Source organism: Gallinula chloropus, assembly GCF_964237585.1.
Source record: "Gallinula chloropus genome assembly, chromosome: 27".
NCBI lineage: Eukaryota > Metazoa > Chordata > Aves > Gruiformes > Rallidae > Gallinula > Gallinula chloropus.
In genome coordinates this window covers 4593239-4661269 of record NC_140112.1, presented here as the reverse complement: position 1 = coordinate 4661269, position 68031 = coordinate 4593239, and the positions used below count along the sequence as shown (strand labels likewise).

General features: G+C 52.6%; 6 protein-coding genes across 6 annotated transcripts; 5 read left to right on the top strand and 1 right to left on the bottom strand.

Moving 5' to 3' along the window:
- Positions 1-6181: 6181 nt before the first annotated feature.
- Positions 6182-7561, bottom strand: YOD1 (YOD1 deubiquitinase; the record flags this gene model as incomplete). The annotated part of the gene is made up of 2 exons (XM_084275963.1): positions 6182-6906; positions 7354-7561. The coding sequence occupies 2 exons, from the start codon at positions 7559-7561 to the stop codon at positions 6200-6202; spliced, it is 915 nt and encodes a 304-aa protein (XP_084132089.1). The 3' UTR covers positions 6182-6199.
- A 295-nt stretch (positions 7562-7856) lies between these two features.
- On the top strand, positions 7857-17484 carry PFKFB2 (6-phosphofructo-2-kinase/fructose-2,6-biphosphatase 2; the record flags this gene model as incomplete). Its single annotated transcript, XM_084275833.1, has 16 exons — positions 7857-7938; positions 8526-8651; positions 8775-8871; positions 9246-9312; positions 9451-9525; positions 9659-9715; positions 10206-10330; positions 10686-10893; positions 11134-11280; positions 11494-11598; positions 12242-12371; positions 13027-13089; positions 13627-13700; positions 15382-15561; positions 16678-16700; positions 17361-17484. The coding sequence occupies 16 exons, from the start codon at positions 7857-7859 to the stop codon at positions 17404-17406; spliced, it is 1605 nt and encodes a 534-aa protein (XP_084131959.1). The 3' UTR covers positions 17407-17484.
- Positions 17485-25855: 8371 nt separating this feature from the next.
- On the top strand, positions 25856-34514 carry LOC311201506 (complement component receptor 1-like protein; the record flags this gene model as incomplete). Its single annotated transcript, XM_084275897.1, has 13 exons — positions 25856-25943; positions 26431-26619; positions 27136-27235; positions 28042-28127; positions 28549-28761; positions 29330-29512; positions 30036-30224; positions 30676-30876; positions 31816-31998; positions 32331-32519; positions 32880-33059; positions 33216-33385; positions 33578-34514. The coding sequence occupies 13 exons, from the start codon at positions 25856-25858 to the stop codon at positions 33731-33733; spliced, it is 2127 nt and encodes a 708-aa protein (XP_084132023.1). The 3' UTR covers positions 33734-34514.
- An 8196-nt stretch (positions 34515-42710) lies between these two features.
- LOC311201445 (complement decay-accelerating factor-like) lies at positions 42711-48065 on the top strand (the record flags this gene model as incomplete). Its single annotated transcript, XM_084275832.1, has 9 exons — positions 42711-42819; positions 43091-43279; positions 43752-43943; positions 44611-44710; positions 46045-46127; positions 46637-46831; positions 47230-47358; positions 47469-47657; positions 47974-48065. The coding sequence occupies 9 exons, from the start codon at positions 42711-42713 to the stop codon at positions 48063-48065; spliced, it is 1278 nt and encodes a 425-aa protein (XP_084131958.1).
- A 4049-nt stretch (positions 48066-52114) lies between these two features.
- LOC311201444 (uncharacterized protein) lies at positions 52115-59732 on the top strand (the record flags this gene model as incomplete). The annotated part of the gene is made up of 12 exons (XM_084275831.1): positions 52115-52181; positions 52574-52765; positions 53394-53585; positions 54899-55093; positions 55935-55991; positions 56595-56640; positions 56817-56918; positions 57204-57395; positions 57677-57766; positions 58176-58292; positions 59112-59355; positions 59469-59732. 11 exons carry the CDS (start codon positions 52115-52117, stop codon positions 59332-59334), a joined length of 1473 nt encoding a protein of 490 aa, XP_084131957.1. The 3' UTR covers positions 59335-59355; positions 59469-59732.
- A 1543-nt stretch (positions 59733-61275) lies between these two features.
- LOC311201443 (complement component receptor 1-like protein) lies at positions 61276-67749 on the top strand (the record flags this gene model as incomplete). Its single annotated transcript, XM_084275830.1, has 10 exons — positions 61276-61327; positions 61514-61699; positions 62340-62436; positions 63145-63230; positions 64109-64297; positions 64697-64879; positions 65949-66155; positions 66287-66493; positions 66841-66864; positions 67706-67749. The coding sequence occupies 10 exons, from the start codon at positions 61276-61278 to the stop codon at positions 67747-67749; spliced, it is 1275 nt and encodes a 424-aa protein (XP_084131956.1).
- Positions 67750-68031: the final 282 nt, after the last annotated feature.

Genomic DNA, 68031 nt, shown 5'->3' with positions numbered 1-68031 from the left:
CCCTGCAGAGCCCAGTTTGCAGCACTGGGAGATGCCAACTCCCAGCACCTGATCTACACTGGTGGGGCTGCAGAAGCAGCTGAAGGAACTTCTCTGCCTCATTATCACCCAAACCCAAGCAAAGACCCTGCAGCAAACTTCCAGGACTGATAAAGCCACCAAGTTTTCATTCTTTGCTATTTTTTTTGTATTTTTAGAAAGAAAGTGGTGTTGCAATGTGTGCTCGCTGCCTCGCAGGACAGGGAAGTGGAACCAGCAGTTATTTAAAGCCACAGTAGGATGGAGAAAAGGCAGATGAGCCGGGAAGCAGAGAGGTTCCCTGCCAGCCTTGCTGAGCCCCAGCTGCACACTGTTATAAAAGGAAATGTGCTGAAGAGCAAATTAGAGCTGGGGCCCCTGGGAGTTCTCCCCACCAGCCCTGCTCCCTCCCACGCCAGCCTGCGGCAGAGGTAAGAGATGCGAACGTGGCACATTTGGAGCAGCAGCTCCCGCCCCAGTTGCTGCCTGAGCATTGCAACAGCTGGTGGTTGTAGAGCTGGGTGCAGGAATTCTCCCTGGTATAAAAAAGACAGGGATCTCCTGGAGAGAGTCCAGAGAAGGGCTACAAAGATGATTAAGGGCCTGGAGCATCTCTCCTGTGAGGAAAGGCTGAGGGAGCTGGGGCTGTTCAGCCTGGAGAAAAGAAGACTAAGGGGGGGACCTTATTAATGTTTATCAATATCTTAAGTATAGGATGCAGGGGGGAATGGCCAGCCCCTTTTCAGTGTCTGTGGGGACAGGATAAGGGGCAATGGCTGCAAGTTGGAGCACAGGAAGTTCCACACCAACATGGGGAAGAACTTTTCCCCAGTGAGGGTGAGGGAGCCCTGGGACAGGCTGCCCAGGGGGTGTGGAGTCTCCATCTCTGGAGATATTCCAGCCCTGTCTGGACACTGACCTGTGCAATATGAGATGAAGAACTGCTTTGGCAGGGGGTTGGACCCGATGAGCTCTCGAGGTCCCTTCCAACCCCTATGATTCGATGAATTAGTGTAAGTGCTCCTGGCAGTGTTAATTGGGGTTGTGCTGGAGGGTGCAGTGCCTTATTGGAGCAATATTTCTGCTGGTTTTGTTAAGTTGTGCTGAGTTCTGAGCCTGCTTTAAGAGAGGGAGCAAACCAAACCCTCCTTTCTTATTGTACATTCAAGCACAGGGTGAATGAGCTTTAGGACAGGGTGACTGTGTCCTGTGAGTGCCATGCTGAGAGCATGAGACCTTGGGTCTGTGCAGGCAGACAGGCAGAGCCTGGTGCCTGTGGGGCTTTCCTGGGGGCAGGAAAATGTCACGACACATTAAGAGACGTTTTGAGCTTCTCTGACTCGGGTGCCCAGAAAGAACCGGTTCTTTTTCCCCCTTCCTCTTCCTCCAGCTAACATAAATAGCTGCAACCCAGAATAAAGTGTGATTTCATACCCGTGGCACGAAGCGTATGCGAGTGATACCCGCGTAGGCAAACGATGCAGAGAAAACTAAACATGCCAAAGTCCTTTGGTGGCGTTGTGAACAGCCCCTTGTGCCTCACCCTGCTCATTAACCAAAGCACAGGAGTGATTCAGGCCTGAGCCTGGAGGAAACGCGTATGTACAGCGTCACTGATAAGATACCTGTTGATGTAACAGCCTTTATTTGAGTTTGTGGGGCTGTTGGACATTTTCCTTACACTAAATTGTATGTACGGTCCCTGTGCTGACAAATCAGTTGGGAAAAATCCTAGGTGGTTAATGTGTAGTATGACACAGCAGTTCAGAGGGATAATTAGATCTTAAAGTGGCTGGGATCTAAGCAGGGAGCACTATTTATTAGCCCTGCTCTACAGAAGAGAGGCAGAGAACTGAGGTGATGTGTTTCCACAGCTTGGTTAGCATTAACCCTGGCTCAGAAATGAGGAGTCAGCTCTGAAGGTGTAATACAGCTCCCAAGGTTTTCCCTGAGGCTTTAATTACAAGTAATGGACAGGGCCACTGCAGTCTGGGGTAACCCAATTCTGTGAACTCCCCTAGTGTGTTCTCTGCTGGTGCTGGGGCTCAGAAGGGTGAAAAGAAATATTGATGGCAACTAATTTGAAGCAATTTTATTCTGCCCAGTGCCAAGAGGAGCAAAACCTGATGGTGATTGTACAGGCAGATCGTGGCTCAGTTTAAAATGCAGGCAGACGTTTAATTTGCATGATAGGGCTGTAATTTTCAAAGCAGCAAGCTGACTTCTGCTGCTGTTGTTGTTGTTGTTTGGCTCCTCTTATTAAAGCGTTTCCCTGCCAGGGAGAGGTTTGGAGGGTTCACCCACGGGTGGGTTTGTGTGGGGCAGGAGCCAGGGCTGCCCTCTGGTGCTGCAGGCAGAGGGATGTGCCACACACAGATGTGGGTCAGTCTGGCTTCTCACAAGCTCCCTCAACAGATGGATTCTGGTGTTGAAGGCTGTCAGCAGAGAGATGCTGTGTGTTCTTCATTCGTGCCTGTCCCCTCCTGCTGTGTCCTTCAGACTTGGAAGGGCAAATGGGTTAATGCTGCTTGGGTCACCAGTGGTTGTGAAGGTGAACTCTGGGTTCTGGTGTGGGGCTTTGTTGCCCCAGGCAGATGATGATTGTGGCAGTTGTGTCCTGGACCAGGTCCCTAGGAAAAGCAGGATGGGTCCAGGAGATGCTGATCCCAAAGTGTCACAAGTGGCTGTGCACAAGATGCAGATTCCAGATACTGATCCTGCACCATGTAACAATTTGTTCCTTTCACCTAAGTTTACCTAGAACTAAGGAATGAAGCTTGTCCTTCAGAACGTCACCTGTTTACCCCTCAGTCTGCTCTTTCAGGAGGTTGTATCCGTGAAGTAGCTACGTGTGCTGCTGAGCCCAGCTTTTCCTGAAGCCTGTCTAGTGATTTACGGATTGAGATTCACAGCAGCCTCAGGAGGTCTGTGAAACTCACTTTATGGATGTTCCTCTTGATACCAGAGGAAATATTTTACTATTAAGAAGTTCTTGTTAAGCAAGTTGAAGAAGCTGCACCCCAAGCAGGTTGTGAGGCTGCAACCCTCTTGCCTTGACTGTCAGGGATAAAAGGGAACTACAGAGCAGGGAAGGGGATGCAAACTGCTGAAGGACTGTGGTGTGGGGATGTGAAGACCTACAAAACATGCTGCTGGCTCTTCTTTAATTACAGAAGGAGCTTAGTGCTGGTGAAATGGCCAGATTGGCACCGGGCAACCAGAATTCCTTCTTTTAATTCAAGATCCAGAGCTGTGCAGGTTGGTAAAACAATACCAGTGACCCAGCTTATAGTGAGCACTCCATTGAGGCAGGGACTTCAGCTTCCAGGACTCATTTAGGCACTGACCTCTGTGCTGAAGCATTCAGCAGGGAAACAAGGGGAACAGCCAGAAGGGTAAGGGTAGGGACACGAGTCTGTAAGTTCGGGACTCTCTAGATTGGTCTGGCCAAGTGGAGGTGACACTCCCCTGCCAGTACCTGAGTCTGGGACCCACCACCCCTCTGTCCTAAAGCATCTGTGACTGACACCTTGCTGTGTAATTAATGTTCATCAATTAGTACCAGTGTGCTGGCTTTGTTACACTTCCACAACTGGATCATTAAGGGCAGGGAAACGCTGGTTAAAAGATACTTAGAAAGAAGGGAGGTGTACTTGCTATTTCTCTGTATCTTCTCTTTTAAATAACATAGATACTTTGTGTGGGAGAATCAGTTAAGGCTTTCAATTCACAGTCACTATCACAGGTTACTTGTTCTCTGGAACTTTGTGAAGGTGGACACTGCTACACACTGACAAAGATGAATTACAGCAGCTCAGTTCATGTTTTTTTAACCAAAGAGGTTTTTATTTTCTAAGCAACAAAAGAAAACATCCAAGCAGTGATAGTGACACATTCCCCTCAAACAAACCGAGTCTCCCGTGGCAGATTTCCAATGCAAACATGATAGAGCAAAGCTAAACACTCTTGGATTAAATAAAACTAATTAACTGAGAAACAAAAATGGTTTTGCACACTTTCAGAAACCCATCCGGGACACAAAGCTAAAATCTAAGTGTTGCTCCCCAAAGTTAATGCATTTGCAAACATGGCAGACAATAAATATGTGTCTTCCACTCCTATTTCAAAGACACCCAAAGATAGTCACCTTGTACACCTCTCTGAGGTAGGTATGATGCCCGTCTTAGATGGCAGAGGGTGAGGGTCAGCTCCTTGTCTGAGGCACCTCACCACTTCAGTGTGAAAGCTGAGAATACAACTTAGGATTGACAGTCTCTTGGTCTCATTCCTAAACAGCATTTCATCTCAAGTAGTAAAAACACAGTGTAATCTTCAAGTTCCTTTGAACTGTCAGGTATTTCTTTAGGTTTATCAGCATCTAGAGGCTGGGTTTAGTGTTGGGGTTTTTTTTCCTCTAATGATAGGCTAAAAGTAAAGTGGGGTTTAACACTGGAAGCTAAGTGGCTTTCTATAGGAAACTCCCAACAGTGCTAAGGTGTGTTTTAATACTGGATTAAAAAGAACCCTGGTCCATAATGCTACTTGTGATTCTGTTCTTTGTAGTTAATTATCCATGCCTTAACTCAGCAAAGCACACACTTGTGTAGCTATGTTCCTCCCTTCAGTGAGACCCTCCTGTGTTTCACCTGGGAGCCTCTGCTGGGAACCCTCAGTGAAAGGTGCTGTGCACAGGAAAAGAGTTTCACCAGATTCCTTAAGGAACAGCAGGCTGTAACATCAGACCTCAGGTCCCACTGGGAAAGTGGGGTTATTTCTGCTGCAGTCTGTGCACGCTCTTGCTCCCCGTGTGTAAGAGTGCAAGGAAGGTAACTCAACCAGAGGAAGAGCTGGCTAAGGACATGTGAAGGTTGGTTAGAACATGTGTTTCAGGCATTTAAAAGAACAAACAAATCCCTTTCAGTACTAAGCACCTTTACAGCTCCTTTTAAAAGGCCTGGAAAGCACTCACTGTTCAGCCTCACAACCCTGCTGTGAGGTTAAGATATCCAAACCAATTTCAGCTTCCCTGATTCCAAACAGAAGGAGAAGTAGGGCAGTTTACACAGCTTATTTTGTTCTGAACATTAAACTGCCCCCTTCATTAGCAGAATTAGTGTCTTGCTACTGAACAGTCATCAGTGATGAATCCAACAGGTTAAGGCAGAATGCAGATGAAGAAACTTCAAGGCTCCCTTCTGGCTCTGCCCTTCTAAAAAGGGCAAAACATTTTGCCCACAAAGAGTGAGAACTGTACCTTAAAGTGCTAACTTACAGTAGTTGGAATCTGGTAGAGTTTAGTAACACTGTGGCCATGAGATTGGCTATACCCCAGGAAAGTCTGCATAAATGTATTTAACAGATGCAAATTAAGACACTTCCCTAACTACTCTATTCCCTCCTGCCTGAATTTCAGCTACTATTAGGAAGAGGAACCCAAAGTATTTCAGGAAACATGCCTATGTTCTGATGTAGTGTAAACAGTGGGGCTGGGGGTGGGGGGTTGATAGTTATTTTTCAAGCAACTAAAATCTACCTAGGAAGGATTAATAAGTTTATTCAACACTCAACCATCTACTGGTTAATTTAAAGAAGGCTATCTTAAAGCTTAGAGGCCACTTCTTTCTCTAAAGGCATGACTTCACACAAACAATACTGTCTACTTCTGATGGTGTAACATAGTTTAGGGCAGCTTTGGAGAGTCTCTCTCCATTAAAAACTGTGCACCAAACGAGCAGTTTTCCCCTCCAAGAGCTGCCTGTATGCACAGAGCCTGATTCTCAGGATAAATAACACCGATAGGTGTGTTTCCCAAACCCTTAAGATTAATTAAATTAATTAATAAACCAGAGAGATCACTTCAGCAACTTACCAGTCCGGATTTTACACAAGCCTGATTTCCTACGTCTGCTCTGACCACAGACACAAGGAGAAGGAGTTTCAGCTGCTGATGTACACCACCACCTGCTGAAGTACTACAAGTCAGCATGCGAGAAGATACCTAAGTAGAATCCGTTGGAAGAGTCAGTAACCATCACAAACCTGTGTGTCTTGGCCATCGTTAAGTTAATGAGCTTTTCAAGCTTTATGAACGGAACCTTATGTTTACATACAGCTTATCTGGAAATCCAGAATCTCATTCCGGATCGGTGAGGTAGTCGATGTAACCATCCTCAGGTAGGCATCACACCTCTCCAAAGTTGGTGTGTCCAGTCTCCTTGGCGTGTTCTCTGGCTTCCACTTGGCCAGTGAGTCCCTTCTGGCACACCATGCACCTCAGCGTGAAGCGGTTCACGTCGGTAAACTGCCTCTTCCTCCTGGCTTCGTCAGCCAACTCCAATGCTTGAGCAAGAACAACATCATCAGTCGTGGAGAAAATGGTCTGGGGAGGAATGTCCGAGCTGGGGATCCTACGCTCCAGGGGGTCGTAATGAATCCCATCATAGATTAAAAGGACCCGCTTGGTGTAACCAGCATCTTCCCCAAAGCGGTCGATTCTGACTGTCTGTGTGTCCACCACACAGATTTCACACTGGTAGAACTTGGACAAGATGGACACTTCGATGGCTCCTCCCCAAGTCTCTTCTCTCCTGATCCAGTCACAGTACTCCCTGTTGCTTTTCCCTAGGACTGCCTCACAGTAGGATTCGGGGTCGCTCGCTACTATCTGGGCTATAAGGCTGCGCATCTCCGGAGCGCAGCCCGGGTCGTAAACACCTCCCTCCACCACGTAGTACACGCTGGTGAAGAGGCAGGAGTTGTCTGCTGGAACAACCCTCCTGGCAAGCACCGGCACAGCCTCCCTAACCGAGTTAGACATGGTTCTCTTTGCCACCAGGGGCGAGCCAGCCTCGGGTTTGGATGTGTCCTCTTCCACGATCAGCGTATCGCCTGCCAGAGACAAAGGGAGGGACAGGTGAGGCTCAGGACACCCGTGGGGGGTAAAGCTGCTGCTCCTAAGAGAGAGGGGCATGCTCCATCCATCGCTGCAGCAGCAGATCGCTCCCGCTGTCCCCAGCCCTGGGGAACGGCCTCAGCCAGCGCGGCCGGTACTCACCTGCCGGGTCCCGGTGCCCGCGCCCTGCCAGCCCCCAGGGAGCCCCGCGTTTTACCTCTGCACCCGCGGGTTAAAGCGCTACCGGCGCGCAGGAGTCCGTGCCGAGCCGGTGTGTCGGTAGCCACCCCCGGGAGAAGGAACCGGCCCGACAACCGGCTGCCGAGGGGCGGGCGGGGCCGCAGCCCCTTTTAATTAAGGTAATCACAGCCGGCCGGGCCGCTGAGGTCATAAAGCGCCGGCGCCGGTACCCGCCCTCCCCCCGCGCAGGCCCGGGGCCTCACCCGAGTGGATGCCGAGGTCGCCGAGCCGCCGGTCGCCGTCGCTGAGGTCCAGGCTCCGCGGCGGGAAGCCGAGGAGGAGGCGCTGCGCCGGGGCGGGGACGCCGGTGAGGGCGGCCAGGGCGGCCTGCATGTCGCGGAGGCGGGAGTGTGCCGTGAGGCCGGGCAGAGGGTGGGTGCCGCTCCGGGCCTTGCAGCGCAGCCGCAGCATCCTCGGCGGGGCCGCCGCCTCCTCCTCCACCCCGCCGCCACCACCGTCGCCCCGGCCGCCGCTCCTTCCGCTTCCCCCCGGCCGCTCTCGCGACACCTCCCGCAGCGCGCCGCCTCATTGGCCGCGGCGTTCCCTCCCCGGCCGCCAATGGGAGAGCGGCCGGCGGGGCGGCCCATCTCATTTGCATAGCGGAGCGCGCCCGTGACGTGGCCGCCGCCCGCCGGCGCGCGATTTGCATGCGGCCCGCCACCCGCTCCGCACCCCATTTGCATATGCGGCGCGGCGGCGCGGGGCCATGGCGGCGGCGGCAGCGCCCCGGCACGCCGGCCCCCCGCGGGGCAAGGCCGGGGCCCTGCGCGGCGGCGAGAAGAAGTGCTGTGAGTACCGGGGGGGGGGGAAGGAGCGTTAGTGACGCGAGGAGCCGCGTTCGCCTCTCTTCATCCGCCTCCCGCGCCGGGCGGGCCGGCTTCGCCCTTCCCCTCCCTTCCTCTTCCCCATCCTCTCGGCTCGGTAACCCCCCGGGGTGCCGCAGCGGCCCCAGGGATGCCGCTCCCCAGCCCTACCTCTCCCCAGGCGCTTTCCCAGCTTGTTTCGCCGGGTTTGGGCCAGAACGCGGCCGTGTTGTTAAGAGCATCTCTCTCCCTTGCGCCCTTGACAGTCGGTAAACATTCTTAATGATAAAAGACGCTTATTAGTCCCATTAGGCGCAGCGGGTGCGCCGTCGCTAACCCGCCTCATTAACTAACGCCCGGGAGACCGCAGCGGGCCAGCGCTCGCATCCGTTAATTAGCCGCAAGGACACAACAGCGAGCGCGGTACGGGGTGGGTGGCAGCAGCCCGCCGGGCCGAGGGGCAGGACAGCTCTGCCCCGGGGGTGCCTTTGGGCTGGGGGTTGTGCTTTGTCCCCCGGCCGCCCCGCGATGCTGCTGATGCTGCCGGGGTGGGCTGGGTTTCCCCCATGCAGCGTGGGCATCCTACATGACCAACTCCCCGACGCTGATCGTGATGATCGGCCTGCCGGCGCGGGGCAAGACCTACGTGTCCAAGAAGCTCACCCGCTACCTCAACTGGATCGGGGTGCCCACCAAAGGTAGGTGCTGGGGTGCTCAGCTCACCCCGCTGTGGGGGTGGCTCTGCCCTGCGCTAAGAGCACCCGGAGAGCCCTGTTTGCGCAGCGCCGGCGGTCTCACGCGCTCCTCTCCTCTCTGTGAAGTGTTTAATTTAGGAGTGTATCGCCGGGAAGCGGTGAAGTCTTACAAGTCCTATGACTTCTTCAGGCACGACAACAAAGAAGCCATGGAAATCCGCAAGTAAGTCGGCGTCTGAACCGACCGGGGTGGTCTGGTTAGTGTCGGGTCTCGGCGGGCTCTGCGTCTGAGGAGCTCAAAATAACAGTGGATGCCTGTGGAAGAAGGGGAGGAGGGAGCACAGCCCGTGCAGGGGAGTTTTGTCATGGATTTCAGGCTGGCACAAAGAGCTGGGGCTGCAAACACCCGGCCCTGCGTGAAGTATGAAGTATGTTGTAGATACAGATGTCTTCTGGTCTGTGGAGAGCCTCGGGGGCTCTTGGAAAGATGCCTGGCTGGGTGGTGGGTGGGCAGAGGGGGAAGGTGGGGAAGGCTCTCCCTAGTCCTTCAGAAGCCTTGCTGTCAGAACTCTCCATCAGCGCCCATCTCTCCTGCAGACGCTGTGCCTTAGTGGCTTTAGAAGATGTGAAGGCTTATCTGCTGGAGGAGTGCGGGCAAATCGCTGTGAGTCTTCTCTGGACTAAACCCAGTTTTACATCTGGGTAGTTCCAAGCCGCCCAGGGCGTCTGGTGACCTGGTTGTAGTCCCCAGTGACTTGGGGTGGTTTAAAAGCTGTAGTTAAACTTGCTCATCTTCCTGTAGGTGTTCGATGCGACCAACACAACTCGAGAAAGACGGGACCTGATCCTAAACTTTGCTAAAGAAAATGCTTTCAAGGTAGAGCTCCTGTATTTAAAGCATCGTAGGGGCAGCTGCTCCAAAGGGCGTTACAGCTCGCTTGGGCTGGAGCTCTCACCTTTGGAGTCAGACTTCCCAACACCCTAAACGTGCTTCCTTGCCTTCTTGCCAGGTGTTCTTTGTGGAGTCAGTGTGTGACGATCCAGAAGTCATTGCTGCCAACATCCTGGTGCGTGCTGCATTTTCCAGGCTCAGCTGCCGGCGCTTCCCAGGGGAGCTCGGCACAAAGGTCACCAGCTGCAGCCGCTTGCAGCGATGCCTGCAGGTGCCTCTGCTCCGAGTTCCACCTTGGAAACGAGCAGCTGAGGGTTGCAGGTTTTGTAGCAGCTAAAGCTGCGGCTCGTTAAGCGAGGGTGTGGAACTGAAATGAAGCTGGGAAATGCTTGACCTTGAAGTGTGTTCCCGTGTCGAGGGCAGGCAGGCAGCGCCCGGCTTGCAGGGGCAGCTAAAAGCCAACCCGCTGCGTCTGTCGCGGGGCCAAGCGCTACATCGCCTTCAGAGCCGCCCTTTGTTTCCCCTCCAGGAGCAGATTTTTCCACAGGGCAGCTGTTAAACAATGCTCATTTGTTTCGAAAGGGAAGGATAATGTTATTCAATGTTGCTTTTGCTCCCTGTCGAGTTTGCTTAGCCCTCACAAAGCCGCGCTGTCTGTTGAGCAGGAGGTGAAAGTTTCCAGCCCTGACTACCCAGAGAGAAACAGGGAGAACGTGATGGATGATTTCCTTAAGAGGATCGAGTGCTACAAGGTCACCTACCAGCCTCTGGATCCTGATGTGTATGACAAGTAAGCAAAGCCCCAGGGTGTGTTTTGTCCTGGCACACGTGAGCTGCTTCGCTGCGTCGCTGCTGTTCTCTGGCTCAGGATGCTGCGACGTGTCTGCTGCAGCCTCCGCTCCCCCAAAGCTCATGCAGAGGTGACATCCTCAGGTCCCGAGTGGTTTGAAAGGATTTCTCTCTGTGCAATGTAGCTCCTTGTTTAAGCACGGGACAGTTCAGGGTCTCTTCTGTCTGCTGGAGCGACCCAGGGGTAGTGCTGATGCCTTTCCTAGAGGCTAATTAGCTAGATTACACCCGCAAGATGCACGTGCTTCGTTTTTAAAACCAGTCGTGTGGGTGTTCTTATTTTATGTTGACTCCAGAGATCTTTCCTTCATTAAAGTGATCAATGTGGGACAGCGGTTCCTAGTAAACAGAGTCCAAGATTACATCCAGAGTAAAATCGTCTATTACCTAATGAACATTCATGTCCAGCCGCGTACCATCTACCTTTGCCGACATGGTGAGAGTGAATATAACCTAGTTGGCAAGATTGGTGGGGATTCTGGTCTGTCACCACGTGGGAAGCAGGTATGTGTTTGGCAGCACCCGGGTTGCGGTATCTGTGTTGTGTGACCAGGGTCAGAGCCGGGCTCTGCATCCAACTCGGGCGAGGGGCAGCCCCGCAGCTGGATCTTGCCACGACAGCCACAGCCCTTGAAATGGTGTTTGTTAACGGCGGCGGCGGCTCCTGCTCCCTCCTAACCTCCCTTGATTGGTTTGTTTGGGGGGTTGTTTTTCGGGTTTCTTTAAATCCTGTTGTGTTTCCAGTTTGCTCAGGCGCTGAAGAAGTTCCTGGAAGAGCAGGAAATTGTGGATCTGAAGGTGTGGACGAGCCAGCTGAAAAGGACCATCCAGACAGCCGAGTCCTTGGGGGTGACGTACGAGCAGTGGAAGATTCTCAACGAGATCGATGCTGTGAGTGGGACGCTGACTGAAGCCTTTCTAGATGGCAAGCAGCATCTAAAACCACATCCCCCCTGATAAATGTGACTGTTTCCTGTTGGTTTGTGCCCATGCTGGTGCATAAAGCACTCCAGCTGCTGGGTTACTGATCTCAGTGCCTGCTGGTTTTGCATCGCTGGGTCTCTTGAAGCAAAGCCTGGTGTAACAAGCTCCTTCTTCCCTCAGGGCGTGTGTGAGGAGATGACCTATGCAGAAATCGAAGCCAAGTATCCCGAGGAGTTTGCCTTGAGGGATCAAGAGAAGTATCTTTATCGCTATCCTGGAGGCGAGGTGAAGACCCTGAAGTGATAACAATAAGAGACAATATGTGTAAAACAAATGCCTCAGGGTGGAATTGAGGGGTTTGACCAAATTTTAATTCTTTCTCCCCATATTTGTATGAGGAACTGAAAGAATTGGGGATCCCAAAGAATTGGGGATCCCCGATTCTGTCTTAGAGGAAAGATGTATTGATTTCCTCTATTGCCTGGGCAAATGATGCCTTTCAGTCATATTGATCAGGCCACTTGCCATGGCCCTGGATGCTCCCCTCTGCCACAGGAGGGTTTGTGTTGTGCTTGTTTGGCTGACACCTGGATGGTCACAAAGTAAAAGCATCTCAGGAGGGGAGCAGCGAGGGGTGGGGTGTGAAGTCATCTCTGGTTTTACTTCACAAGTTCACTGAAATGTATAATTTACTATTTAATTTGTTTTTCTTACCAGTAACCTGGATCCTCCTACAATCTGGGGGTTGCTGACACTAAATTTCACGGTCTCCAGCTCGCTCTTTTCCTGTGTTGAGCTCATCCACCTCTTCTGCCACTCGTATTTCAGCTGCTGCTTTGCTGAGGGGGAAGAAGCTGCCTTAATTGCTACTTCTGCTGCAAGCCTCTGTTTACAAACCCCCTCAAGAAACTCCTGTGTTGTTTTTCAGTCCTACCAGGACTTGGTCCAACGCCTGGAGCCAGTAATTATGGAGCTGGAGCGGCAAGGCAACGTCCTGGTGATCTCCCACCAGGCAGTTATGAGGTGCCTCTTGGCTTATTTTCTGGACAAGAGTGCAGGTACAGAAATAAATGCTGTGATGTTGGGGGCTGGCTTCCCCCACTGCTTCCTTTGTGGGGATTTTGGGAGGGTGGCTTGTAATTGCTGTTTGGATTTTTGGGTTTTTCCACAATGGAAGAGCTGCTTGGAAAAAAAATGGGGGGGGGGAAAGGGAAAGAAGAAAATAAAAAGGAAGGAAAAAGAAGGGGAAGGGAGAAGGCAGGGGAAGGGAAAGGGACACAAGGAGCTGAGCAAGGAGCTCCCTTGGTGAGAAACCCCAGTGTCTGGGCAGCTGGTTTTCCACTCAGCCCTTGTTAATAAACCCAAAGTTAATAAACTTTGAAGAAAGCTTGGAATTAAACTCCCTTGGGTCTGGGGCTGCGGTGCTTTGCCCCCACTGTGTGCTGCTGGGAGGGGTTTTCCTCTGCAAATCAGTCATGGAAATGGTTTGGTTGGGAAAGACCTTTAAGATCATCAAGTCCAGGCAGCAGGAGGGGGTGTGTGGGGGGGGACATCTCTTTGGCACTCCTGTGTGGGCACAGGGCGCTTGTGCAGTTGGTGCCTGATGTTTGGGGGGGTGAAGGTTTCCCCCTCAAGCCTGGGGAAGTGGGGTGCAGAGGGTGGGCAGCCTTGTGTGCAGCCATCAAGCCCCTGTAACACCTGCCTCTGTCCTAGACGAGCTGCCCTACCTGCGCTGCCCCCTCCACACCATCCTCAAGCTGACGCCCGTTGCGTATGGTAAATACCCTCACTTCACCCTGTCAAACTCTCCTTGTGTGGGGGTGCCAGGGGTGTGTGACACCCGTGCCTGGCAGCCACTGGGCTCACTGCAAATGCTTCTGGGGATACTTGTAACATTCATCAAAACCCAGTGCTGGAGGGTGGGAAGGTGTTGGGGGAACAGTAGTGGGGGTGATGTGGGGGTGCAGGGGTGTTCTGTGCCTCCCTTAAAGGTGTGATTGATGACAAACCCTGGCTGTGTCTCCTGACTTGGATTTGGCTCTGGGGTGTGAGGTTAAAAATGGCTTTTTCCATACTACAGACCCACAGCCCACATCACCCAGGGCTCTGCTGCTGCAGTGACAGTCACAGCCAGCATCAAATGCTCTGAATGGGCTGAGCTGTTTATTTAGGAGCTGGTTTATCATCTAAAAAAGTTAAAACCAATAAATTATTCCTGCAGATTTTTCATGGTTTTTTTCCAATATCAAAAGCAAACTGGTTATTTAATCAATCACCCATCCTCACACAAGCTTCCCTTCCCTTTTGGCAAAGGTTGTAAAGTGGAGACCATCACCCTGAATGTGGAAGCAGTGAACACCCACCGTGACAAACCCTCCCTGAACTCAGTAAGTCTCATTGCCTGTGGCTCTGGCTTTTTTTTTCCCCCCTTTTCAACAAAAACAAGTGATTTAAACTGAAAAACTCTGAAATACCCCCTAGAAGCAGCGACTGCTTTTCAGGGGGGTGGAAAGGCTCCTTTCAGAACTAATCCCCAGGAGTTGAATTATCTGTGGGTTGGATTTGTTGGTGTTGCTTCCTAGGCTGGGGGATGGATTTTTTTCAGAGCTATTCTGGGAAGAAGGGGTGAATTTAGGACTCAGGCTTTAAATTCCAGGTCTCGTTCTCAGTTTAATGACGTATTTGTTGTTGACGCTATCGCAACACTGAGTTGTGACAGCTCCAGAAGGCATGTTGGGGCATTCAGAGTGGCTTGTCCTTGTGTCCTTGATGAGCTTTCTCTTTGTGAAGCTGCAGATGGGGTCAGGCTGGGGTTTGGGGCTAGTTCTTGGTGCCTCTCAGCAGCCAGCCCAGCACACTGAGGGCTGCAAATGCTGCAGAGTGTCAGTACCAGGGAAGAGGGGAAGTTTTTTCCCTTGTCCCTACAGGTTTCTTGTGTGTTTCACAAGTATTTGGCTCAAGGAAATTATACACAAAGTTGGGGCAAGGGGAGAGGGGTCTGATGTACCTCCCTTGCTCTGGGCATCTTCTTAGGGCAACACTGGAAACACATCAGACTCCTGCTTGTTTCAGCTCCTGTTTGTCCCATGACAGATAACTGGCCACCTACCTCTGGCAAAGCACATAACTGTGTGCTAAATCTGCAGGAGCTGCTGCTATTTTAGCTGCCTGCTTTTGCAAAGGGAGGGATGGATGGGTCAGGGAATGCTGCTTAGCAATTGCCCTGCAATTAACTCCTCCAGTTGAAGAGCTATGGTAGCTCAGGGGTGTCTAATTTAATAGCATTTGAGATTCTCTTGGTACATTTAGGCTTTTAGCTGCTGCTTTTTGTTGTAGTTCTAAAGATTGCCTGGGACTGGGGCTGTTTTGTTGTGGCAGAGTGAAGGAACCCCTGTGCTGAGGGACCACAAACGTGGGGGGGGGGAACCTAAGAACCTGTCTCTGTGGCTGGAGGGCTCGTGGAGAGAATCCAGCTGCAGAACTGAGGATATTCTGTGCGATGTTTTTGGTGGCTGGTCCCGTGCTGGTGGCTCCCAGCTGGGTGTTTATCTCTTGGTGGTTCTGGTGTGGTGTGTGTGTTGGGATTGTGGCTGTTGGCTCGGAGGAGCCGGAGGTGGTCACTGCTGTTTGTCACTTTACTTGAGCAGTGTGGCTGCTTTGGAGGGAAGAAACACAGAGAAGGGGAAGTTTTTTCTATCTGTTTGGGGTGTTTTTTCCCCCCTTTAACTGATTGTGGGGAGAAAAATCGAAGGAATTATAAAAACCCCAACCGAGTGAAGCCACCTAAGCAAAAATCAATGCCACAGGGAAGTGAAGCTGCTAAAATAACAGGCTTTTCAGTGGGCTTGGAGCCTGGTGAGGCACCGGAGCAGGATGTGTCCCACCTCTGGTGCTGAGCTGGGGAAGGCAGGGAGCAGCTGTGCCAGCACAGCCTGACATGGGGTTCACCAGCAGCCGGGAGCTCGGGGGTGCCTGGGGGTGGGGCTGACGCCAGAGGTAACGTGGGGATGTGGTTTTAAACTCTGGTTCCCCTTCTCATTCCTTGCCATACCCTCTGCCTGGCATCAGAGCCACCTTCCTGCCAGCCAAACCCCTGTCAGGATGAGAAGGAACAGCTTTACCCCGCGGGCCAGCGCGGACACCGTAAAGCGCCGTCGACATTACAGCGTGGGGAGCAAACCTCCCGACCTGCTGGGGCCTTCCCTGCCCCTGGAAGCTCGAGATGGGGCCGACCAGCCGCAGCTGCAAGTCGGTGTCCAGGTGGTACCTTCCCCCTGTGCTCCCTTCCCCACCATCACCTGCCGTTGTCAGAGGTCTTCTCCGAAATACAGACCCTTCCCAGCGTCTTGAACTCTGCTCCTGCATGACAGTCGTTGTGGGTTAGACTCCCTCCCTCCCAAAAAACTCCCTCAGAGCCCCAAAGTTGCCCCCATTAAATTAGAATGGTGGTGTCAAGGGCTTTATAAAGCAGGTGAAGTTCCAGCAGTGCTGTAGGGTTTGGGCAGGGTGATTAATCCTGGGTGGTATCTCATTTTCTGGCTAAAAAACTCATCAGAAAGGGATACAAATACCCTCTTTGTGCTGGTGTGATCCTGCAGGCTCTGTGATCCTCAAGCCTCAGAGCATCTGGGGAGGAAATCTTTGTGTCTGTGATGTTGTCAGGGCCCATTTCCCTGCACATCCCCATATCAGCAGCTTGTTGGCAGGAGTTTGGGGTCTTGGGGTGCCCAAATCAAAGCAGCTTGGGGCTTGGCGTTCTTTTGGCTCAGAAGCATGTGGGTCCCTGTCAGTGTTGGATGTGAAGCCCCATTTGTTTCTTTGCTCATTTGAAATAGTTTCTCTGTTACATTAGGAGTTTTCCTGTGCCTGGAAGATCACAGGCGGGGGGGCTGTGTGCTGCTGCCTGTCAGATGGGGTGGGCAGGGGTTTGAGGAGCTCTTGGCTGAGTGAACCCCTCATGCATAGACAGCCATTGTTACCAAAGCTGTTGAAAAAGACAATAATCTTGGGATACTTTCAAGGTTCCCATTCCAGTTGTACCCTTTGCAGTGGTGATGCTGAAGCCCTGCCAGTGCTGGGGCAGAGGAGCGTTTAAAAACCTGGGCTGTGGGGCCACGTGGGTGGGAGGGGGTGATGCTGCCCTGAACAGAGCTGAGGAGATGGCCAAGCACTGCAGCACGCCGTGCCCATGCCTTGCAGCAGCTCCTGCTGAGATACAAGCCTGCCCCGAGCTCCCTAGCGTGAGGCCCTGGGCCTTGCTTCACTTCTTTCCTCCTCAGCTTTGCTGCTTTTACTGTTACTTTAAAACAATCTTCTTCCCAACGCACTATGAGCTATCCTGTGCTGTTTCTGTTTCCTTTGCAGCCTCAAGGGGGAAATGCTTGCCTGTGAGTACCACTGAAAGCAGCTTGTGTGTGCTCTCTTTTGGTTTAGTAAGTAGGACTTCTCTTGATTAACGTTGCATGGAAATGGCTTTGGGGGAAGACGAATGTGTGGAGCATAAGGAAGGCTTCTGCTCTGTAAGCTGTCATTGAGGAGGACTTCAGCAGGGGAGAAATCTGTTGCCAAGCTGAGCTGATCCAGGGGTACCAGCTGGTCTTACTGGTGCAGAGCTCCTGTGCTGGCTGCCTGGAAAAGTGTGTTGCACCCAGAGCTTGCTCCGACCTTGATTTGGGATGTGGGAGTGCTCTGTGATGCTGCTGTCTGGCTGAGCCACGCAGCTTGTCCTGAGCAGTGCTGGTCCCCTCTCTGCCTGGGATGAGGTGCGGTGACGTTACTGATGGCAGGGATTTTGCAGGAGCTGCTGGATCGTAGCCCAGATGGGAGTGGGGTCAGCCCAGAGCTCAGCCCTGGTTTGCTGTGGCTTGGGGGAGCTGGATGGGTTTAGCCTGTGCTTGGAAAGCAGCTGGGTGCATCAACCTTTCTGCGTGGGCGGCGGCTGTCACCGAGCCCTCACCATCCCAGGCATCTTTGAACGGGGTGAAGGGCACAGGACTGTTTCTCCCACCCTAAAGGGAGAACGTGTCCTTGTCTGTCCCCCTCTCCAGGGAGCCAGCAGCCAGCGTCACCCACGGGACCTTGGCAACGGAGTGAGGGGCTTGGATGGGACCTGGAGCTGCCCTGGCTTCGCCGTGCTCCCGAGGCCCATCCCTGCTCCCCTGCTGTGCTGGTGGCTGTGACAGACCCTGCTCCGTCCCCTCGCTTGGCTTATCGGGCGCTTCGCCTCCCGCAGCGCATGTGATGCTGGTGTTCTGTGTCTTGTGAAAGTGTTTTGCCCTCTGGGTGCTGGCTCTGGGTGCTGGCTGTATGGTGCTGCAGGACGTTCTGGGTAGCTAGCGTGAGGTTCCTGCAGCACCCATGCCGCATCCTCCGTGCCATGCCACACTCGCCCCTGCGTGCCAGGGTGACCCCCCCACCCCCCGGCACCCAGCTGCCTCCTGCCACCTTTGGGAGCACGGTGATGTCCCTCTGAGAGCAGGAGGCTGTGCCAGGGAGCACCCATGGGTGGTGATGCTCAAGGGTGGGCTCAGAGGCAGCACAAGCTGCATCCTTGGGGGCGTGTTGGTGCGTGTGGGCTGCTGGGGTTGGTGCTGACCTGCTGCTGCTCTCAGCAGAGCTCTGCTCCCTCCTTGCCTCTGCCCTGGGACGTGGGGCAAAGCCTCTTGCTCCCTGTGCTCTGCTGTCAAAGGGAGAGCTGGGTCTCATGCAGAGAAAGCTCAGCAGTTGCTGGTTTGGGTTGCAGGTGTCAAGTGTTGAGAGAGGATCCTGTTTTGGGTGGGGAGCTGCGGTGGGGTGGTCCCCACGGTGATGGGGCGCAGGTCTCGCCACCCTAGGGTGCTGCTCATCCCTTCTAGGTGAGGAAGGCGCAGCTCCTGTCTCTGCCCTGGTACAGTTTCCCCAGGCCTGAGAAACTCCTGTTTGAGTGTGTTTGGCCATTGGTAACGTGAAGCTTTGGGCTTGAATTGCCCTTTGCCCTTGAAGGGAAGAGCCCCGACGGTTTTCTCACTGCAGCTGCTCTTTCTCCATCACCGGTCTTTACGCACATGCTGTGGGATGCAGAGGTATGTGATCGATCCTGCAGCTCCCTGCCTCTGCCTCCTGCTCTCCAGCTTGTGGTGGTGTTTTTAACAGTGCTGCAGGGTTTTCTTCCTGGCAAAGCAGCGTGACCGTCCTGCCAGAGCCGCAGAAGCACGCACAGCATCAGGCTTGGCTATTGCCCTGTGTGTCTCCCAGGCTGGGATGGCCGACCTGGGAATGGTCCAACCAGTAGCAATGCAAAAAGGGAGCTGTTCTCCTAAAGCTGCCTGTCTTCCTGAGTTTCAGAGGCCTTAATGTTGAAGACAAGGGGGGGAAAAAGGAGAAAGAACCTGAGCTTGTGATAAATCTAATTAGTCATTGCTCCTGTCTCAAGGAATATCAATGTAGGATTAAATCAGAGGGAGGCTAAATCATCCTCAGGTTAAAAATTAAAGCCCTGTGTTCAGAAACTGAATGTATATGTCAGCTTGGCAAAATCACTTCTCTAATGCTGCCCTTCAAGTCTTTTTTATTTTTCCCCTGTGTATAAACAAATAATGCAGGTTTCCTGGGAGGGTTTGCAGGGAAATGACAGTAACTTGGTCCGACTGCCTTGGTTCCAGCCCAAAACATCTTCGTGCTGGTGTTTTGCTTGAGAAAGCAGCTTGTGAGCAGCTGTCACGGATTCCCTCTGTCTGATGGCTGCTTTTCAAGTGTTGCTGTTGGGAAAGCTCTTTAGATTACTTTTTGTAATTGCAGACAGAACCTATGTCAGGCCTGGATCTCCCGACTCGTGGATTTTAAGTGTTGATGCCTCCTGTTAAGGGGCAGCAGGTTTGCACCAGAGCTGTGCTGTTATACCTTACTGTTGCAAAGCAGTGCTGGTTGGGTAAGGAGACAACCCACCTGTATTGACTTCCACATGTGTTTGCTGTCTGGGAGCGCTGCAGCTGAGCCAGCTCCAGGAGCTGGAGCCCTCTGGAGCCTTTCCTGGGCTCTTGGATCTTGCATGGACAGTGGCTGTAGGAAATCCTGGCTGTCAGGTTTTTAACTTGTGTGCTTGTAACACCTGTAAATATGTAATTCCTGCTGATGTGAGTGTGTTCCTGCTGCCTCTCCGACCCCTGGTGAGGTGGTGGAAGGTGTTTTAACGAAGCTTATATGTATTTATCATGGCTAATGTGCACAGTGGTTGCTGTAATATTTCTTGTGCTTGTCCTGGAAGTGTACTGTCCTGTGGAGAAGATAAATAAAGGCGAGTAACCCTGAGTAACCAGCCTGCTTTGTTATTGCCTGTGAGTTCTTCCAGTAAAGCTGAGCTTGCCCGGTGTTGGGCTGAGCCTGGGGAAACCCTTTGTGTGGAGCTTCACAAGAGGTTCAAGGACAATGCAAAACATGAACCAGCTTGTGATTTGCTCAGGGAGGAGTCAATAAGTAAACCCTTAGATGGCTACTGTCACACAGAACAACTCCATGGGGCTGGCTGGATCATCCTGCCTATGGATTGTCTGTCTGTCCATCCCCAGCACTGCGCTGAGCTCTGCTGCCCCTCATGTACCATCTCCTGCCTTACCCCAGGCATAACCTGTCCCATTTCTCTCTTCCTTGTAGAGGATGGCCGGTCTAACCATGTAGAGGTTTGGTCTTCCACCTCGGATTCAGCTGGGAAGAGCCCCGCGGATGGGACTGGAGCATCCCCAGAGCACAGTGAGCTGCTTCGGCCAGTAATTTCTTCTGAAACGTGTTTTTAGTCTGTCTGTGTCTTTTCTTCCTGAGTGCTGGAATGCCTCTCAGCGAGGCTGGAGAAAATTTGTTCCTGAGCTCTTTCAGCTTGCTTCTAATACTTGTGAGATGCTGTCTCCCCATCCCCCTTCCTCCCAGGTAGGGGGCAGAACTAACCATAGTGTAAGCGAGGACAAAATGGTCCCAGCCACACTCCCTGCAGCAGCTGGTCCTTGGAGAAGGTGTGTTACCAGACCAAATCCCCCAGATTTTATTTAACTGCTACTGTTTCCAGGTTCAAGTGCAGTTGTTGTGTTACTGAAGCATTGGAAGAGGTCTGGCTGTGGGCTGACTCTGCTGTCATGACTGCTGATCTGAAGCACAGATGCCTTTTTACCGGTTGCCTTTTTAAACTTACTGAATTTTAGGCCCACAAAAGGCTTTAAACTTGGCTATAATTAAGCTGTGAACGTTACTGATGTTATAATGCTGCTTTTAATAGGGTTTAAGCTGCTTTATTATTCGGTGTGTAGATGGAGACACTCCCTGGGTGCAGCTCGTGGGTGGCTGCCTGTTCCTTCAATCCCCCCCAATTCCCAAGCTTAACTGTTTTCTCCCCTGGCTTGTGTTCTGCTGAACTCCATTTTCTCCCACTCCTCCTGTCCTTGCAGATCAGGACAGACTCTTGGTTGGGCCAAGAAAGGCACAATTTAGGTACAGAGCAGGAGGCTGCTCTGGACCTGCTGTTTCAAGTGACTCCAGGATTTATACGAGTGACTTTGAGACCTGGGGGAGCAGTATGAGCTGGGGAGCTGCTTTGGCAGGGGGGTTGGACCTGATGATCTCTCGAGGTCCCTTCCAACCCCTGTGATTCTATGATTCTGATTTTAAATGTTGGGAATTGGTGCTGGAGAAGCATCGGTGCCCTGGCTGCAGAGGAGCTCAGCAGCTGTGATGTCTGAGGTTTACCTGCGGATGTTGAGCTCAAGTCCTGTTGTTTTAAACACTCCCAAGCTTTAATTTGATAGAGCTGAGATAAGAGAGAGCCATGACTGAGGTCTTTAGGACCGTAGGTGGAGCAGAAAAGTGGGTGTCTTGATCTAAAGTGATTGCACCCCTGAGAGAGGAAATTCAGTGGGTGAGAAACTGAGTTTTGCTGTCTTTTTCTTCAGGCAGTTCCCACCTGGAAGCAGCTTTGCTGCAGCCTTCTGCAAAAGCATCCCCGCCTCTCCTTTGTGTTTAAATGTTTTACAGGGCCTGGAAATAAGCCAGGGGAAAAATAAAAGGGGGGGGAAATGTTGAAGGAAGAGGTTTCTAGCCCTTTGCACAGCACTCCTCCCTGCTGCTCTCCAGCAATGCTGTTGCACGCACAAGCCTGCGCTGTGCTGGGCTGGCTGCTCCTGCTGAGGAGGCCCTGGCTCTGCAGGGATAAAGCCACCTGGAAAGGGGCTGGAGGATGTTTACGCACAATATGCTGGAATTAACTTGCTGCAGAGTTAATGACATTTGTATTATTGAGTAGTTAATGGTTGTCAGGAGACACCATGACTATTTTTACCTGCCGGGATTTGTGAATGTAGCTGCCAGTATGCTGGTGGTCAGAACTTTTTTGAGTCAGGTCTGTGGTCTTGGATCACGGGCTGTGGGTCCCTCATCCCCCTCGAGTGGGTGCTTGCTTTGGCTGTGGTCTGCTCCAGCAGAGGTGGAACCTCTTGGCCGTCCCTGCAGAAAGCAGCGCTGGTGCCTCAGTGCTCGAATTAAAGCCTGACCGTAACCTTTTCCTCCCACATCTCAACTCTCCAGAGGTGTAAACACACGTGTGTCTGGAGCAGAGCAGCAGCAGGGGGTTTGATCACTGTCTTTTCCCCCCACGGGGTGAATCGTACCTGATGTGACAGGTCCCAGGATCTTGCCAAGCCTTGGGGCAGCTGGGCTGGGGCGATGCCAACGAGCCCATGTGTCTCCCCAGCCCCAAATGGGCTGGTGTGTCCCTGTGCCAGGTATTTCCTTGAAATCACCTGATTTCCTTGGCACAGTGCGTGCAAATACCCCAGAGTAAACAATAACTGCCCTCTGTACCTGAACTGAGGATCAGCAGCGGCTTGTGCTGGTGGTGTCTTGGGCTGGGTGGGCAGAGTTGGTGAATTTGGGGGTGTGGGGGGGGCTTGGCATCTTTGTGAGCACCATGAGTGGGTGTGTTGTATCTCCCTGGGTTTCTTTCCATCTGTTTCTGGGTGTTAGACCAGATGATCTCTTGAGGTCCCTTCCAACCCCCACGATTCTGTGATTTTAGCACAGAGGTGGCAGTGCCCAGTGTCACCTTCAGTAGTGACATCGCTGTCCCTGAGCTGCAGAGCAGGGGCTGGCTGGCACGTCACCAGTATGGGTCAGTTGAGAGAAGAATAATTGCTCAGGCAACACCCGTTCTGTCTCTACTACAGCAATGGGGGAAACTGGAAATTGAGGGGAGGGGGCTTAAAACCAGCCTGGGTAGCTGTAGAGCTTGTGTATGCTGGCTGTGGTGTTAGAGCGGCCACCTCTGTGAGGCATCCCCTTCCCAGCAGCAGGTGATGGGGAAGCCCATCCCTACCCAGGAGGGGAGAGGCATCACTGCCAGCACTTCCAGGAACCACCTGCCCCGGGCTATGTCCCAAACCCCTCTGAAGGGCGCTGGGCAAACGCTGCCAGCACCACCCTGACCTTTCCTGCTGCTTCTCTGCCCAAACACTGCTTGCCAACTGCACCTCTGCATTCGGTGTGTAGTGAGATGGACGGTACAGGGCTGCTTGTGGTGTTGCTACCCTGCTGCTTTCTTGTGGGAGGTTGTTTTTTGGTTAAAAAGCCAAGAATGCCGTGTATGTAAACTCGTGGCGGACGTTGGGTACTGTGTGCGCTTGAGCATAAATGTCCCCCCAGCCTTTATTTACAATAAAGAGATTAAAAAAAACCCACAGCTCGAGTTTCTTCTGTACTTTTCCATTGTTTGCTGTGACTCCCTTGTCTGCTGGCTTTGTGGTGAATTCAGGGAGGGCAGGGATGGATGCCTTTGGGGAGCTGGGTTGGAAAGGGTGAATCCTGCAGCTGGAGCTGCTGCTGATCCCTCATCAATTTGAGGGGTGGTTTTATTGGATCTATTTAGATTTTTTTCAGGGTTTCAGATGTTCATGGAGCTGTTAAGGAGGGAAAACTCTTTAAAGCACACACCTTTCTAGGAAAAAACCCAAGAGGAGCTATTGGTGTGACTTGTGACTGAGATTTCCAGTGTCTGCAGCTGGAAACCAGCTGGACCGAAGGGACTCACCAGCCACAGCCTGAAGAGAAGTGGCTTTGGATGTGATCAAGGAAAAAGCCCTTCTTATTCTGTTTAACCCTCTGCAAGCTGTGGGTTGAAGAGGTTTAAGGGGTGTTTAGCAGCTGTTGGAGTGGGAGATGGCTTGCAGTGTCGCTGTCCCCTGGGTGATGCTCGTGGCCATGAGCACCCTGTGGCTCAATAACCTGGGTGCCTGTGGGGATGATCTGAAAACAAGGAAAAAGATAATCTAGGAAGTCTGTGTTTGAATTGGCAATTAACTGGATTCTTGTAAACACTTAGAGGAGGTCAGTGCCCGCTCAAGAGTAACAAGGGGCCTGTTGTGAGCAAGTCCTTGCTCGTGGGGTGAGGTCCAGCAGCCTTTTGTCTTGTTTCACTTCAATCTGTTCCACTGTGTTTGGTATGGACCCAGGTGACCTTCAGGAAGGTGTTACGTCCAACTCTGTGTAAGGATGTGGTGAGTTTTTCTGGCAAAGCCCCCTTGGATTTGGCAGAACAAACTAATACCTGTGAGGAGCCCGACCTGGGGTAAAGAGGCCGTTGCCAGGTTCTTGGTGGCAGTTCAAGCCTGGATGGAGCTCTGCAGCCAAAGTGAAAAAGGATCGAATGGCAACAAGTTCTGCTGAAAATCGTGTTACTGGAAAAGGACCCACCAGGAGCAGTTTGGCTTGGGAAGAGCTCTCAATGAGAGGAAAAGCAGCAGGTTTTCCCATCATGGACTGGGTGTTTGGCTCTGAGTGATGCTCCCTGGAACCTCAGAGTGTGCTGTGAGCTCCAGCTGGTGTTGCTCTAATGGGACTAGGTGGAGCTGACTGAAGAAACCGTGTCTTGAATGCTGGCCATAGGCTTTTGAGGTCAAAAGAGATGAGTCGTGGTTGCCGTGACCTAGGGAGAAGCAGTCCTCTTGAGGAGGCCCTTGTAGTGTGCCCAAGGTCTCTGGGCATCGTCTGGGGACCAACACTGGCCAGGTACAGTCTCTGCAGGGTGGGATGGGCAACGTCCTGCTCAACGAGGATCGTTGCAACAAAGAGTTGGCAGCTCCCCACATAAACCAAACAATTTCGACATCTGCTTGGGTTGCTTTCAGTTTTCTAGTATTCTGCTTTGTGGCTTGAATAAATGACTCCTCAGGGGAGGAGTTAATGATTTATGGGTCAACTGGCACATCTCTGGAATCCAAACTTCGCTGTGTGGAGCCGTATCGGAGCGTGTAGGCGTATCATAGCCCCTCCTTAGGGCTGGGAGGGCTGGGGGAGGACGGTCATTGCTCTTTCTTGCCAGAGCTGAGCACACTGGATCTCTCCATCTCCTGCTGCTGGAACACCAGGTAAGGTGACTGTGAGCAAAGCAGCTTTAGGTGATGCTGCTCTTTGGGATAGGATTGGAGGAAGGATTAAAGGAATGAAGCAGCCACAAGGAGTGTTAGGGTTAGGGCAGATAGACTCCTTTCCAGGAGGAAGGGAAGCACTTGGAGTGCATGGAATGTTGGGAGGGTTTAGGCTCATTAATGAAAAGCCAGGATAGCAAAGCTGCAGAGAACTCTTGCTCTGACCTTGAGGGGTGCAGGGTTATTCCAAATTGCCCTTGGATTCCATTTTCATAAAGTGCTTCATCTCCTCAGTGACTTGGGGTGCTTTGTAGCTCTGCTCCACCTGATGTTCCCTGCACAGGACTGTGGTATCTCTCTGGTCAGACACCTCTCACTCCTCCTCTCTCTGCATATCATTTACTGTTGGGGACAGTACTACCTCTGGCAGGGTTTCATCTCACTCTGCCTTTGCTTAAAGAGATTTATTACTTAAAACATTTTGCCTGTAAGTTTCAGGGGACTTTTTCCAGAAGGTAAAAACAAACTCAGGGTCCTGTGGTCATTTATTCAGCTGGTTGGCTGGTAAGAACACTACCTTGGCAACACGGTGCTTTTCAGTTGGACCTGAGAAGCTACCAAGTATTTATGCTGTGGCTTGAATGGTGCTGTTAGTCTCTCTTCACACACCCACCCCCACACACACCTTTTTCCCTAAATTTTTATTAAGTTTATTTTTAAATGTTAAGCAAAAGCTGTGCTCTCAAAAATGCTGAGAAATGAGACTAAAGGAATAAAGCCTATGGGAATTGCTTCATGTCTACACTGGGTTGTCCTGTTTACATTGTGTTTTGATGGGTCTGGTCTGCTGGGATCAGCCTTTCTCACCCGAATCCAGCTCTGCAACCCGGCTCCTTCATGCTGGGTCTCAGTCCTGACACCCAGAGAGGAGCCAGCAGTGGAGCTGCTCTGCTCTCTTGCTGAGTATTGCGACAGCTCCTCCAGCTTCTGGTCCTCAGCCACAACCAGAGGGACTGCTCAAGGGTGGAGAAGTGACACCTGTCCATACGAGCTGTGGTTATCCTGACTGTAAATACCCTCCTGCTACTTTTACAGGTATTTGGCCTAGAAAACAGATGTGGTAACTCCCCTGGGATCTGCGCTCAGGGAGGCTGGGATAAAGAAAGATGCCAGCCTTGGAGCCTGGGAGGCAAAGGGATCAGGCCGCTGTCCTTGGGGTACTCCTCACTGCAGCTCTTGTTGGGTCCGTCCAGAGTAAGTGAGGGAATCTGTCGGGATAGACTGGGATCTCTGGAAGGAAAACCTCCTGGGCTTCACAAGGCTCACATCCTTCTCTCCTCTGCCTTTCCTTTAGCATCCTGAGATCGTTGTAAATGTTTGTGATTGGGATCCATCTCCCTTTGCCTTTTTCCCTTTCTCCCTTAAACAGCTGTGGAATTTCTCTGACTGAAAGTACAATGGTTGATATGGTGTGGGGAGAGGAATGGGTTCACCTGGGCCTTGTGACCGGCCTTTGAGGCTGCTGGATGAGGCGTGAGGAGCACACGGGGCCTCACAGGGCGATGCTCCTCCCCATCCCTGCCAGGCCCAGTCACAGGCTGTGTGTGTCTCCACTTTGCTTCTAGCTTTAAGGTATCTTAAGGCCACCAAAGTGTCCTCAGTGGGACCTTCAGAGTAAACCAGGCCCGAATTCCCACTGCTTTTCCTCCCGGTGTCTTTCTGAGGGTGTTTCTCTCGGCAGGTGCCTGTGAGGCTCCGCCACGCCTCACGTCTGCAGAGCTCAAAGAGCAATACCATGGCATCACCTCATTCTCTGAAGGTTCCACAGTGGAGTATGTCTGTCGGCCAGGCTACTCGAAGAACTTCATTGTCCGAAACAGCCTTGTCTGCACAAGGAGTGAGTGGCAAGGATCCAGGGAGATGTGTACACGTGAGTATGGTTTGGGGTGACGTTTGAGTTTGTCTCTTATTCACTTTTAGCTTATTCTGTTGGGGCAATATCCAAAGTGACCTCAAGGGATGGTGGGAGATGAGTGACCCAGCATGAAGCGCTGGTGGCATTCCTCTGAGCGCTAGCAACGGTGGCAAAACCTGACGTCTGCTTTGATGCTGGGTGTGTTTTGCTGCCTCCAAGGATGCTCTCAGGCACTTTGCAACTCTTGGGCCAAACAAAAAGCCAGAGGATCCTTTAGCCATGAAGAAACACTGATGCACTTGCCGGGGTTACCCCAAAATCCCCCTCAGACTGTGGGGGCTGAGTGTGGACTGCGATGCAGGTCTCAACAGCATCACAGATCATGGAGTAATTTGGGGTTGGAGGGGAAACCTGAGGTCTCTGGTCCACCCCCTTGCTCAGTATTGGAGGAGTCATCTTCTTTCCTGCTGCATTTTCCTGATTCTTTAAGAAACTGGAATAAGAACTAACTCCAGCCCCCTTGCCCCCCAGCCAAGACGTGCATCTACCCCGGAGAGCCGGCCAATGGCAGACTCAACCTAGCAGAGAAATTCTATTTTGGGACATCAGTGAACTTCACCTGCAACACCGGGTAAGCCAGGAGAACTCAGGGCACGGGGCCTCTTCTTCCCCAGTGATTTGCATGAAGTCTTTTCCCTCTGGATTAAAGCCTGTGCTGTCAGCAGTCTTACCAACCTAGGCAATTGCAGACCATGACTGAAATGTCTTTTAAGCCTTCAGAGCTTTGAGACTGACTCTTCTTAAGGTCACGCTTTGAGGCAGTTCTTCCCAAACTCAGGTTCATGCTCCTCACCCTTCTAAGCCATTTCCAGTGTTTCAGTATCTCTTTGAAGAAAAAGACATCAATACTGAATGCAGAGCTCCATGAGAGCTACAGCTGGCTGTTAAAGCAGATGTTTTTACTGAGAAACTAGGGGTGTCTATTTATTTTTTTAATTTTAAAAATGCTTTTGTCAAAAGTCAGTGTGTAGTTGGAAACAGTGATGGTCTGATCAGCTGTGATTGTGATAAGAAGTCAAAGCCACCCTGATGGTTGATATTATAGGTAATTATTTAATTAATAAATAAATTTTAGTGGCTTAAAATTGCCCCAGGGGAGCTTTCAGTCAGATATCAGGAAGAATTTCTTCCCTGAAAGGGTTGTTGGGAACTGGAACAGGCTGCCCAGGGAGGTGGTGGGGTCACCATCCCTGGGGGGGTTTAAAAGGCGTGTGGATGAAGTGCTTAAGGACATGATCTAGAGGTGGCCAGGCAGGGTTAGGCTGTGGTTGGACTCGATGCTCTAAAGGGTCTCTTCCAACCCTGGTGATTCTGTGGGTCTATGAATACACCAAGACTGAGTTTGTCCAGTAATTCCCTCTCCCCTGTTTCCCACAGGTACAGGCTGGTTGGAAGCCCCGAAATTCAGTGTGTGTTTAAAAATGGGGCTGTTACATGGGACAAAGAGGTTCCCATCTGCGAGCGTAAGTGCCATTAATTGAGCTACTGCCTAACTGTTACTGGGGGTGGATAGCACAGCAGTCAGGTTGCCCTGCTGATAGTTTTGGCAGTTTGGTGCTTGGTGGAGCCTGGAAAGACTTTTTTTTTTCTTGGTGTTTTTCTTCCTGCATCCATTATTCACTGCTTGGGTGTATGTTAAGTCTGTACCATCCAACACTGGTACATCCCAAAGCCCCTGGGTGCTGGGTCAGAGCTCTGCTGCCTGTGGGCTGGTGCCTGGCTGGTGCTGTCCAACTCCCTGGAGACCTGCCCATCATTTCTGACCCTTCTGGCACCTTGTGTTTCACCATTTTTTTTTTCCTTACCAGACTTTTGTTTTAAAGCTAATGAAGTTCTTTCTCTCTTGTTCCTCCCTCCCTCCACTGATTTCTCTCCCCTCCCCAGCAATACCATGTCTACCCCCTCCATCAATAGCCAACGGAGAGCACAACGGGGGTGACAAAGACCTCTTTGAGTACGGAGCATCTGTCACTTACTGGTGCCACACGGTTAAAAGGGGAGAGAGACCTTTCTCACTGGTGGGAGATGCCTCTATTTTCTGCACCACCAAGGATAATGTAAACGGTATCTGGAGCAAGCCAGCCCCAGAGTGCAAAGGTGAGCTGCTCCTGTGCACGGAGTGAGGTGCAACCTCCCCGGGACACCAGCCACAGCCCCTTCTCCACAGCCTACTTGCCCAGTCTCCTAAAGCTGTGTTCTTCCTTGGAGCCATCTCTCTTAACTCCTCCTTGTTGCTGGAATCGCCTCTTGCAGATGAGACCCTCTGAGTTTGGTAGCAGCATCAGGAATTAGGATCTCCAGTTGCAAGGACCATGTCACCAAGGGGACACAGAGTGGGGTTTTATTAGTGCTTGCAGACCAGACTGTACCAGCACTTTGGGGGCTGTGTGTAGAACTCAGGAGCCTCCCATGACATTTGCTGCATTTCCCTCTCTCTCTGCTGCCTTTTTACATGTTGCCTTAGTAAAAAGTGTGAAATAAACCCACGCTTTAGCATGGAGTAAGGAGCTAAAACCCACCACGTCAGCCTGCTGCCTTGTCACGTCTATTTTCAGCCAGTTTGGTGAACACATCTTACGCTACGAGAATGTTTTTAACGCCCCATCCCTCCCCCCCCCCACCTTGAGCTGCTCATTTCCTAAGAGGTGCCTTTTCCCTGATGCAGTGGTTAACTGTGAGCATCCCAGCGTGGAGAACGGGAGGCTGCTGAGCGGGTACCGCTCTGAGTACGCCTACAGAGACACCGTCCTGTTCGACTGTAACTTCCGCTACACCATGAACGGCAGCGAAGCGTCCACGTGCAGAGCAGACGGCTCTTGGGACCCTCCGCTGCCACGCTGCCAGCTCAGTGAGTGTGGCCTTTGCTTCGGTGACGTCCTTGCCCATCTCAGAACGGGTTGGGTGCTGAAAGCCATGGCTCTGAGGTTTAACTTTGGGGTTTTTCTTCTTCTTTTCTGATCTCTCTGTAGCACTAAGGTGGCTGTAGGAAATCATGGCTTGGGGCCATAAGGGATGAAAGCCTTGTCCTGTTCAAGCTGGGACAAGTGGAATTCAAAGGGACTAAATGAACCTTTCTATACTTAACTCTTTTAAAGGTTGTTGGTAGAGCCTATAGACAGTATAAACTTTATTAGAAATTACATCTCATTATAACAGTGATAATTACCATGCAATCCAAAATTATTCATACATTTTCACCTGTCTTCTTTGCATTCACTCTTCAGCATTGCTGGACTCAGACCATTAACTGCCACTCAGAACGATGCTGGCCCGGGATCTTCCCCCAAAACTCCCCCTGTCACTTTACACACCATCACGGGCTGTGCTGAACTCTCACCAACCACCTCCCCAAATTGCTCTTCCCTTCCCAGGTAGCTGTGGTGACCCTCCAGATGTGCTTTATGCTGTTAAAACAAAACTCGCTGGCAATTTGTTTCCCGTGGGCACTACGGTTACCTACGAGTGCAGGGAGGGCCACCAGTTCAGCCACGGGGAGAACACGCAGTACGTTCAGTGTCTGCCGGATTTCACCTGGTCCAAAACTCCACCAGCTTGTGAAAGTAAGTGTGTTATTGTTATTACTGAGTGACAAAACTGCCCGTAGGCTGCTGCTGTGCTGGTCACGGGGTGGGGGTGAGAGCAGGGGATGCTCCGAGTGCCCAGCTGGGCATGTCTCTGGTCCTCGCTGTGACTCTCCATCTTTGATTTATTTCCCCAGCCCCAGGGGGGTTCTCTGCTTTCTTTACCAGCTGCTCTTCCCAGTCCCTTAAACCTGTGGAAAAAGTCACTGAGGTGCCAAAGGTGCCTTGCCCCATCCAAGGGGAGTTTGCAGCTAGAGAGCCTCTCACAAATAACCCCCCCAGGAGCACCCGGGGATGGTGTTGGGGCAGATTTAGTGCTATGGTGTGTCTTTGTCTTACACAGCATGCATCCTCCCGTTTACAATGAGTCTGCTGCCATCCAGGTGGCTTTCCTGTGGTTTCACACTTGCTTGTGTTTGGTGTTTCTCAGGAATTCGTTGCCCAACTCCAGACATCAGGAATGGAAGGCCCATAGGAGTGTGGGGAAGTAGAGGCAGTTACATGTATGGAGACACACTGGAAATCACATGTAACTATGGCTATGCTTTCAGAGGTCACAGTGACAAGGTGTTCAGGCTTCATTGTTCAAGCGATGGTAGGTGGGATCCAGCAGTACCGGAGTGCACTCAAGGTAGGTGAGCGCTGCTGAAGCATGTTGACTTGGTGCCTACTCATTTTTGACTCCAAAATGTTTGGGTTACTCTGTACAGAGGGTAGCTGTCTGCTGACCTTGGCAGAAAAATCTCCATGTGACCTTAGATGATGGTGGTAGGAGCCAGGGAGGATTTTTCTCCTCCTGCGTTGATTTAGAAGAAACAGGCAGTGAAAAGTCCAGATGGATCATTCTGTTGCCTGGGGATTTCTGTGGAAAAATACAGGGTTTTGGCAGGAGGCTGGGCTAGTGTCTGGCCAAGTGGGAGGGGAAGGCAGCTTTTGGAGGCTTAGGAGGTTCCTAAGAAGCCTGGAAGACCCCATCTGTAAGGGGGTCTGTGTTTGTGCTTTGGACAACAGCTGGTGAGCAGGTGTGAGGCTCAGGAGCAGAGGGTGTTCTCAGCACATTTCCCCTCTCAGATGAGAACGCAGTGGCCCAAACAAGTGACAGTGCAGAAACTAGCCCAGCTGGCAGTGGGGAACCACGGCCATATCAGCAAGCTGCTGGAAGCGCTCCGAGCTCAGATGCTCAGGAAAGCCTTGCCAGGAGGAAAGGGTCTGCTCCAGCTCCCAGCACCGGATGGATCCATGTGCTGACCCTAATGTGCTCAGCAGGATCGTCAGTGCTGCTTGTTGGGAAAGCTGGGGCTGTGGTCCCTACGTGGTGCTGGGGGGCTCGGTCAGACACACACCCAGCTCTGCAGCGCACACCTTTCCCAGCAGCCTCTGACAAATCTGACCATAGAAGCAGAAGCTCCTTTGGAGTTACAAAGGAAGCGTTGAGACCTGGACCTTGGGTGATAGTCACCTTTTCTCTCAGGGTTCAGGTGTTCTTGCTAACTGCCTTCTCCACCAAAAGCATCTTCACTGGCCTTTGTTCTGAGAATACTTGACACCCTTTATTTTCCGTTGCTTCCAGAGGTCCGCTGCCCAAGGCCAGATACCACCAACATAAGGGTAATTGATAACAGCAAAAATGACTACACACCTGGGACCCAACTGCAGCTGGGGTGCAATTCAGGCTACATCCTCAGGGGCCAGGAAAGGATCCGGTGTCAGGCCAGTGGGACCTGGTCTCCCCCGTTGCCGTTCTGTGATAAAGGTGTGTGAGTAACGTGGGGAGAAGACATCACACCTGTGGGTGTCTGGGAACAGCTCAGTAGGTGACCTGTCTTCAGTGTTGGCTTCTGGGGAACAGGATGCTGGTTGCCAGCTCATGGGCTGGAAGTGTTGAGGTGTCTTCTCGCTGGAGGTGGGCGAGAAGCGGGACCCTGGAGCTGGTGGAAGGGACAAGAAGACAGCAGGTTCCTGCGACTTCGCTGTGCTACAGACACGGGTTTAGCTCTTGTACTGGTTTCCCAGAAGCGATTTTGATTCCCACCCAAGCGGGATACTCGTGTGTTTCTTTTCTGATCCATTCCCTGTGTCCCACAGCCTGTGAGAGCCCTCCGCAGATCTCCAACGGGCAGCACTCCGGCGCGGGACGGGAGCACTTTCCCTACGGAGCCGAGGTGACGTACAGCTGTGCTGAGGGTCTGTCCCTCATCGGGGATGAATCCATCTACTGCACCTCCGACGACGGGGTCACCATGGCATGGAGCGGCCCTGCCCCGGAGTGCAGGGGTGAGTCGTTCCGGCCATGGGGGCTCAGGCTGAAGCCAGGACCCGGGTGTCACGTTAGGGCTGAGCCCCAGCCCCGTTACCCACCCTGGTGTGGGAGCCCCAGACCCAGAGTGGTTTAGTGACTGTGCAGCTCCTCTGGTCCCTGTACAAAGGGCTTGGCTCCGCAAGCCATGCGGTGCTGTGGGGACTGGTGGGGTGTCCTTGGGGGTGCTGCAGGCAGCTGAGGGGCAGTTCTTGTGTCTGGGCGTGAAACTGATGCAGGGAGCATTGGGAAGAGCGGCTCTGCCCTGGTTCCCCCGTTGTCCCTGGGGAAGCGCAGCAGCCAAACCCACCACTCCCATCCCCGCTCTCTTCCCGCAGTGGTTCGGTGCCCCAAGCCCACAGTGGAGAGCGGGAGGATGACTCCACAGAGGTTCACCTTTCCCTACGGGGCGACTGTGCAGTTCTCCTGTGATGAAGGCTTCATGCTGCGTGGTGATGCTGAGAGCCAGTGTGGGGCCGACAGCAGCTGGCATCCCCCCCTGCCCACCTGCCAGCCAGGTGGGTACCAGAGCCTAGCAGATGCCCTGCAGCTGCTTTGCACAGGCCAGGGGTTGCTGTTCCTCTGAGCCACCAGCACCAGGTGGCATTTCCAGGGTGTTTTCTCTTCCATCTCCCCCCAATAACCTTATTTTTTTGCGTGCATTTTCCTTTCAGTTCGGTGTTCCATACCCATGTTACTGGAGAATGTCATGATTTCCTCTAGTAGAACACAGTTCAATCTGAACGAAGTTCTGCCCTACTCCTGCAGAAATACTTTTGGACCATCTCAACTTCCAAAGAGTGTCTGCTCAGATAAAGGCACTTGGGTACCACCACCCTCCTGTGTAAGTACCATCCAACCCCAGATTTTGTTTCTGGCTCTGTTTATGGCCTGGAATAGCACTGATCTGACTTCCTGGATAACTTGCTTAGTTATAATAGAGTTGGTGTGATTGAGGGGCTGTAGTTGGAGGGGGATGCTCAGCATGTAGTTTCCTGCAGCAGTTTCATACCCTTCTGTTTTGGTTCTTTTAAAGAAAAAGCCTGGCATATGTGAGAAGATCCTTCAAACCAAGGAGACTTTCCAGTGTGGAATTCCACTGGCAGAACTGAAAACTCTGCTGGAAGTCCAGAAACTGCACCTGGAGATCCAGAAACTTGAAAGGGATTTAAAACGCACAGCATACGGCTGACTCACCCTTGGTCTCACAAGAACCATCCTCTTTGTGCGTTGAATAATCACGCTGGCTGAGGATTATTTTTATTTTATGACTTCATAATTCATATTAACACTTAAGTAGCCAGAAGAAAAATTACCAATCAGGCAAGGAACAGATTCAGTCATACAGGGGAGTCAGAAATTGGGGACTTCTGACTTCAGTTAGAGCTCGCTGGGTTAGGTTTTTTACATCACTTCACACTTTTTAAAGCTTTGCACTTAGTTATGTTTATTATCCTGAGAAGTGTGCGCTTAGGAAGGGGCTGAGTGGAAGGTAAATGTATGTGGGAGCCAAGCAGCCATGGTAGAGGCAGGGGGCTACAGGGTTGGAGCCACCATCCAGCACCCACCCCACAACAGCTGCACCTCTTCAGCTGCAGCCGGGTACAGCCTGATGCTACTCTGTAGATATGCTGCATTCATTATCGTGAACAAGCTCTTAGCTGCCTAATTAGCTGTGACCTTCAGAGCAGGCACAATGAAGAAAACTTCGAAGCCAAACAAAACCCCACTGGGTTTTCTTCCCAAGCAGGACAGGGGTGTCTGAGGTCACTGCGGTGCCACTCGCCGCCTCTCTGCCTGTGCACTGGCAGCAGCTGTGGGAAATGGAAGTGTTTTAAAACCAAGTAAAGAAATAAAAAAGGGACAGAAGTGGCCAAGCTGTTTCTGCAGCGTCCAGCACGGGCAGCACTCTGTTAGCATCACAGTGGTACTCCTCACTGCGGGATGGTAATAAAGCTGCGATTGTAACGACAGCCGTGTCTGCCTCTTGGTAACTCTGGGAAGGACAGATGTGCCCTGAGAATCGTTTCTTGGTTAGGGAGAGGGGCTCTTCTTGCCCCAGAGCAGTGCAGAGGGGTGTCTGTGCGGCAGCCTGTCCCTGAGGTGAAGAAGCAAAGTGAACGGCAGCACTGCCTGTGGCACCCATCAACAGCACCCATCAGCAGCCCCTTGCGCGTCAGAGCCGAGGCCAGGATGCTGCAGAGTGGGGCTGGCTGTAACACAGCTTCATTCCCGCTGTCCCCACCGAGGAAGAAGGCAGAGCAGCGTCCCCTCACGTCTTTGCTGGAGAGCTCAGGGTGGGCAGCCCTTGGCTTGGGAAGGTCAGAAGAGCTGGGGGAGTGGCAGCATCGCTGTAGGTCCTCTGGCCTGTCCCCAACTTCCCACATCTGCTTCCCCTTCCCTGGGGTGCTGCAGCAGGCTCTCAGCAGGGAGAGGCTCTTGCCCTCCTGTGCCGCTGGGCTGGCAGCTCCAGCACCATGCTGGTGTTTCTCTGCTGGCCGGGGCAGCGGCTGGTGGTGGTGATGTGGCTGGTGGTGGTGATACTGGTGCTGCAGCAGGCCTGGTGTCTTGGTGAGTGTCACTCCCGTGCTTGTTTTCTTTGCTTCTGTGGCTGAGCTTTGCTTGCAGGTGGAGAAACTGAGTTAGAAGCCTGTGCCAACCTCTTTCTGTGCCTGATGTAAAGGTGACCTGAGCTCAGCAGCTGCTAATTGTCCATGTCTCCCCTTCTGCTGCACCTGGAGATACTTGCAAAGAGCCACCCAAACTTCCCAAAGCTTTGGAAAAGTCTTGTGTTGGGGTGCAGGTTCTTCTGGGACTGGTGTTCTGTGCAGCTGGCTCCAAGGCTGCGAGCTCGTCCCTGGGGCACCTGTCTGCAGAACTGCTCTGGGGTGCAACACCCTTGGACTCCACCAACCCTGCGGCAACTGAGGTTCCTGGGGCTGCAGGATGTGCGTATGGTCTGGGGCTCAAGATGCAGGGGGTGGTAAGAGGGGGAGACTCAGGCAACGGGTTTTACCCTTTATGGCTTTTACCATTTCAAAGGGTCGCAGGTGGCAGTTTGAGGAGCATCGGGAGCATGGCTGCTACTTCAGTACGGGGTCAGCCTGCGGATGACACGAAGGTGCCAGCTGGATGCTGTGCTGGCTGTCACAGGCTGGCCTCAGCGCAGGAGAAGTGCATGTTTGCTGACTAATGTTTCTAGGAAGGGGAACAACTCTCAGTTTCTGCCTGGAAATTGATAGTTCCTTTAAAAACTGGCTTTTTGAGGAACTTCCACGCTCTGTGCAGCAAACCCAGCGTCTCCCTGCAGAGGCAGCTGCTGCCCTCTGGCTGATGGCACCGCCTTGACACCCTTTTCCTTTTGCTTTCTTTTTCTTTTTTAATTTTTTCTTTTTTCTTCTATTCTTTCGTCTTTTTTCTTGTTTTCGTTTTTTCTTCTTCCCTTTTTATTTTTTTCCTTTTTTCTTTTTCCTTTTCTGTCCCCTTTTCCTTTTTTATTTATTTTTTTTTTTTAAATTTACCTCAACTCTCAGAAATTTGTTGTCCCGACCCAAACATACTTCCTAATACCCTTATCCCACTACCTAAGCTGGGGGTTTGGAAAGACACATACGAGTTTGGATACACTCTTTCTGAGGGTATCAGTATCAAAGGCAGCGTCACCAGCGCTGCCCTGACACGGTGCGGCTGTACCAGTGCCTGGGCTGCTGCTGCACCAGGGTGTGCAGAGGTCTGATGTTAATGGGGACACACTGCGTGCTGGTGACCTGTCAGCATCTATCGTAAGGCATGAGGAAACCCTGCTTACATCTGCTTGTTGTCTCTGTTATCAGCCCTAAGGTATTTCTAGTGGGAGGTACGGTATCCGGACAGGAAGCTTTCTGTTGGGCCATCAGTGATGTACGTGTGTGGTGGAAGTTACACAGTTGCTGGAGAGCCTCTTGTTTATTGTACGGCTGGAGATGGGGTGCCAGCACCCCAGAGTGTGCAGGGGACTCATACTGCAAGCTGCAGAGCTGGTAGGAAAGGGGAGAAACCCTGTCTGATCATGCACGATGGAAACACTGCGTGGTTGGAGTCCCGCTGCTGACTGCTCCTCAAGCATGCTTCTTATCCCCTCATCTCTCCGCCTTAATTGCTGCATTTGTTAAACCCATCGATTGCTTCATTCGGTAAGGATACCCCTGAAAAGCCCTGTTTGTTTGGTGGTTCCACAGAGGATCAGTGTCCTGTCCCAAACATCACACACGGACAGCTGAAGTCTGCCCAGAACTTCACCTTGGGCAGCACAGCCACACTGGAGTGCGACGCTGGCTACACCCCCGCGGGTGCCACCTTCGTGCGGTGCGGAGCCAGGGGCAGATGGCATCCACGGGTGCCCACCTGCGTGCCAGGTATGCACAGGTCCTTCTTCTCCTTACCTTGCCTCCCACCTGTAATTGCCTGCTTGTGTTTCACTAGAAGCATGCTCAGTGTCTGCAGGAAAGGAGTGGGAGGGTGGGAACTGCAGGGAGCTGCGGTGGTGTTTGCTGGCAGGTTTCCTCTCTGCTCTTTCATCAGCCCTGGGTGGGTAATGGGCAGGGCTGTCCTACCAATAAGATGCAAAAGGTCACAGAATCACAAGGTTGGAAAAGACCTTTAAAGATTGTCAAGTCCAACCATTCCCATCCTAAGCTAAACCATATCCCTCAGTACCTCATCTACCCTTGTTTTAAAGACAGGAATAAAGACTTGTTGTCAGAGTCACCACATCCTTTGGTGAACTTGTCACTGTTGGTTTTTCCATTTCCTTTCACCCCCCACCCCCAGTGATGCTCAGGCTCGCTGCTGCCCTGTGCTCCCTTCTGGGGTTTCTTCCCTTGCCCCCGGAGCAGGCTGGGTTCCCCCCAAGGCAGGGATCAGCTTCACCCCCAGTGGGTCTCTCCAGGTTCTGAGGGTCCATGTTGTCCCCTGCTCTGTCACCAGGTCGCTGTCCCTACCCTCCTGCCATCGACAACACGGACCGAAGCCCTTCACACGAGTTTCTAGTCGGGACGACCGTGACCTACTCCTGCAGACCCGGATACACTTTGCTCCCTGAAGTATCCCCAGTAGCTACTTGCCTTAAAAATTTCACGTGGTCCGTGGTGCCGAAGCTTTGCCAGAGTGAGTAACACCATTTCCTTCACTTTGCCATCAAAACATCCGCTTAATGATATAAATAAATCATTTTCAAAATACCCATTGGCACTGCTGTGCCGTAAGGGCTTTCCTGAGCTGTGGTTTGGCTTTCACTGACAGTAATCTCACTGTCCGAAGGGAAGAGCAGCTGAAAATAGCTGCAGCCCATGTCTGTTTGAGCTCAAACAACACGGCAGTGGTGCAGCTAGAAACACATCAGCCCTTTTCAGCTAACCACAGGGCTCAGATCAACATGCCTCCCAAGAGAAATGGTTGTGATTGCATCCTTTCCATCCCTGAGGGTGCTGGGCCTGGGTAGAGCCATCTGTCGGTGTTAGCAGGAGGTCCTGGCAGGTTCTCGGGGTCAGCAAACCACCCCCGTGGGAAAACACCCCAGTACGGGCTTCTCCTGCTCTCCTCTCCTGACTCAAATGATGGAAGCTCTTCTGATGCTGGTGTTCCTCAGAGATGCAGTGTTCCACCCCGGCTATTCCCCACGGGAGAGAGCTCAGCCCCAAGAAAGCTGAATACACCTTTGGGAACCAGGTGGAATTTCAGTGTGACCCTGGCTATGTGCTGAAGGGCAGCCAGAGGATCCAGTGCTGGTCTGATGGGACATGGAGGCCCCCCATGCCGTACTGTGACAAGGGTGAGTGGAGGGAGCATGGTGGGTGCTGGGAGCTGCATCCCTGCCGCGGGTAGGAGCAGTAGCGGGATGATGGCACAACCTGAGCATCGCTTCTCAAAGCAGGCAGTGTTAGGAGAAGGGGTCTGGGTCACAGCATTGAATGGCTTTAATGATTTCATTTTTCATCAAAGCTTTGATTAATAAAACGTGTTGATTAGTGGGACTTTCCTCACAGGACTGTTCAAGGGGTTCCTGATACTCCAATTCCCTGATGCTGTTCACCAGTTTGTCATGGAAAAGAGAAGGGGGCAAGGGAAGGCAGGCTGAAGGGGAGGGGATGGGGACACACGCTGCAGTGTGGGGGGCATGCTGTGCCGATGGGTTGGGGTGGTTAGCTGGGTCAGTCTGGGAACACTGGCAGAGTCAGGGATAAACCTGCAAGAAGTGAGAAGGACTGTGAGGAGAGCAACCCTAAGCCTGGACATCGAGATCTGGCTTCTCCTGTTCCTTCCCTGCACTTCTGTCTCCCAGCCTGAATGAAGGAAACGATACATTATTCCTTTCCCTGCTCCCTGCAGTCTGTGGCCCCCCTCCCAAACTGGCCCACGGGCAGCACTCCGGCTTGAGAATGGAGTCGTTCTCCTACGGCGTCGAAGTCAAGTACAGCTGTGCCGAGGGTCTGTCCCTCATTGGGGACGAATCCATCTACTGCACCTCCGACGACGGGGTCACCATGGCGTGGAGCAGCCCTGCCCCGGAGTGCAGGGGTGAGTCGTTCCGGCCGTGGGGGCTCAGGCTGAAGCCAGGACCCGGGTGTTATGATGGACTGAGCCCCAGCCCCGTTACCCACCCTGGTGTGGGAGCCCCAGATCCAGAGTGGTTTAGTGACCGCGCAGCTCCTCTGGTCCCTGTACAAAGGGCTTGGCACTGTGAGCTGGGTGGTGATGTGGGGACCAGTGGGGTGTCCTTGGGGCTGCTGCAGGCAGCTGAGGGGCAGTTCTTGTGTCTGGGCGTGAAACTGATGCAGGGAGCATTGGGAAGAGCGGCTCTGCCCTGGTTCCCCCATTGTCCCCGGGGAAGCGCAGCAGCCAAACCCACCACTCCCATCCCCGCTCTCTTCCCGCAGTGGTTCGGTGCCCCAAGCCCACAGTGGAGAGCGGGAGGATGACTCCACAGAGGTTCACCTTTCCCTACGGGGTGACTGTGCAGTTCTCCTGTGATGAAGGCTTCACGCTGCGTGGCGATGCCGAGAGCCGGTGCGGGGCCGATGGCAGCTGGCACCCTCCCCTGCCCACCTGCCAGCCAGGTGGGTACCAGAGCTGAGCAAGCCAGGGGCTCTGTGATGCTGTTGAGAGGTCAGGGTGCAGCACTGCACGGCTGTGTCTGTCCTCAGAGCCCCCCAAGTGCTTTTCCTCTCTGCAGAAGAATCCACATCCCCGGATCTGGCAGGTACTGGGTCCTGTCTGAATTTCTCTCATGAGCCCTGTGTGCTGAAGGGTCTGTGTTAGTCAGGAGACACATCGCTCCTGGCTTTCTCTTCAGTGCCCTGTCTTCCCACAAACATCCATCTGTCGGCTGTTGCGTGGGGACCCCCAAGTTAAGACACTTGTGTGACAACGTTCAGCCTCTCAGGGCTGTTCTGAGCTTCACCCTCCCACCTTGAAGGGCCTCAGGGAGAAACCTTGCTTTACCCCTTGGTTTCACAGCTCCATAGGTCTAAGCTCACCTGCACCAGCTTAGTTCTCACAAACACCTTGGAGTTTTCTCTCTATGTAACGAGGATGCTCTCACTGAGGTGCCTCCTGCTGTGGGTTTGCCTTTCAGTTCTCTGCCCACAACCTCAAGTGGCCAATGGAAGGCTGAAAAGCTCTTTGGATGGTGAACCAGGGTACCAAACCAATGCCACCGTGACTTTTGAGTGCCTTCATGGATACCACCTTTTAGATGGTGGAAACTTGTCTTCAGAAGACTCTTGGACAGCCACATGCTTGCCTGATGGCAACTGGACACCATTGCCCAAATGTGTAAGTACCATGGCCTGCCTCAACTCCTGGGGGAATGCTGCCAGGCTTCTGAGATGAAAAACAGCTGCTTCAACTCCTTAAAAGCTTTTTTAATTTTGCTTTATGGCACCAATGGGGAGTGCAGACTGTGTTGGGGCAGCACATGGTGAATGGGACAGAGGTTCAGGCTCAGAGCTGATGAGTGGGAGGGCTCTCCATCAGTGTAATCATTATATTTGGGGTTTGTTTTTTTTGGGTTCTTTTTTTAACAGAAGCCAGACACTGATGCTGATGTCTGTGGAGAGGTTCTTGACATTAAAACACTCTTTGAGTGTGGCATGCCTATGGCAGAAGTGAAAACTCTGCTGGAAATACAAAAGCTGTTCCTGGAGATTAAAAAGCTCAAGGTGGAACTGGAAAACTTGAACGTGTGAGTCCCACATTGCACGGCAGCGATCACCTTGCCTTTGGTGAGGATGGTTTGTGCAGTTAGTACCTGGAATGGCCCTTGGTGACTTTATGCTTGTGTGCTACAGCCAAAGAAATAACAACCCACATGTGGGAGAATGCTTTAACCATGCCAGAGGGGGTTTTACCCTTTCCCTTAAATCCCACAAGCTTGATTTCACATTGAACAGACACGTTGTTTCACAGTTTATTTTTAGGGAGCACAGTAAAAAAATTAAACTGAGCCTCTTTGAGTCACTGCAGAACCTGTGATAAAGGAGATAAGGAGAGCTGAAGTCCAGGGAAGTAAACTTCCAGCTGAAGTCAATGAGTCCTGCGGCTCCCTCTGAAGATGCTTCCGCTGTGCCCCGGCGGGTGGTTTGCGCACACGCCGCACCCTCTGCCCGCACTGAGCTCAGCCTGCAGCATCAGCCTTCCCTTATCCAGTAACAGCAACACCACGGGCACGTCAGCATGGGACTTCCTGTTAACTGACCTTGTGATCTCTGTGCGCCTGATTAAGGGCAGTGACGTGTGAGAAGTGCATTTGTAAAGGCTTCTGTTCACGCATCCCTGGGTGTCAAACAGGTGACAGGTTTCTGGCGCAGCACTGTACACATGTCTGGGGTTGGTGTCAGGTTCCCTGTCCCTATTCACAAAGAACAGATGTTGTGGGTTCAAGTGCAGAGAGCCAGGCAGTGGGGGCCTCTCCTGTAACGTAATAAACGACAAGCAGCTGCTGTGGCTCCGTGATGTGGCGACTCCTTCCCTCCGGGACCGCAGGGCCGTGCAGGTGTCACCGCGGGTGTCTGGTAATCTCACGTGCTGGGTGTGAATTGGGCAGGCTTCCAGCAGGGACCAAGGGTTGTTCTGAGCTCTCTCTCTCCCTCCCCGAATGGGTCCTGGGGGCACTGGGGAGGGCATTGGGCATGGCATGGTGCTGAGGGCTCTGTGCATCACTGCAGCGCGCTGCTGCCTGGGCTCGGTGGGCTTGGGGGGAGCACTCATCACCTGCATGAGCGATGTGCAGCACAGCATGTGTGTTTTAATGGGTTAATAGAGTTGTTTTTAACACTACTAGAGCCTAAAGCACCACACCCAGGGAATAGATGGTATCTCCCACCTTTACACAGAAAGATGCTTTGATAAGGCACCCCATGCTGCACCACATTCTGGTGAGGAGAGCTGCAACCAGAGGCACACAGACCATGTCTGTTCTCCCTGTGCTACTAGAAGAGCAGGGTTTGCACCTTTCTGGTGCAACACCTCACTCCCCTCAGCATTGGGCTCATCTGGGACTGCAAACAAAAGCATCTCCCATCCCTGTGCAAGACTCCCGACTTAGAAGCTTGAATAAGAACTGGGTGTTAATCCCACCTCTATCTAAGAGTATAGCTGAACAATCCAGACTGATGTCACAGGGGATGTTTCAGAGCCTTAGTCAGTATGCAGATGTACTCGCTCACACCCATTCCTAATTACAAATGAATCAGGCACTCCAAGAAACAATTAACAAACAGAAAGGAAAATGTTTTTCTCTTGTTTCACTGCCCCTGCTTATGGTTTGCATTACCTGCCAGTAATGCAACACGCATTTTCCTACCCCAGGCTTGTGGCCATGTGGAATTCTTCTCTGGTAGTGTTTGGGTTTGGTAAGCTTGCCAGCACTCACTGCCCATCTCAGCTCAAAGAAAAGGACTGAGTCATTCCCTCATCCCTTAGGGTGAGGCTGAGGGCCAGGAGGCTTTCCCTGAGCCTGTGGATGACAGATGTCACCCACCCACAGCTGCTCTTCATGTCCCTGACGTATCAGAAAGGTTTCCACTGCTCCAGAGGCTTGCCTGAGCCTGCAGTGCTGCATCTCCTCCCAGCTTCAGAAACAGCCCCTTGGAGCCAGCAGTGCTCAGCAGAGGAGCACGGAGGCTGTGGCAATGATGTCTGGAGAGCCAGGATGGGAGAAGCACCCAGGCACCCTGAGCTGCAGGGCATCTGTGCTGCTCCTGTCCTTGCTGGGGCTCCTTGGCATGCCTGTGGCTCGTGGTGAGTAGGGGGGCACTGCATGCACGGGGAGGACCATGAAACCTGCTTGGATCCCACCTTGCTGCTTGGAGACCGGGGTGGGTGATGCCAGCACCCCCACGCCTGGGGACCTGCTGCTCGATGCTCTCATGGCTGCAGCCCAGCCCGGTGCCTTTGCCTGGAGCGGAGCCTGGCCCAGCCCAGCCCAGCCCCCCTGTTGGGATGCTCACGAGGGCTGGGGAAGGTGTCAGGGAGCGGGGTCCTCACCTGAGGAGGTCTTCTCCTGCCGCAGGTGACTGTGGGCCCCCACCTCTCATGACCCACTCCAGACCATCCAGCGACGAGCACAGCGCCAGCTTCCCTGTGGGATCCAGGGTGACGTACGTGTGCACCGGAGATGCCATCAAAATCCCCGGCAGGACGGACGTGAGGGAGTGTCTGCCCGGCGCACGCTGGTCACAGCTGCCCGAGCCCTGCGGCCGTAAATACCTCCTCCCTCCGAAACGCGGCTCCCTCCCCTCTCTCACGCTTGGCTTTTAACCCCCCCTCCTCCTTAGGAACGTGCAGGGGCAGCACCCCCCCCCCCCAGCGAGGTACGAACCCTTCGCTGCCGTCCCTCAGAGCTGCGGGCGGGAGCAGGATGCGCGCCTGGCATCGAGGGGCTCGTCCGGATGGAGCCCTGGATGCTCACACGCTTCCCGAGCCCTGGCTGCAGCACACGCTGCCCCACGGCACACGTGTGTGTGACTCCTTATCTCCCACTAACAGCTTTGCCTGTGCGGGTAACGTGTCTCTGGCTGCTAAGGTGTGCTCAGTGAAGAGAGAACTAACCTGTGGCAGAGGCGAGGAGCATCCCAAAAGCACCATAGCAAGAGCGTGGCTGTGGCTCTGAGGTTTTTCTTACGTGCATCCCAGGGGGCAGCTCTTTCAGGCCAACTTTCCTTGACTGCCAGGGAGCTGTGCTGCCCCGACGAGGCTGCGGTTTGCTGCTCTCTCCAAGTCAGACGAGAGGATTAATTTCTTTCCTGTCGGGGCCAACGTGAGCTACGTCTGCCGCCCCGGCTACGAGAACACCTCGGAGAGTTCCCCCACCAGCACTTGCCTGGAGAACCTGGTGTGGTCAGAAGCTGCTGAGCTGTGCAGGAGTGAGTATCCCTGCTCTGCTCCGCTTGCTGAGAAGCAGCCGTGGAGTTTGGAACAGGTCAGGTAGCTGCGTGCAGCTGAAATGCAGCTGGGTTGTTGTCATCCCACCAGCTACATGCTTAATACGGAGTCCAGTGGATATTCCTTGGCATCCATCCTTAGGGCTGACCAGCAGAACTATCATTAGTGGTCTCCTTTTCATTTTCCCTGCTGGCATGCACAGATCTGTTTTGATTTTCATGTTCATAAATGCCTTCACATCTGGATGTGGCGTGTGCACAGGACAGGTGCCAATTTGCTGTCGTAGCATCCAACTCCACAGTGACGCCAGAGCCTGTTTCTTGGTGTCATCTGTGTAGCATTAAGGCCGATGGTGTGGCAGCAGCACCCTTCCCACAGGCGGGTAACTGGCTGCCAGTCTCTTGGGATTGAAACAGCTCATTAAATATCCTCCTTGGCCCTCGTGCAAGGTGCTTACTGGTGTGAGCTGGGAGCCCTTATGGGGATGCTCACCGGCACCACAGCCAATCCTGGCTTGGCCGGGACACGGGTGAAGTAAAACGCTTTGGTACCTCTGGGGTTAACCCTCTAAGTCCATCCCTTAGTTGGCTTTGTTTTAATCTCTGCATCACTGTGCATAACCACTAACACTGCCTCCTTCTCCGGCAGGGAGATCCTGCGGTGACCCTGGGCCGCTGCTGGGGGGCAGGATGGTGCCTCAAACAGACTTCCAGTTCGGTGCGATTGTGAAAGTGTTCTGCGAAGACGGGTGAGTCGCGGGGCGATGCTGGGGGGGCTGAGGCTGGAATAGCAACTGGTCCAGCGCCAGGAGCTTGTAGACATGAGCTGGGCTGCTCCTTCAGGATACATCACTCTGGGCACGCAGTGTGCAGCTGCTCTTCCCACTTGAATTAGAGCTTTGGGCAGGAACAGGACACAGCTGGAGGGAAGGGCCTGGGCTCTCAATTCACGGCTGCCTTTTCCTTCAAGTGTCATCCAGGGCAAATCGAACGGCCCTGGGTATCTGCCTGAACTGCTTCTGCCAGCAGTTTGTACCTAGAGACCTCAAAGCAAGCTCAATACATTGGAGATGTGTTAAATAAATAATAAAAAGGGAGGGATATGTTTGCATTTTAGCAATTCCTTTATGGCCAGCTAGGAAACCGCAGTGCAGCAGCGAGCTGACTCACACTTTCTGCCTGATTTCAATCAGGGCACATAAACCACCCAACAAAAAGCAGCTCTCCAGCTGATATTTCTCCCTCCCAGATAACAGGCACCATCAGGCGTGTTTGGTCAGTCTTTCCAGCTGCTTCGAATATAAGTGAGCCTTCTTCCCCCCCTCCCCAGATATTCCCTTAGGATGGATTCTGGGGAAATGACAGCATGTCCCACCCTTCTGCTAATCTTTGGAACCACACATCAGGGTGGAGGGATAATGGATCCATCTAAGCAAGATCAGATACTCTCAATTGTCCCCAAATACCGAATTCTTTTGCGCAGGAAGAGGTCAATCAGGGTGTGGGGAAGGTGTCAGTGCTCTCAGGACATGATGTATTTACTGCCAGCCAGCCCATCCAAGCACCATGCTAATGAAATGTAGATCCCTCTTGCCCCTTTCTGGTCCCTACTGTGTGTACTGGATGTACTGAAGCTTTGCAGAGACTGCCTGAGCAGGTACATCACCAGCATCCCAACCCAAAAGCAGCATCCCAGTGAGAAGGTGGCACTGAAGGACGCTGGGCACCCCCATGGGTGACAGCGGTGTGAGAAGGGCTCTGGGTACCAGCAGCATGAATCCCAGTGCTCTTCTCCAGCAGGAAGCTGGCAGGGAGATGTAGTCCCTGATTCAACAAATCTGAGCCCAGTGCTTCTGTGTGGGATTCCACATGTAAGCCCAGCACTGTCTGGAGCCTGCTGCTGCTCTTCTAGCAGCCAACTGCAATTTGTCCCATCCCTGCAGTGATGGGACAGACATTAATGAGGATCCTGACAGGGAGCGTGGTGAAGGAGTTCTCCAGTTAACCAGCTTGTATCTGCTCGTCTTCAGAGCTGCTGCTGGATCCTGACACCAAGTGTTCTGTTATTGTGTTTTTCCCTTAGGTACAAACTAGCTGGGAGTAACTTCATCCAGTGTCAGCTGAAGGGGAATGATGTTGCCTGGAGTAAACTTCCAACCTGCGAGTGTAAGCTTCATCCAACCTCCACTTCCAACTTCTCTCCAGTAGACCTTGCTTGCTTAAGCCCAGCCTAAGCCTGACTCTGTACTTCACTTGTTTTTGTTGATGCTGGTGGCAGATGTGTCACCCACACAGCGGCTCAGAATCCTCCCTGTGCTGCTGATGCTGAATTCCAGCCGCTTTGTTCTCAGGCCACCAACATACTTTCTCGTGAGTTAAGCTTGCAGTGAAGGTGATGGGAAGAGGTTTTTGAGAGATCATGAGCCAGGACATGACAAGTTGCCTGTTTGATTTTGGTGACCCTTGGAGTGAGGCGGCCACCAAAACCCCTGATAAGTGATAAGAGAAACACTTCAGAATGAAGTGAGAGGCAATGGAGGCAGAGCTAGTTGCCCATTTCAGCTGTCCAAAGGTTTATTGTCCTCAAGAATCTCAGGGAGACTCAGGAAACGTTTGGCATCTTTATTGTTACTGAAGCTTTTTGCAGTGCTCATGGGGAACTTTCTTTCCTGCAGTAATTACCTGCTCTTCACCTCCTCAAATTAGCAACGGCAAGCACGATGGTGACGGTGTAGAAAGCTTTGTGTATAACTCAACAGTGACTTACAGCTGTGACTCTGGCTTCCAACTCCTTGGAAACACGAGCATCCGTTGTACGAGTATGGATGGAACAAATGGGGTCTGGAGTGGAGCTGCACCTCAGTGCAAAGGTGATTTCCTCCCAGGTTGGTGTTTCCTAGGGGTTCAGAGTTCAGTATGTACTGGCTGAACATACTCTGATTGCTCAGGAGGGGATATGGGAAGCCTAAGCCATGCTTTGGTTTTAAAGAGAGAAAAGGTTCAGTGCTGCTCAGGTGAATGGGGAGCGTGTGGTCTGTGCAAGGAAGGGGCTGTGCTCCTAGCAACACCTGCTCTTTATACCCTAGAGACAAGCACAACTGTCAGAGCTGGAGCAACAAGAGTGAAGAGCACCCATCCTTCCCCAAGTGAGTTGAAATGATCCTACGCTGAATCAAGACCCACGTTTCCCAACTTAATTTGCTCCTTAGTCACATTTCTAGGAAAAAGCCCTGAGATTCATTTCCCATCTGGATTTTCATTCCTCCAGCTTCCCACGGCAATGGCATCCAGCTCTCTAAGAAGGCTTCCAGGTGGGAAATGAAGCTCAGCCTCTATAAGAAGGCACTCCAAAGTACCAACTCCTTCTCCCAGTCAACCTCTTTCTCCAGGACACCAGGTCAGTCCCAGAGGCTCATTTGGAGTCCAGGGGAGCTCCTCAGTGAGTAATTCCCTTGTTACTCCCAGCCCTACACCTGGCCTTTTCTTTTCCCCCGTGTTTCTCTCCAGTGTCCAGGGGCTGTGCTACCTCAACGTTCAGGTTTGTGGTACCTCTGTACAAGACCCAAAAGTACTACACCCCTGGGACCAGCCAAGGATCCGTGTGTCCTCCCAAGTACATGGGGATCTCTGGCATCCTCCCCCAGGCTGGCTGCTTTGACTATGTAAACCGGTCTAAAGTGGCATCCCTTTGTGGAAGTGAGTGATGATTATTTTCATTTTATTATGTTCTTCTCTTAAGTTTTCTCTGCAGAATCAGCATTTTTCACTGGTTAGGTACCTGGCTCAAAGCTCAGGTCTGACTGCACCGTCCTCCTCCTCTTACAGAAACCTTTGTTTTGTAGGAAATGTGTTGTTACTTGCCAATTGTTTCCTTGCTCTTGTGTTATTTGGGGTTTCATTTAACCATTATTTTCCCCCTCCCATATTGAAAAGCAGGAGATAACCTTACACCACGTAGCCTTAAGTGCATCCTTGCTCCTGCAGCACTAATGGTAACCTTGTTCCACTCCAGCCAGGTCGTGGGCAGCCAGGAGAAGCTGGACATGGCAGAAGTGTTGCTACAACAGATTTCCCATCCGTTGCAAACAATTATTTTATCTGTAGCAAGGGTGAGTTTCCATTTGAGTTGGAAATGGTGTCTGGGTGGGAACCATATGCATTTCATTGTCAGTAATAACGACTCAATAATGACTCAACACCCACTGGAGGCTGGAAGGAAAGCATTTCTCCAGGCTCAGGGTCCGGCTGAACTTGTTCATCCCTGAGCTATGTCCCTTGCATCAAACCCCAGAAAATCTGTCCCTCCTGTCATGGTGGATTTGGTGGGGCTGTCACACAACGGGACGAGGCTGGTGCTTAAAGCCCAGGTCCAGAAATACCCCTGTGCAGGTGCAGGAGGGATCTTCTCCATGGCTGCATCACTTCTTGAAGGCAGGTTTTGTTCCAACCTGCTGGAATCACTGGGATAATGGCTGGGACTGAGAGCCCAAGGGATTTGTCTGGACTCGTGGGGTGCTTTGATTCCTTGTTAAACGTGTGGTTGTTTTTCTCTGGGCTCCTACTCTTTGCCTTCAAATGAAGAATGATTTAGATCTGGTTTGTCCCATGTATGTGTCCAAAATGTATTTCATTTTAATTGATTATGTTTTAATGATCCAAGACACTGATTGAGAGTCACTTGTGCAAGAACTGGACAGTTTCCATCTCGCTTCTCCACCCTGACCCTTCCTCTGGGTAACTCCCCCTCGCATCCCGAACCCCGTTACCAGTCCCTATCGATCTGACCAGCCCCAAGGGTATTTTTCCATCTGGGGATGGGAAGCTGGAGTTTCTCAGACCCCCCCTGGGCTTTCTGCAGAATTTCTGGCTGAGCTCAGTTACATCACAACCTGTTTGACACAGTGTTTCCACAACCACGGATTTCCTTGTTTGCTGGCAGTGCCAAGGCGCTGCCATAGCAGTCACCCAAACACACAGCCACAGGGCAGGCTCCGAGACCCACATCTCTGCTGGGATGAGCTGCCTGCTTCCAGGACAGTCACTTCAAGGGGTTTCTGGTCAGCTCCAGGTCCAGCTGCACACACACACACACACACACACACACACACACACACACACCCACAAGCCACACTGAAAGCAAAACACCAATTTCCTTCTCTTGCAAAGTTATGGGCTGGTTTCATTTCCCCTGGTATTTGACATGCTAAATTAAATGTTACTGTTTATATTGTCAGCACTTTTATTACTTTCTTGAGTAAACTCTTTTCTCTTTGTCTCAGACATAAGTGCCTTGCAGTTACTGTCTCTGTCCTGCCTACAGAACGTGACAGATAACAGCCACCCACGGTCTGGGCATCTAATCTCATATTGTAACAGAGCTACTTCTGCTTTCCCCGTGGAGGGAGGTGACTCTGTCACTCTGCAGGCTCTGAGCACATCGAATAGCAGAAGTAACTGCGAAATACAGCCCCCACTGTGAGAAACACCGTGTTCATCTTGGACCATCTTTGTCCTACACAGAACGCTACATGCCTTACAGTTAGGTGCCTTTCTGGGGATTTATTTACATCCAGTAACCAATGGGAATTGTTCATAAATGTGAATTCAACTGCCTGCTCTTCTCTTTTCATGTTTTATGCTCTTTGCAGGAAGGTACCAGCTTTCAGAGCTACCCTGATAAGAGGCAGACATGCTGTTCCCTCTTTATCAGCGCTCATTTATTTTCTAAATCCCCTCCTGGGCAAGTTGGAATTGGTTTAAAAAAAAATAGTAAAGAATGAAAACACAATCCAGGCAGTAATGTTTGGAACTGTGAGTGTTTCCAGTAAGGGGTCTGGAAAAGCAAGCTGGCAGGTCTGAAGTGATGCCCCCCCGCCTTCATCCATTTATCCATCCCAGTGCTGGGCTCTGCAGCCCCTCTGCAGCAGCTCCCCCCGCTCAGCCTGGGCAGACCCAGGGCTCTGTCCCAGTGAGGTTTTGGGAACTGTGGGCGATGTCCCTGCCCAGGGATGGCAGGAAGCCGAGAGCAGCTCTGGCAGCCCAACCTCTGCTTTTGCTGGCTGGTTTTACTGGAAACCTCCTGCTGCTCCACGCCAAGCCTGGCAGTGAAGGTGTGTACAGCAGCACAGGACAGGCTCCTCTCTGTACGTGTTTTCACTTCTGCTGTTTCCATCTGCTTGGCCTGATTTCTGCAGCGCAGGGAAGGGGTGTCAGAGCACGATAAGCCACGTTCCCCTCAGCTGCTCCCGCTGAGCAGGCGCAGAACCACTATCGCAGGGCTCAGCTGCTGGGGCAGCTTCTGCCCACGGGGTTCAGTGGTCTATCAGTTACTGGGATGATACTGGGCAAAATGGGACAGCAAATGTGGGTGGCAAAGAGGCGGAGGGACAGGCTGGTCTGAGCGTGATGGTGTCAGCAGGTGATGGATGCCTCTCCTCCACGGGTAGGAGAGCAGCCAGGTTCAAGGGCTAGCAAGGGGACCTGACTGAGTGGAAACTACAGGAGTTGCTTCTTCTGATGCACCTGTGAACCGGGCTGTTCCCTGGGGACACTACAAGAAGCCCTTGCCAAATACTTTTCAACATCTCATATCACACTAACATCATCACTGTAGGCTACTACAAGAGAATTCCCCTGATTTTAAGGCGTTTTCCTTGTTAGCAACTTCCTTTTGCATTGAGCAGCTTCCAGCCCAAGTCAGTGGCCCATGAAACACACACAGCCCAGGCATCTGCAGGGAATTTATCACCCTGTTTCCAAGTAAGTATTTTGTAGGAGTGTGTTATCCAGGCTCTTCAACTCCACCCCTTAGGAAAACATCACTTTGGCCTCATTGCAAATGTTTCTGTTACATATTCTTGGAGCTCCAATTGTATTGGGAAGGGGAATAAAGGCGGGGAAAAAGGAAAATGATACATTTGAGCTTCATGATGGAAACACGTTTCCTGGATGACACTGGCAGGCAGAGGGAGGCAGGAAGGTGCAGGATGCTGCTGGCTGCCCTTTCCTCAGGGTGAGGTGACACAGGACCCCCCCTTTCTGCCAGCACGGCTCAGCAGAGCGGGACACAACCTTTGCTGGGCTCTTCCTGCAAGCCCTGCCGGCAGCGATCCATCCCAGAGCAGCTCTGCTTTCCCACGAGAGGGCTGAGCCAAGGTAAACGTCCTGTTCCTCTGCGGCCAGCACAGCACCGTGTTCAAAGAGCTTTGGGTCTAACTGGGAGAGACCCGGTGGAAATGCCGGTGTCCCTGCTGAGTCGGTTTGTGCAGGGGTGTCAAGAGAAGCAGCTCAATTAGCAGCTTCAAGGTGGGGCTGATTTACAGCCCTCTGGTTTCCCATGCACCCCTTGGGCTGGAGGAAATCCCTCTCCTCAATTCAGGCAGGAAAAAACACTCTTAGCTGAGGTGTCTTCCCGGGGACAGGTGATGTTTGAAGACAGGTTGGGGGGGGGGGGGGGGGGGGGGGGGGGGCTGGTGCTGCCGAGCTGCCTTGTGCTGGGCTCCCTGAGCCGGATGCTGGCAGAGAGGGCAGGAGCCAGGGATGAAGATGCAGCTCTCCTCCCCGGAGAAGGCAGAGCCGGTGCTGGGGTATGAACCCTCCATCCCTCCAGCACCAGGGTCCGCAGCAGGCGCGGGCACAGCCCCACGTGCTGCCCTTTCCGTCTGGGAGGGTTTTGAGGGGTTGGTGTGTTTTTCCCCTCTGGGACTGGATGGCTTTGGAGAGAGCGGTGTCTGCCCGGGAAAGCGCAGAGACCCAGCTGAGGGAGATTCCCGCATCACTCCGGGGCCGAACAGAGGAGCGGGGTGCGCTCCTCTGGGAAAGTTCCCAGCCGCGGGAAGGGAAGGGAAGGGAAGGGAAGGGAAGGGAAGGGAAGGGAAGGGAAGGGAAGGGAAGGGAAGGGAAGGGAAGGGAAGGGAAGGGAAGGGAAGCGGGGGCTCGGGGCGGGGAGCGGTGCTGCCCCACGCCGCTGCCTCCCGCTGCCCCGCCGAGCTCTTGAGCAAGACCCCACGCCCAGTTGTCTGGGAGGGAGGGAAGGGAAGCGAAAGGAAAGGAAGAGGAGGGGGGGAGAGCCCCCGGGTGGGGCCGGGGCCGGGAGGTGCTTGGCTCCCAGCTCCGCTCGGCTCCCAGCTCCGCTCGGCTGCGGGGCTGCCGCGATGGGCTCCGGGCGCCTCTCGCTGCTGCTGCCGCTGCTGCTGCTGCTGCTGCCGCCCGCGGCCTGGGGTGAGCGCACGGGAGGGTTGGGGGGGGCGAGGGGGTGTTTGTGTGAGGGGGTGTGTGTGCCCCTGGCTGGAGGGCACGTGTGTACCCCGGGGGGTGTGATTACGTGTGTGTGCCCCGGGGTATCAGTGTGTGTGCGCCCCGGGGTGTGTGTGTCCGTGTGTCCCGGTGTGCTCCGGTGTATCCGTGTGCCCCAGGGTGTGTCCATGTGCCCCAGTGTGTCTCTGTGTGCCCCAGTGTGCCCCAGTGTGTGTTTGTGTGCCCCAGTGCGTGTGTCCGGGTGTGCCCCTGTGTGTCCATGTGCGCTGGTGTGTCCGTGCCCCCGTGCCTGTGTTGCTGCTGCCCAGCAGCCCTTAGGACAAGCCCTGCCTAAACCCAGTTTTATTCTGCTGCAGGTGACTGTGGGCCACTGCCAACGATAAACCACGCGGAGCCCCCCCTGGACACTGTCCACTTGGAAAGCTTCACCGTGGGCTCCACAGTAACGTACCAATGCGCTACGGGTTACACCAAACTCCCTTCGCTGTCCGATACCATTCAGTGCCTCTCAAACTCCCAGTGGTCCCATCTCCCGGAGTTCTGTGGCCGTGAGTATTTCATTTTCTCCAAAACAAGTTGCTTGAGGACGTGCCCTGCGTGTGAAAACATTTACTGCTTCAGCAATCGCTGGTTCAAGTCCTTCCCCATCCAAACTGACACAGGACGGAGTTGGCTGGGTGACAAATCTCTTATCCCTCTCTGTTTAGTCTGTTGGAGCCATGTGCTGGGTGCTTGGGTGTTAATTAAAATAGATTAATAGCTTGGGGAAGCACAGAAAAGGGACAGAGCTGTAGGGGCAAGGCGCTGGTACGGCTCGCTGCTGACGTAAAGGTTAAGTAGGAGGGAGGAGTTGGCATCCAGTGTTCGTAAACCTCAGGGTAAGAGCTGGCTCCACTTCCCCACCACAACTCCTTCATCAGTGGGAGGGAGGCACTGTGCTGGCGAACAGCTGAAAGAGGGCAAATTTTAACACTTTAAACTGTTTTCTGCTAAACAGCCACCTAGGAATGTGTTCTTGAACTGCCCAAACTGCCAACCACCTCCTTAAAAACTGTGCTCCCCGTATTGGGGAGGCTCATGCGCTGTCCCTTGGGGTCGTGCTGTATGGAACTGGATGCAAAGTATTGCTAGTTTTGTGTTGTGACTGTGGGCTCTGGTGCTCTGGGTTGTCTCCAGGTAGCTGTCCTGCCCTGCCACGCGTGCGCTTCGCCAGAGTGTCACCAGAACACGAAACCCAGAACTTTTTCCCTGTTGGTATCACGGTGACGTACATTTGTCGCCCAGGCTATGAGAAGACCACAGAGCAGCTCCCCACCAGCACTTGTCTTGACAACTTAACGTGGTCAGAGGTTCCCGAGCTGTGTCAGAGTGAGTGTCTCCATCTCCTGTTTTTCCCCAGCGCTCTCCCGTAGCTGCATCCCCAGTGCTGTTTCAAACCCTTTGCCTCATTTGTATTTTAGGATTGGGGTTTTTTTTGGGGGGGTGGGGGGTAAATTATGGTTAGCATGTAATAGCACCAAGTGCCTGGTTTGACACTGCTATGGTGGTGTCATGAAAAGCATGTCTGCGGGGTGCTTTCCCCATCCTCAGAGTCTCCTAAGGATCACAGCATCACCAGGTTGGAAAAGCCCTTTAAGCTCATCGAGTCCAACCATTCCTGTCCTGTGCTGACCGAGATCCCTGAGCACCTCATCTCCCCTCTGTTAAACACATCCAGGGAAGGTGACTCAGCCCCTCCTTGGGCAGCCTGTTCCACAGCCCCACAACTCTTTTAGGGAAGAACTTTTCCCTCACATCTGCTCTGACCCTGCCCTGGCACAGGTTGAAGCCATTGCCCCTTGTCCCATCTCCTGTCCCCTGGCTGAAAAGACCATCACCCACCTCTCTGCACCCTCCTGGCAAGCATTGTAGGCAGAAGGATAACCTTATTCCATTTTATTTTAGAGCAATCTTGTGGGATTCCAGCCAAACCAAAACATGGTGAAATCCTGGCAAACAACCATCTCTTTGGCTCAAAAGCAAACATAGTTTGTGACAGAGGGTGAGTGTGAAGCCAGTTTCCAGCCACATCCCAGTTGCCTGGCCAGTCACCGCTGCGCCAGCTGGGACACGGGGCTCTGCCTGCCCACCCTGTCCCCACCCTGTGAGTGACCTGTTTGTGGCTGGTGACAGGTTTGGGGTTGTGCCCTTACTGCTGCAGGTACACATTGAGGGGAGAGTTACCTTTCATCTGGTGTTCCCTCCGGGGAAGCGGGGTTGCCTGGACTTATGTTCCAGCCTGTCAGGGTAAGTCGGCTTGTCCAGCATTTGACCAAAAATACCAAATATCCCAGAATATACAGAATCAGATGAGGATTTTACAGCGTGAAACCAGGTGAGCATCTCTGGAAGGGATCTCGCTGCCATGATAAAGGCAGGGACAAGCCAGTAGCATCACTGGTGCCTCCTGCATGTGAAAGAATGACATAGACAAGGGACCTGGTGGCCTTGGTGTCCTTGCAGGCTGCTGCTGCCCCTCTGTGTGGAGGACAACGGGCCCCTGAAGTAACTGTGTGCCGGGAGGGTGGCTCGCACTCCCATTTCAGCCCACAACAGCACTTGGGTTCTCCTCCCTTGACACCGTGGAGAAGAGCATCCCTGGGGTCAGTCACCTCCTGATCTCTCTTCTTTTTCTCCCCTAGCTATTTCCTGTGCTCTACCTCCAGCCACTCCCAACGGACAGCACAACGGCAGCGATGTGGAGGAGTTCATGTACAGCTGGGTCGTGATGTACGTGTGCGACCCGGGGCTGCAGCTCGTGGGAAATGAAACTCTTCATTGTACAACAGAGGACGGGATCAACGGTGTCTGGAGCGGGTCTCCTCCTGCTTGCATGGGTGAGCGTTGCTGGGTAATTACCCTGGCCTCAAATGGGTTTTATTGCTGTGGGGTTAATTAGTCCTAATCTTCTCTTGCGAAGGGATGCACGCATCACCTGCCTGTGCTCCATTTACTCCTCTCTGAAGTATTAAATATAAATGGAGAATGATATAAAATATGATTTTGCCTGGTTTCCCTTTGTTTTTTCTCTCTATAGTTATCACTACAGGAGAGGTAAACAAAACTGAACCCTTGGGAGAGAATACAAAAGAGAAACCTCACAACCAAAGTAAGAGTTGGGGAGAGGCTTCCTGCCTCCGGGTCATTTTAGTTGCTGTGTTTGCACCCACGTTGGGTGCCCATGGCTCCACGTGCTGCTGGTTTTCTGCTGTCATTGTGCCTTTTCCCATTTCTCTTGGTGGGTCCAGTTTCTAAGGAGCTTGCACAGCTCATTCCCTGGTGAAATCCCCTTTCCTCTCTGCTCCCAGCTGAGTGACTCAGCTGACAGGACACACAATAGGAATTTTGATGCTTGAATCTCCCTCCTGCAGCCCAGCATCTCAGCAGTGTTATCTGGGCCATGCTTGGCTGATGCTGAGGGTGGAGGTAGCCTGGGGCTATGGACCTGAGCTCCATGGGTGGAGAGGGGTGGGCTGGAGGACTCAAGAAAAGCATAATGATGTGTGTAGTAGTTAATGAGAGATTGTTTTACAGCGTTTTTGTCATCTCAGCAGCGTCACAGTTACCTGGGTTTGACTAATAGTGTTCTGTGGGCATCAAGGAGGAACTTCCCTGGTTAGTTACCAGCATTGCTGGCTTTCCCTTTTTAATAGCAATTCCATTTACTTTCTTCTCTAGGTACTCTAATCATCATCATCGTCAGCATCAGCATCGGCATCGTTATTTGTTTAATTGGTAAGTAGTTTAAAATTGAACAACCACTTTCCTCACCCAAAGCTACTCTGTGTAGTTAAATACCTGGAGTCAGTGGGTTTGGTTTGTCCATTTCACTGAGTATCTGTGGTCGGACTCGGGGGGTTTCCCTGCTGTTGGGTAACGCAGCAGCACTGCAACCAGCTGGATGGATTGTCTGTGTCTTAGAGTAAAATCTTGGGGGCTGAGATGAAAGACAGCAACCAAAAGCTCTGTGTCCTGTCACTCTTTCATTAATGGAGTTGTGTTACAGAGGCCTTGGCAGCCGTTGAGAGGGATGGGTGAAGCTGGGAACGTGCTTGTTGCACAAGAGATCAGACACTCAAACCAGTGGGTAGGTTTAAAATAGAAAATACAGAGGTGCTGTCCCTCAAAGTGCTAAATCAGTGAGGATCCCACCCTTAAGCAGAGGTTTCTGTGCTGTGTTCAGAGACACAAGAAGTGGGGGTTGCATTATTTCGGTAACAGGCGGCCCTGGAGCAGGGGGGTTGGCTGCTGGTCTTTTACCACAGGGCAGTGCTGTGCTTCAACTGAGAAATTTAAATTTTTATCTTTTCTTTGCTTCTTTGTGACGACTCCTACTAGCCCTTGGAGCTTGCATCATCGTGAAATATAAAGGCAAAAAAAACCAGTAAGTGAACCTCAGCTGCCCCTCCTGAGCCGTGGCTTCCCCAAGGGGTCACTGAGCATTTTAAGCTCTGAGCAAGAGTAATTCCCTTCAGTCTGTGTTCCCATGGTTAGTCCTATCCTCCCATCTTGCTAAGTTGCTTTTTATTGAATAAACTTTCTCCTTTCTGTCTCTTCAAGATCTTACAATATGCCTTTAGAAAAGCAGAGGAGGGATCCAGCAGTGCACCCTCAGATGACGGGTGACGCGAAGCAGCCCCTGCCGTGGCATTCCTATTTTTGGTAGGTTTGCTTGTTCCTCTGCCCAAAGCCCCGTGCTGCTCTCCCAGCTGTACCCACAGATCTCCCCGTGTTATTTCTGGCTACAAACCTCATCGTACCCGACCACACCAGTACAGCACATCTCTCTTTGGCTCTAAAATGCCAACACCTCTGCCTGTGCGGTGAACACGCTGCTCGCCGAAGGGCCGACGGCTGCTTCACGGAGGGGTTTGGTGTTCACCTCTGCTCTTGAGGCTCAGCAGGAGGGCTTTCCCCCTCCCTCCCCACCGTCTTTCTCATCCACAGCCACACAACGAGTTGCCACGTGTGTCCCACCTGTGAAGAGCGGCTGCACGCTGCCCTGGACCCCCGCGCCAAGCCCGCCCGTGGTGGCTGTGCCACCTGTGAGGACTGGCTGCATGGCCAGCTCGGCATGCCACGCACCTACTCGGTCCCCAGCATCGGCAGCGAGGAGATCCAAAGCCTTGCAGTCACCAGGTACCACGGCTGGCTTGCTTCTGCCCTCCCCTTGCCCGGGTCCACGTAGACCAAAGCAGGGGGACAAGAGTGCTTCTTGCAGGGAGAGAGCAGGAAAAAAACCCCCACACAGAGCAGATGTTACAGATTTGGCTCCTTTGGTTCCTTCACGTCCAATTTTAGCAGCAGGAAGTATTTGCTATTTAGAAAAAAGCGGTTCCACAGGGTGGTCAGCACTGTCAGAGAGCTGTGCCTCCTGTGCATTCAGGCTGTCATCTCTGTCTCTCTCTCTCTGCACCCAGCTCTCCTGCCAAAGCTGCAGACGTGCTGAGGAGTGATGGAAAAGCTGTTCTGGAGCAGAGCAAGGCAGAGCACCCCACGGCCCACCTAAGGTTGGTCTTCCACTTAAAAATATGCACGGGCTATGGGAGGCTTCAATTAAAACCACTGCAGAGTAGATTAGGACTGTGTTTGTTCGCTCTGAAGAGAAGATGAGGGTATCCTGCCACTCCTTGTTTATTCCCACTTCTTCCCTGTCCTGAGGCTCCACCAACTATTACAGCATTTAATTACTTTTTAAAACACCAATCTCTGTTATTTTCCCCCTAAAATCAAAGGAGCTCTGGGCAGGCATCTCATGGATGTTAGCAAAGCAAGGGAGCTAATTCCCTCTAGGTCTGTGACCTGTGGTGAGTTTTCATCCTCGGTACCAGGGAAGCTGGAGGTGCCCGAAACTCAGGGAGATTTGTGACTCTCCCTAGAGAGACTTAAACACGCGTCCCCAATGGTGTTTCTCCACAGCACCCATCACATCTGTCCCATCTGTGAAAGCTGGCTGCGCACCCACGTTGGCCAGCATGAAAGCCATCCCACAGCACCCTGGGAGCAGCTGGGGGATGCCCACCGGTGGGATGAGGGGTGAGTGCGGTGCAGCCGGCCCAGGCAACTCCTTGCAGTGTGCTGAGCAGCCTCCAAACCCAGAGTTAACCCCGTTAATCGAAGCTAAGCTAACGGTGGAGGTGCTTAAATGCTGGTTGTGCCTGCTTACAGCTCCCTGCCAGGGTGAAAATGTGGTGCCTGCTTGTAAGCCAAGAGCTGGAACTGGTGTGAGGTTAATTTGAACAACACTTGTGCTGTTTCCTGGGGTGTCTCTGAACAGGTTTGTGCTCCTCTGCTGTCCCCTCTTGGCCTCGTGTCTTCCTTGGCCTGGGATGGAGCTTTGGCTTTGGTCTAGCAGCAGAAAGCCCGAGAGCTGTAAGAGCCCCTGCAGCAGCGTGGGCCTTCTGCCCAGGTCGCTGCTGAGTGCTTTCCCATCTCCAGGCATGGTTGGTTGGTTTGGGGTGGAGCAGGGGGAGGTGAGAAAAGTGCTCTGTTTTTTGACACTTGCTTAACAAAGACATCATTCACTGAGCCAAATTCAAATAAATTCTTGGGTAAGGTAAACACGGGCTGAGGTGTGCATCCACCTGCTTCAGCTGTTGTAAACACAGCCAGTGACCTTGTCACCAACCATTTATGTCATGCTGGCCCTGCTTGCTGCACCACCTGCTCTTATCCCCAACCCCAGAGGAGCCGTTTCAGCTTCACGCTCATGAGTCGCTGCTTGTTTGAGTTTAAAAAGTTAATTATCTTTGAAACTGCTAACAAAGTTAGCTTTCCTGGGTGCTGGAGTGGCTTGGCGAGGCACAGCCTCCAATGTGAACCCCACGGGGCTCACCCTCTGCTCTCTCCCCACAGCCCACAGAGACCCATCTGCACCCCCTGCGCTGACCGGTTGCACCTCTCCCTCGTCCACGGTGACACGGCAGGACGCCCCGTGTGTCCCCTGCCCGGGGAGGGGACCCTGGCTCACCTCGTCCCCCAGCGCATCCCCGGCTGCCACGTCTGCCCCATCTGTGCAGCGCCCACCCACACTCACCTGTGCCAGCCCAACGGCGAGGACCTGTGTGGGGACACCTGAAACACTCTGCAGGTCACCAAGGTGGGGGGTGTGGGGCTGAGGTGCCACAAACCAGATGCTGTGTTTCTCCCAAAGCCTGGGGGCTGTGGCACGCAGCCCCTAACCCTAATCACCTGCTTGTCTCCCCACTGCAGGAGACACACTGATGGCTGCAGCATCCTAAGTGACACGAGGGAGGCTGGAGAGATGGGAGAGTTGTTACACTAACTCCTAACGTCGTCAGGGATGAAGCTCCAAGTGCAATTAAGGCAACCTGAAGTCAAGTGTCTGGTTTTGCAATCAATCATACTTTAAATTCAGTCCCATGTTGGTTTAGTGCCTCCTTTTTTCTTTTTTTTTTTGTTTGTACTATGAAAAAACTATTTTTGTAACTCTTTAAACTTTTAAATTCATACATATTTCTTGGCAGTGGGAGAATGATTTCATAGTAACCCCCCTCTTTGCACATTCCTGCAAGATTTACTTGTTGAATTTTTTAAACTACTTTTTCACTGAGATCCACGTGCATGAAGTGCAGTATTTATGTATCATAAAACTGTTTAGTATGTAAAAGGAATGTAAGCAATATCATTACCCTTGCTTGCGCATTGGGTTGGGTTGCCTGACCCAGCCTTATCATGGTGGTTTCATAGTCTCACTCATCGCTGGATGCAATGAGCTGCTTAGGTAACTGTTTGGCATTGTGGTACACGGCAGGGTGCTTGGCCTTTCCTAGGAATTGTGAGGATGAAAGAAGGGTACTGCAGAGTTCAGTTCCTGGTACTACCTGTGTGGTTGCAGGGAAGGTGTGGTGCAACCTGCCCTCCACTGACCATGAGTAACTCTGTATTGCTCATATTCTCTACCTAAAAAAAAAAAACAACCCAAGCTGCAGCCCCAGCAAGGTGTTCAGGGGATTAAACTGTTTCACTTGGAGCTGTGAAAAGCTATCAAAATCACCCTTCTGCTTTATTGGTATTTGCTGAGAGGTTGAGTTTATTGGCAAGAGACAGACAGTGACACAGAATCATAGGGGTTGCAAGGGACCTCCAGAGCCCATCAGGTCCAACCCCCTGCCAAAGCAGGGTCCCTAGGACAGGGCACACAGGTTGGTGTCCAGACGGGGCTGGAATCTCTCCAGAGAAGGAGACTCCACACCCCCTGGGCAGCCTGTCCCAGGGCTCTGTCAAATAGGGCAGAAAGGGGCCACACTGTTACCTGGTTCTGCTCCTGCAGCTGTTCCCAAATCGGGATGCTGCCCCTTCCCCCGGGCTCCTGCTGCCAATTACAACCCCGGTTCTACCTTGAGGAAGGAGAGGTGATGGTCAGCTGAGCCACCCTGCGCCATGGCTTGCCGTCCCTCACTTGTCCCCTTGTGATCACCCTCTTGAACGTGGCCTGGAGGTAGCAGGCACTGTCCCAGGGCTGCCCTGTCGTACCCCCAACACGCCCTCACCCTCACCCAGCTGCTGGGAGAGGCGCAGCGGGGGAAAGGCTTGGCGTCACAGGGCGTGGAGGCGGGACAGTGGCACTTCCCTGGAAAGCCTGGGGTGGCCTCAGGCTGCCCTCGAGGGCCCCGGGTGAGTCAGGACCTCCCCTCATTCGCGGCATTGCTTATAATGAAGTCAGGCCGAGTGCGTGCTGTTTACGCCGTGAGCGCTTCGGAGGCACCGGACGGGCAGCGCTGAGCCCCGCGGAGCCCAGACCCGGCGCCTGCCCGAGAAGGCGGAAAAGCCATCGCGCCGTGACAGCCTCCGCACCCGCTGAGGGGATCGCCCCCAAGCCCCCATTTCCATCAAGAGCCGGGAAGGAAAATCCCAACCCCAACAACACCCACTCTCCGTCGGGATTCAGCTGCGACGCGGTGCGGAGGGTGGATCCATCCCCTCCCGCCCCGGAAAGGGCTGAGCCGCCGCGCTCTGCACTGCGCATCCCTGCGCGGTACTGGTAGCAGGTTGGGCTATGGCGCTGCGCTGGCTCTGCGCGGTGCTGCTGGTGCTGCCCGGAGCCCGAGGTGAGTGGGAGGTGAGGGGAGAGAGGGGCCGCCGGCGGGTGGGGCCGCGGGGGATGGGAAAGGGGCCTGGGAGATGTGGGGATGGGGCCGTGTCTGCGTGGGGAAGGTCTAAGAGGAGCCTCCGCTGTCATCCGGTCCCCGTCACCCCCCTCCACCGCCGTCATCATCCTTCCCCTCCGCCCACAGGTGACTGCAGGCAGCCGCCGAGGTTTGATTTCGCGGAGCCTCCCACCCCCCTGCAGGACTCCTACGCCGTGGGGACCACACTGATATACAGGTGCCGGCCGGGGTACACGATGGCCTCGGGCAAGTCCCCCCGTGTCACCTGCCAGTCCGATTCCTATTGGTTGTCAGAGCCCGACTTCTGCATCGGTGGGTCCTCTCCCTTCGCGGGCTCATGGGATTTGGGGCGGGGAGGGGGTGCGTCCCGCTGACGGTTCAGCCCGGTTGGAAAGGACGCTCCCCGTTACCGGGCGACGGGCTGGAGGGAGAGCAAGTGCTCGCCTTGCGTGCCTGCCTGGGGCTGTCCAGTCTGCTTAGACCTGTTTATCTCTGGGAGATGATCTTTGTCCTCCATTATTACCATCTGGTAATGTGTAAATAGCGTAATGTATTCACACAGGAACAATGTTCCGTGAGGAAAAGGCTGTGGTAGTCCCAGGGTGGTCAGGGGGTCCCTCCCCATCCCCTTGCCCTCCACACAGTCTCCCTACAGACCCGAAACGTCTGCCCTGAGCCCTTCTGGTCAATTTATCAGTTTATTTTCTCAGTAAAGATGCAAAATGTGGCTTTTTCTATTTGTCCTTAGCTCGCTTTGTGCTTTTACTTGCTTTTTATTTGTGTTTTAACTTTCACTTCCTCAGAAGTCGATGTGGATCTTGTATGTTCTCTGAAAGTGCTGGGACTTGCTCATGGGGGGGAAGTCAGGTCCCCAGTAAACGGCCCCAGAGTCACTGAACTCTGCCACCAGCATTTCTAAAATAAAGCTAAGGCTGATCACTTGCCCTTCCAGGAAAGTCCTGTGGTTCACCAGACATCCCGAATGGCAGATTTCACTACACGACCAACCTCCTGTTTGGGGCGACAGTAACCTTCACCTGTGACACTGGGTAAGCGTTGGCCCAGGCTCCTCCTGAGTCCCTGAAGCTGAGGCAGTGCCCATGGGAGACTTGGGGACTTAATGCCTGGGGGCTGTTTCCTTGATGAGCACAGGCCCATGGGAGGTGTGGGAGTGCAAAGCCATGGGGATTGGGCTCCCTCCTGCTCTCACTGCTGACACAGAGAGTGCAGGCTTTGCAGAGTGCTCTCTAGCTACTTTGCAAGGAATTTTGTCCCTTTCCCTTTGGTGCTCCTTAGTAACACGGTGTTTGCTGGTGTGCAGTGGGGCCGGCTGCCCATCTTAGCTAAGGGGTGTCGGGGAAAGGAGGCTGCGGTACCCCAGGGGTGCTGGGAGCGGGGTGAGAGGGATACAGCAGGTAGGGTACGTCAGTCACACTGAGCTCTGCTAGGAAAACATGTGGGTTTGGATCCCCCACTGTGCAGTATGAGGCTGGACAGAGCTGGAGCAGGGATGTCATCCTGCTCCTGTGAGCTTGTACCTGCGCGCTCCAAGGGTTAAGTTCCATCTAACTGCATCTCACGTTGCATTTCTTGGGGGGTTGAGGAAGCTGTATTTTAGAGGAGGGCTAGCTGCTTCTCCCCCAGGGCTCAGCTCCCCCAGAGAATCCCATTCAAAACCGTACAGCTTCCTGAATTCCTCAGTGTTGGCTTTCCCCCCCCTGCTTTTTCCCAAGAGATTCAACCTTTCCTCTCCTTAGGTACCGATTAGTTGGGAAGTCGTCTGTACAGTGCAGGCTTAAAAGCAACAACGAAGTAGCTTGGGAAGACATTCCATACTGTGACCGTAAGTGGATCGTGAATGTTCTGTGTAGATCTCTTCCTGGCAGCTGCTGATACACCGGGTAGTTTGGGGAACCACAGCTGGAGGCTCTTTTTGGCACTCAGTGCAAATTACATTAGCCTTTAATGGGACTGATTCCTCCCCTCTCCCCCAAACAAGCACTCTTGGTGGAGCTGGGAATTAAAATATGATACTAAGGAGGATCTGTGGATGTTGGAGGAGCTCTATAGTCAGATCTATGAGAAAAGCAGCTCCTAGACTGCTTGTTGGTATTGCCCAGCAGAAAGTTTTCTTCCTTGATGTGTTCTCCATCAGGCAACTGTTGGTGAATTATTTATGGAGAGCTGCTCTTGACCAGGACTGAGATGCCTTCAGACATGACCACACAGCCAAAAATCTCCATTTTTTTCAAAGGGGAAATAAATTCTCAGAGCTGTCTTGGTGCTATTTGGGCTTTTATTTTTTTTTAAGTATCCTGTGGGGTGGGGCTGACCATCAGCTGCTGATAGTTTGGATGGTTTCCTGCTATAATAGGTGTTTTGGCCTCGCCCTTGTTAGCAGGAATGCTAATGCTGGTAGGTGAGGGTTCCAAACTGCTTGATGTGACTATGTTTATTGCCTCCAGAAGGCCTCTCCTCTTGGACAATAAATACTGGTTTTCTGTTTTACTGTTTATCTATTAAAGAAAAAACAAACCTGGAAAACATTCAGCATTTGAAGGCTTTTGGGGTTGGTTTTCTTTGCTTTTGTGGTTGGGGTTTTTTGTTTGTTTGTTTGTTTTGTAAGGGTTGTTTTTTGCTTGGGTTTGGGTAGCTAGACCTCCAGTTTGATCCTCAATGGAAACGTTCTGGCATTTTCTTGCTGTTGCTTTCCCAACACAGGCATTTCCTGTCTGCCACCACCTGAGATTGAGAACGGGTACGTCACGGATGGCTACAGCAGCTACACCTTTGGCATGACTGTAACTTACATGTGTAACCGGGGCTTTTCTCTTATTGGAGACGCTGGGATTCACTGTACAGAGGAGAACCTCCAGGGGAAATGGAGTGGTCCACCCCCGGAATGCAAAGGTGAATCTTTTCTTTCTCTCCTTTCGACTTCGCTCATCCCTCTCCCCATCGGCTGCCAAACATGAGGAGGTGGGTTTGAGTCTAAAACAATTGCCAGAAAGCTTCATGAGGTGATGGCCCCGGTTGTGATCAGAGGCAGGGCTTGGTTTAATGGGTTCTTGAGCCCGTGGGAAGCTTCCCTCACTCTGCCTGTGCCCAGGGCTTCCTGCAAGTGAGGAATTAAACTCTCATGTAGTTGTTGGAGGACATGGAGTGGTCAGACCCCACTGGGAACCCGCCTGTCTCGGAGTGACAGGACGGCAGATCTCTTAGTGAGCATCTCCTGGAGCACCTCTGGTGCCACTGTGGGGCTCTTCCTTCTCCTGATCAATATTCACATTGGCTTATCTTTGCTTGCAGTGGTCAAATGTGAAGATCCAGTGGTGAAAAATGGGAGAAGATTATCTGGCTTTGGCACCGAGCACACGTATAAAAATACAGTGAGCTTTGAGTGTAATCCTGGCTATTTCCTGAATGGTAGTAGTGTGGTTACCTGTGAAGCAGACAACACCTGGAAGCCACCTCTACCAACATGTGACATCAGTGAGTACAGATTTCTTTCCTTGGGCAGTTGCACTGATGTATGTCTAAGAGCTTCTGACCATTGTGGATCTGTAGGCAGACCAGCTCCTGGGCCTTGTGTGCTGGTAGCCGTGCCCTTGCAGAGCACACTGGCTTGGGTCCTCAGCATGGCAGCCCAGGCCAGTTATATGTTTAGGCCTGAAGCTGTTTATTTGTGAAGTGTAAGTGATGGAGAAGGGCACAGAAGAGAGAGAGGGGGAACTGCCTTCTGCATGTGGCAGGTTTGCTCCACCAGCTTCCAGACCTGCTGGGGATGTTTGGCTGCTGCGCTCAGCAAGTTCTGCTGGTTGGGTTGGTGGTCAGGGATGAAAACATTAATTTATACATGAGGAAAAAGCTCTTCCCTGAAAAGGGTTATTTGGTGCTGGAACAGGCTGCCCAGGTTGGGGCTGAGTCACCGACCTGGGATGGATTTAACAGATAGATAGGTGAGGTGCTCAGGGATATGGGTTAGTAGAGATGGGTATGGTTGGACTTGGTGATCTCAAAGGTCTTTTCCAACCTGGTGATTCTGAGAGTGTCTCTGCCGTGGAGATGCTACCCACTCCAGCTTTTCTCTGGTTAAAACTCTGCTGTGTCCTGCCTGTTGCTCAGTGGGTTGGATGCAAACTGCATCCCAGACACAGAGGCTCAGCCAGGCTGAAATGCTGTGCTCCAAAGCCGTTGGCCGCTGTTGCTGCAGACCCGCAGGGTACTTCTCTGCAGCCAACCTTGCCTTTTCTCCAATTGTCAGTCTCCTGTGGTCCTGCTCCACGCTTCACTTTCGCGGAGTTAACACAGGCTGTGGCTGACAGCCTTCCTGCTGGGACTGAGCTGAGGTATCGCTGTAAACTGGGCTACACCCCAGCCCGTGGCAAGTCCTCTGTTGTCACTTGTCTGAGTGATGGGAGCTGGTCCTCAGACCCAGACTTCTGTATACGTGAGTATCTCTGTTCCTCTCTCAACTGGCTGTACCAGCAATCTGTGTGCTCCTGAGATGTGATGTGCTCTGAAGAGTACTCTGATGCCCTTGCTGATGTTCCTCCCCCAGGAGAGGTCCCTGTCATCCTCTGTGACGAGCCCCCCACAATTAGCAACGGGATCCACAACGGCACAAAGGGCACAAGCTTTGACCCTGGCTCTGTTATAGTTTATAAGTGCAACGAGGGCTTCACCCTTGCTGGAACAGCCTCTATTCACTGTGATGTGGATTCCAACAACCACGGAGTCTGGAGCAAGCCCACTCCTGAATGCAGAGGTGACTCTCTTCTGTCTTCAAAGACCTTTTTTTCCCCCCTTCCTCTGACTGTATCGGCGATCTGTGCGTGCCTGAGATGTGATGTGCTCTGAAGCGTACTCAGATACCCCTGCTGGTGTTCCTTCCCCCAGGAGAGGTCCCTGTCATCCTCTGTGATGAGCCCCCCACAATTAGCAACGGGATCCACAACGGCACAAAGGGCACAAGCTTTGACCCTGGCTCCGTTATAGTTTATAAGTGCAAGAAGGGCTTCGCCCTTGCTGGAACAGCCTCTATTCACTGTGATGTGGATTCCAACAACCACGGAGTCTGGAGCAAGCCCACTCCTGAATGCAGAGGTGACTCTCTTCTGTCTTCAAAGACTTTATTTTTATTTTTCCCCTTCCTCTGTGAATCAGGCCAGATAACTCTGCTAAGGAGTAAGCCTCTGATGCTTCCTGAAAGAGCTTCAGTTAAAATCTAGTGCTAAAAGAGCACGGCTAGGTTGTGAAATGGATTTGCAAGCTGGTGGAAGTGCATCCAGGCAAATACAGCTGGGTTTTAACAGACAGACATCTGTGGAGTTGGGCTGCCTAGAGGTGCCCTTCTGCATCTTCCCTGTGCGTTGGCCATGATGTGAGATCAGTGAGCTGTGTAGTTGGGCTCAGGGTGCTGAGTTTCACGTTTTGAATCGCTTCCTTTCCAGGTGGAGTGGACAGGATCATTGCTGGTAAGTAAAGGACACAGCCGAACCCCTGCATTGCACCCTTGCCTGTCTTTATGTGGCTGCCTCCTGTGTGTTCTGCTTGAAATAAGCTTAAGAGCCTTTGCTGCCTGTCCTCAGATTGGTATTTTTATTGCTTTAAGATCTGTGCTGCGAGAGCGGGAGGTCAAAGGAAGCAGGGGGATGTCACGGGTTTGCCCAGCCAAGAGCCAGGCATCGCACAGCTGCTGGGTCTTTAAAAGAGAGTGTGGGGAGGGGGAACGGGAGGCAAAAGAAAACCCAAGAAACCAAAACCTCGCAGGTTGGGATAAGGAGAGTTTACTGGGATAGCAGAGAGACAGATACAATAATAATAGCAGGACTTTATAGGAAATAGATGAGACTGGTGACACGATGTGGTTTCTCACCGAACCGCACAGCTCAGGCAGTACAGCTCAGCGCCATCCCCAAACCAGGCCATGCCCAAAACAGCATGTCCTGGAGCTGCCTGATCCTCCCCTGCACCAGCCCTCCCTTTTATGCTGGCATCACGTTCTTGGCATGGAATACCATGGCCAATACTTTGGCCAGTGTGGGTCACTTGTCCTGGCTCTGTGTGTGTGTGTGTGTCCCAGCTTCCTGCTTGCCCCCCACCTTCTCATTAGCATGGAAATATGAACAACTGAACAGTCCTTGATTGCTTGGCAACAATTACAAACATCCCCTGTGTTATCAGCACTGCTCCCATCCCAACACGGCATCCACCCTCTGCTAGGAAGAAATTTAACTCTATCCTGGTCAAAACCAGGACAGAGGGAAAAGAGTTGAATGTCTCTGGAGTGAAGACTTGGGCTTACTTATCTTGCAGGGCTCGTCCCCCTTCTCCTGGCATTGCTGGCGATGAGCATCTAGCTTCAGGGCGCAGCAGGACGGCCCTGCCAGACCTGTTGGACTTGATTTCACCTATCCCAGTGCTCTGCTGCTCTCTCCTGTGCAACTGTCCTCGAAGCCCCAACACACCGACCTCAGATGGCAAAGTTCAGGTGCTCCCCTTGGATGGCAAAGCCCAGGTGCTCCCTGCTGCAAATTGTGTTGGATGCTGGGACCAGCAGCTCTGCCACCTGAGCAAGAGCACTGGCATCATTGTGACTTATGGTGGAGCTTTGATTTCAGGACAGAGACCTTTGTGCTGCA